The sequence below is a fragment of the Papaver somniferum genome, chromosome 11 (genome assembly GCF_003573695.1).
Source record: "Papaver somniferum cultivar HN1 chromosome 11, ASM357369v1, whole genome shotgun sequence".
Taxonomy (NCBI): domain Eukaryota; kingdom Viridiplantae; phylum Streptophyta; class Magnoliopsida; order Ranunculales; family Papaveraceae; genus Papaver; species Papaver somniferum.
Window position 1 is genome coordinate 17,112,892 of NC_039368.1, and position 72,089 is coordinate 17,184,980.

General features: G+C 36.6%; 3 protein-coding genes and 6 non-coding genes across 9 annotated transcripts in view; 8 read left to right on the top strand and 1 right to left on the bottom strand.

The window, feature by feature from the left end:
* LOC113320781 (MACPF domain-containing protein CAD1-like) overlaps window positions 1-3,285 on the top strand; it is a 4,795-nt gene extending 1,510 nt beyond the window's left edge. Inside the window, exons 2-7 of the mRNA XM_026568674.1 lie at window positions 97-335; window positions 560-752; window positions 864-941; window positions 1,468-1,651; window positions 1,771-1,934; window positions 2,233-3,285. Of these exons, the coding sequence (XP_026424459.1) occupies window positions 97-335; window positions 560-752; window positions 864-941; window positions 1,468-1,651; window positions 1,771-1,934; window positions 2,233-2,877 (1,503 nt within the window). The 3' untranslated portion in view covers window positions 2,878-3,285. The remainder of the gene's footprint in view (window positions 1-96; window positions 336-559; window positions 753-863; window positions 942-1,467; window positions 1,652-1,770; window positions 1,935-2,232) is intronic.
* A 124-nt stretch (window positions 3,286-3,409) lies between these two features.
* LOC113320782 (probable long-chain-alcohol O-fatty-acyltransferase 5) lies at window positions 3,410-4,892 on the top strand. The gene has a single exon (XM_026568675.1). It carries the CDS (start codon window positions 3,676-3,678, stop codon window positions 4,729-4,731), a length of 1,056 nt encoding a protein of 351 aa, XP_026424460.1. The 5' UTR covers window positions 3,410-3,675; the 3' UTR covers window positions 4,732-4,892.
* A 26,676-nt stretch (window positions 4,893-31,568) lies between these two features.
* Window positions 31,569-31,641, top strand: TRNAP-UGG. The gene has a single exon. It is a non-coding gene; the product is annotated as a tRNA-Pro (tRNA).
* A 400-nt stretch (window positions 31,642-32,041) lies between these two features.
* TRNAP-UGG lies at window positions 32,042-32,113 on the top strand. Its single transcript has one exon. It is a non-coding gene; the product is annotated as a tRNA-Pro (tRNA).
* A 536-nt stretch (window positions 32,114-32,649) lies between these two features.
* Window positions 32,650-32,721, top strand: TRNAP-UGG. The gene has a single exon. It is a non-coding gene; the product is annotated as a tRNA-Pro (tRNA).
* A 654-nt stretch (window positions 32,722-33,375) lies between these two features.
* On the top strand, window positions 33,376-33,447 carry TRNAP-UGG. The gene has a single exon. It is a non-coding gene; the product is annotated as a tRNA-Pro (tRNA).
* A 1,008-nt stretch (window positions 33,448-34,455) lies between these two features.
* Window positions 34,456-34,527, top strand: TRNAP-UGG. Its single transcript has one exon. It is a non-coding gene; the product is annotated as a tRNA-Pro (tRNA).
* A 6,235-nt stretch (window positions 34,528-40,762) lies between these two features.
* TRNAP-UGG lies at window positions 40,763-40,834 on the top strand. The gene has a single exon. It is a non-coding gene; the product is annotated as a tRNA-Pro (tRNA).
* A 19,735-nt stretch (window positions 40,835-60,569) lies between these two features.
* Window positions 60,570-62,159, bottom strand: LOC113322114 (expansin-A8-like). Its single transcript, XM_026570136.1, has 3 exons — window positions 61,942-62,159; window positions 61,547-61,859; window positions 60,570-61,248 (listed from the first exon to the last, which is right to left on the bottom strand). The coding sequence occupies exons 1-3, from the start codon at window positions 62,075-62,077 to the stop codon at window positions 60,945-60,947; spliced, it is 753 nt and encodes a 250-aa protein (XP_026425921.1). The 5' UTR covers window positions 62,078-62,159; the 3' UTR covers window positions 60,570-60,944.
* Window positions 62,160-72,089: the final 9,930 nt, after the last annotated feature.

The window sequence follows — 72,089 nt, forward strand, 5'->3', positions numbered from 1 at the left end:
TGCATGTTTTAGGCTGCTTCAGTAGTAAAGGCTACATATTGCTAGAAAAGAGTTGATCTCGTGCATTTCTATCTAATTGATGAATAATGACTGCAGATGGTGGAGTACTTCAATAAAAAGGCTAATCTATCAGGAAACGTGCCCATTGGACGCTTTAATTCAGCATTTAGCTTTACTGGCTCAAAGCAAATTGATGCTGCAACTACTAAAAGTCTTGCCGTGGATGGGTATTTTGTTCCACTCTACAAGATTCAACTCTCAAATTCTGCTTTTGGTCTGCAAGAAAATGTCAAGAGGGCCATCCCGTCATTCTGGGATCCCTCATCCTTAGCAAGGTAAATTTATGAATCATAACATATTTTCCGGCACCTAGGTGAATTCTATATGTTTTCACATGTAATTTACTTTAAGACAGAACTCTGGTTTAATGTCAACACAAATTGGATATATCAAAAATACTGAAAACATAATCTCAGCATATATTCTCTGATTACGAACCCAGAAAACCTCAGTAAAACTAGATATCTGTGTTGTCCCTAATCTTCTTTTCTTTTGGCAGCTTCATTGAGAACTACGGAACTCATATTATTACTTCTATAACAATTGGGGGTAAAGATGTAATTTACGTCAAGCAACACTGTTCATCACCTTTATCCACCATGGAGATAAAGAACTATGTGCAGGATATTGGAGACCAAAGGTTCTCTGATACAGACAGCCGTACTTCAGGTCCCATGAAATTTAAGGATAAGGCTAGTTCTGCAACAGTTTCTTTTCTTCTTTTGTCTGCATTTCTTGAAGATTCTTATTGTATACCTTCTTGTCAAATTGTAAGCATACTCGGCTTGTGTTTGTCTTGGTAGGTTGTCGATCCTGCTTTATTTAACAGTCAAGGAATATACCCTCAACCTTCTAATGCCCCCTACCTTACAGGGAAAGAAGTAAGTAAAATTGTTTTTTGTTGTTCTTATAAGATTTATCTATCTATAACTTAACAAGCTTATCCTCACACGTAGAAAATGACAAACATAGATACTTGGCAGAGCTTTATATCAAAAGCTCTATCTCAAGCTGCTTCCAGTTGTCACTGGATATCTAAGTGGAACTAGGTATAGTGGTGCCTGAACCCAAAGTGGTTTCTGTTTGCTCCATTTTTAAGTGACCTGCAACAGTGACACCCAATATAAAAAACACCTATGCTTTTTATCGACTCATTTTAGCCGTGGACCTGAAATGGAATTTGATAATCTCCCCATTCTAATTAACTGCCCTCACTTGAAAAAGCACAAGCTACACACTCTTGCACAGGACTAATTTATACATTAACTTTGTGCTTTATGTTTGTATATTCACTTGATGAGGAACGATAATATGTTCCGGTGATTGGACTTGATCACAATTGTATCTGTGCGCATTACTTCCCCTTATTTATTCAATAACCAAATTAGAACATTTGCTTGATGCCAGGATGTTACAGTCATTTTTAGACGGAGGGGAGGGGACGATCTAGTCCAGAGCCACTTCCAGTGGGTCAGAACTGTTAGGGCTTCCCCAGATGTTATAGAAATGACCTTCATCTCCATTACATCTCTCCTCGATGGATTACGTGGAAAGGACTATCTAGCTCGTGCAATCGATTTATACCTCGAGTGTAAGAGAACTTCATAGCTCATAGTAGTCAGTCTATCTTACAGATGTGGAGTTGTGGAATATATTCTCCAATTTCTTCCAGCCCTATAGTCAAACTTTTCTCTTGAAAACTATTTGCAGACAAGCCCCCAATCGAAGAATTACGATACTTTTTGGAGTTTCAAATCCCTCGAGCGTGGGCGCCACCGCAGGACAAGCATCCTGGTCACCGAAAAAAAGAACCTGTTTGTCCTTATCTGCAGTTCAGTATGATGGGTCAAAAGCTTTACATCAGCCAAGAGCAGGTATGCTCCTCATAACCAGCTTTATTTCACCAATCAGGTCTTGATTGGCCACCCTGAAGTTCAGTCTTGTTCACCAGCGTCTAACGTAGGTGAGCGAGGTCCAGTAAACCACTAGCCAGGACCGTTCATGTTTGGCTTTTAAGTATATGTATTTCGTGGAGTGGATCTAGTTCACCCTTGTTAATTTCCAGTGAAGAAAATGATAGTTGTCCCGATGCTTCCTTGGCCAATTCTTTGTTATAGAACTATGTACTGTTCATCCTCAATTGCATACTGAAGTGGCTCAAGGAAAATGCAGGTATCAGTTGGCCGTAAACCAGTAACGGGCTTAAAGTTAATTCTAGGAGGGGTCAAACAGAACCAGCTCAGTGTTCAGCTTCAACACTTGGTATCTCTTCCGAAGATCCTTCAACCATTTTGGGACACCCATGTAGCAATCGGTGCACCTAAATGGCAGGGACCCGAGGAGCAAGATAGTCGATGGTTCGAGCCAGTTAAATGGAAGAACTTCTCACATGTTAGCACTGCTCCAATTGAGAGCAACGAGACCTTTATAGGTGACCTTTGTGGTGTTTACATCGTTACAGGCGCTCAACTCGGAGTGTGGGACTTTGGGACGAGGAACGTGTTGTACATGAAGCTCTTGTTTTCTAGGCTTCCTGGCTGCACCATACGAAGATCAGTTTGGGACCATACCCCTGTTGGTCAAAATGAAAAGTCAAAGAAATCTACGAATACAAGTAATAGTTGTACCAGCTCTGGCAACCCAAGTTCAAGTTCGAGAGATGTGTCGGGTAATAAATTGGTTAAGTTTGTAGATGCATCAGAGATGTGCAAAGGGCCAGAAGATTCACCGGGCCATTGGTTGGTAACAGGTGGAAAACTTGGAGTTGAGAAAGGGAAGATTGTTTTGAGAGTGAAATATTCTGTACTAAATTACTGAATTCTCAGTTTTTCAAGATGGGTTCCCATTTCCAAGATGTGCAGTAGTAGCATTAGCCGTCATGTACAATTGGGTATGGTGATATTGCACCATTGACACCTGCAACAAAAATCTTTGCTTGTGTTTTTGTGTTAGTGGGGTTTGGATTTATAGATATATTGCTAAGTGGGGTGCTGAATTATGCATTAGATTTGCAAGAAACTTTGATTTTGGCAAATAGTCGTGTGGATATGGGTAGCAAGGCTAATTACCATAATTTTTTTCGGTTTTAGTGAGAGGACATGTATTATTATTTTTTGTTTCTGGATATGGGGCTTTCTTGTGTTCATCATGGATGTAAAATTTTTGGCAGTTTGATGAACTCGTGAATGAAATGAGGTGAAGACGAGATGTCTTTCAGTTTGATGAGTTCTTGCAGTTCCTATGTCCCATCGTCTGTTAATCATGAGTTCTGTGCAAAAATCTCTTCCAACTGTTTTTTTTTATAAGACACGGACATGGATTTTTTCTGCCATTTCCATGGAAATATCTTCTATCAAGAACTGCAATCTGAGCTTGAAATTCTGGTTTTCATTCCCTGCCAGACTGATTTATGCTCACAGTACCGAATAGTTGCTGTCAAACATCACTTGTAAGAATGTTTCAAAATAGCTTGGAACCACAAAAACAAATCCGTGCATAAACTTTTTTTATACTAATACTAGATCGAGTCGAGGAACCCAATAATGACAGTCAACCCCTTACATTCAATATAAGTCCACTTGAGATTTGAGAGAGCTGAGATCAAAGATCAAGGCAATGGAAGAAAACGAAATCAAGAACTTCATAAAGGTATGGATTTCAGCATTCATTTCTTTAACTTATTGTTATTTCATACCCATGAAAATCCCAAAAGGAAAATTCAGATTTCTTTCTCTCCTCCCAGTTCTCTACTTATTTACATTCATTCTTCCGTTTAAACTCAGAACAATATCTTTAGTAGGTGGTACAGCATTTTTCCTTACATGGCTTGCTAATTTCAATCTCATTTTATTCTCAATTGACAAAGGTCCATTATCATCATCATCATCATCAAATCCACCAATTTCATACTCAAAATTCATTTCCACTTCTTGTCTTCCCATTAAACTAAAAAACCCATCATCATCATCTCATCATCAAACCACAACTACTACAAATCTAGCAATCAAAGGTTTGATTCTAGGATTATTAACAATTATTTATGAACATAAACAAATCATTCATCCAAATTTGATGTTAGTGTACTATTGCTGTTATCTTTACCTTTGTTTAGAATTACTGTTAGCCATTGTTGCAGCCATGGTCTCAAAACTGCTAAAGCTGGATCTTGAACCCCAATTCAATGAGCCATTTCTTTCAACTTCATTACAAGATTTTTGGGGACACAGATGGAATTTAATGGTGCCAAATATTCTCAAACCAACTGTTTATGATCCTGTCCGGTATGTTTCTGTGGCTGTGATTGGTTGGAAGTGGGCTCCACTTCCAGCGACACTGTCTACTTTTCTCGTGTCCGGGTTAATGCACGAACTCATTTTCTACTACTTCGGACGTGTGTATCCGACATGGGAAGTCACTTGTTTTTTTCTGCTCCAAGGAATTTGTGTGGCATTGGAGATACTGGTGAAGAAATTGGCTAATGGCAGGTGGAGGCTGCATCCGATGATTTCGAGACCGTTGACGGTTGGGTTTGTGTTGGTGACGGCTGTTTGGCTGTTTTTTCCGCAGGTTCTGAGGTTTAATGGGATTGATAGGGTGAGTAATGAGGTTGCTGCAGTTGTTGGGTTCTTTAAGGAAGCTGGAACAACTTTGAAGTTAGTTTTCAGGGTATAGATTGTTTAAGGTTATGAAATAGGAACCACTGCCTCAAAGTCTAGAGTTTTCTGTTTGGCTTATACTGAATTGCTCTCTAGTGAGTATCCTTGTTCAAAATTTGTTAATTACAAAAACTTGAATATGAGTTTGTGAGCTATCCATAATAAATTGTCCATTGTTATATACTGGTAGACTATTGGACTACGAACTAACTAATACTTATAGTGCGTTTGGTTCAAGTTTTTGGACGTTCAAGTTTTTGGATTCATAGGGAATCCATCCAATTACCCCAAACCAAACAGTCCATATAGTTTGGTAATTGGATTCCTGGGTAATCCAATTCCCCCAAAGCCTTCTTTTCCATTGCACCCCTATTCCAATGGAATGCAGTCCAATTCCGGGAAAAAAAACGCAGAGGAAAGGAAATTACGAGACTGTCCTCGTAACAAAACAAAATCCCGTTTTCACATTTCTCCATTTCCAAACTCGAGCGACGGGCTGAAGGAGAAGAAAAAAAAAACCAGAGAAAAATCAATGGAGATCGAGAAGGATTGAGACTGTTAATCGTTGATTATTCTTCTACTTCGACAAGAAACCGTATCATATTCTAAAACAAATCCATCTCTGATTTCGAGGGCGCAAAATCCATCTCTGATTTTGGGGATTTAGGGTTAGGTAATTCCTCACCTCTCTTTGATTTTTTTGATTAGTTCTTCTGATTTTTTGATGATTTCAGTTTAGTTGGTTGTTAATTTTGTTGCTTAATTCTTCTCCTAATATATACTATCAATTGCCGTCCTCTACTAACGAAATCCATTAAACCTCTCACCTTTGATATCTCAATAACACCTGTTTTTATTGATAGCTCCAGAAAACACACCTACTTCACTTCATCGTCTATCCAACGAGTAATTCTAACATTGATAGTAGATTTCAGATTTGGAGAAGCTCTTGGAACTGCTCTTCTTTTTTACTGAACCTCTTCGTTGATAGAGAAAAGTGGGATTATATGGACGATTTAGTCACTTATTATTGATATTGTATCTGCCCTGGATTTATTTGGTTGTTGATTATTTATGGCATGTATCATCTAGGACTATGACTATGTTACTTCTAACTGTGAATCTTGGCCACATATCTGGGAAGGGTCTTGAAATACATTATAGAAGAGTATGTCTCTTGTTCTTGTTTCGATGAAGGATCTTTGCTTTCTTCAAGCTATATTGTTTGGTAACTTTTGAATAGCATATTTCGTCCGTCTGTGTCAATGAATTTTCAACTTAACTAAGTTGATTAGAATAATCTTTCTGATGTCAACTTAACTAAGTTGATTAAAATAATCTTTCTGATGTCATCTTAACTTAACTAAGGTAATGCAAATTACCTTTCTTGGTTACAATGGGGGATGATGTGAAAAAAGAAAAAGCAAAGGATAGCTCAGAGGAGATTCGTTTAAGGTATCTGGTTTAATGTTGTCTCACTTGATTTTTTCTTTTTCCATATCTAAGAGATTGGTACTCCCCAATCCTGACAACTATATCATATTACAATAGAAGTTCAAATTGGACTGTATGGGACTTATATTTTGTGACCCGATTCACACAGATGATAAATATTAGGATTATATTTTTGCGAACCAAGTGGCATGTGAAAACAATCTGTAATATGACTGTTTTATTTGATGTTTGTGTTCTTTCATCTTGTTTCTAACTTGCAACTTTTCACAATATTTACAAAAGTTAGTACAATTATTTCACCTCTCACATCTCTAAATAGGATGGCCAGCTTGTTGGCTCATGATAAGCTCAATATTTGTGTATGGTTGGTGTTACACTAGGTATGCTAACATATGTCTGAAATAACTAAAATTTAAGCGATCTGACCTTGAGTTCGGAAGCGTTGCTGTACTGTAGTGCCTGAGAACAAATCTTTCTTGAACTTTATTCACAAAGCCTGACGACGGATGTCTTACCCATGATGTGGTGTTTAAACAAACTTTAGTTATCCAGTATATCCTTAATATTGCGATTGGTTTTTGTCTGGTTATTATTATAGTTTTTGCTGAAAATGGAAGGATAAGACTGGAATCAATACCTAGTAATAAATATATACAATTTGTCTTACCTGTTTTACTCTTTGCTCACTTATCCTGTGCTCGTCTAGTGAACAGTTATTTCAAGTACCAGATGAAAATGGAATTTCGTGTACTCTCGTGAATTGGGTTTGCTGAGTATTTACTTCTGCAAACCCAACTTTGTGTTTACTTTGATGCATAAATTGAATGAGCGGCTACTTAATGAAAGCAGAAAAGTCTTTGTTGTGTCGTTTGCCCTGTTTGGTAGGGCAAAACTTTCTACCACTTGGTTACAAGTGAGGAGCTCTAGAGTCTAATAAGACTGTCACGGACTTGATCAGACTTTCAGACTTAGGGGTGGCTGAGCTGAGTGATAATGATCCCCCTCCCTCCTCACTCTTCTAGATAGTACAGTGCACGTGCATCACGTGAGAACAATTGGTTCTTGTTTGGAAGAATGTGAACCAGATACTATCACATTCAATACAGTTTTAGAAATTTTGGGCCGTGCTGGTCGTGTCGATGAATTGCTACATCAGTTTTCTTCAATGAAGGAAACCGACATGGTGCCAGACATAGTCTCTTACAACACATTAATCACCAGTTTGCGAAAACTGGGAAGGATGGATCTGTGCTTAGTTTTCCTGCAAGAAATGTGTGAAAGAGGACTTAAGCCAGATCTCCTTACCTATACTGTTTTAATTGAAGGATTTGGGCGGCTAGGGCATACTGAGGAAGCACTGAGACTCTTTGGAGACATGAAAACAAGAGGTGTACGTCCTTCTATATACATTTACCGTGGATTGAAGTAATTTGTTAAATTTGTCTATATGATTGCAAGGTACAGTTTGTATTTTGTTTTTTGAGGCTTTAGCTGTTAAATTTTTTCCCTTAGATCTTGTTATTTGGTTTAGAAATTTGGAAAATCTAGGGTTTATTTTTTGGTGCTCGTGATCTTTTATTTGATGAATGTTCTGCTCATAGATTTTTTCTTCTTTACACATTAGAATTTGATTTCTCTAAATTGTTGTAGACTTGGTTATGTGTGGACTTATAAGCTATTCAATTTTGGGTCACTTAAAGTTGCATACCGTATCTTGATTATAGTAATGTTCACTCTTCATGGATTGGTGAAGTTATAATTATTTGTGTGAATGCTTGTAAACAGGAAAGTAATGGCACCTCATCGGAGTTGGGTAGAAGCTGAAGATAACGTATTGGTTGATATATTGACGGAACTTACGCTCGATGGCAAGTGGAAAAGTGATACCGGATTTAAATCGGGCTACTTGAAAGTTATTGAGCAGAAACTAACTGAGAAACTACCAACTTGTGGGTTAACTACTACCAACATCGATTCTAGAATCAAGACTTTGAAGAAACATGCGATGGCCATCAATGAAATGGTAACTATTGGCAGTGGGTTTGAATTTGATTACATCAACAACAAGCTTGTGTGCGAAAAAAGTTTATTTGATGACTGGGCTAAGGTATTTTCGAAACTACTGAGTTATTCATTCATGGTAAACTATATGTCAGAGGTTGTTTTCTTCCCTGTTTCATAACATCTAATCCATAATAACTAAAGCGGCATGTTAGTAATGTGGTCATAGGCTTCTATCACTGCAGACCATATAATTTCTTTCTCCTCACCTTTATGTTCACTAGTTTACATAATTTATATTTAAATATTTTGTCATGGCCAATTACATATGAATGTGCATATATCGAAACAGACACTCAGATATAGAATCTTAGTATCAATGTTTTAGGTAACTTACGTGACATCTCAACAATAACGTGTTGGATTTGTGGTACACCTTGAGCAGTTAGTTGTTCGTCCTCGTCAGTACCTGTCCTTGATATAGTTGGAGTTGATTTTAGGTAACTTACGTGACATCTCAACAATAACGTGTTGGATTTGTGGTACACCTTGAGCAGTTAGTTGTTCGTCCTTGAGCAGTTAGTACATACAGACATTTCATGGACAGATTGTAGTGATCAGCGCAACAAGTATCAAAACAAAAACGAACGACGTGACAATTGTCGTCAGAAAAATAACAGGGCGAGAATAGTCGGTATAAATGACTTGGCATATCATTTAAATGAAAATTTGGCGATCTTTTTGTGGCTGTGTGCCGTTATCTTTGTCTTCTTCAGGGCGCATATTAATTGTGGATAATATATGGATTTGTGGATTTGTGGTACACCTTGAGCAGTTAGTTTCTATTTCAGAGATGTTTTTCAGTAGTCTAACCACAAGCGTAAGCAATATATCATCGTTACACCTGATAAAATTTTCAACTGTTAGGTCATGTATAAGTAGCACAAGTCCTGTATAAATGTAATCTGTGTTGTTATGCAATGGTAATTACAATCATGTATAAATGGTAATCACCTAGTCTGGTAACAAGTTTCTGTTTGTTGCTTTTGTTCTTGCAGTCTCATACAAATGCAAAGGGACTGTATGGGAAAGCATTCCCTCATTTAGATGCATTAGTTGAGATATTTGCTGAAGATAGGGCAAATGGTAAAGGGGCTGCTTCACTTGCTGAAGAACTAGAAGAGATCGAGAAAGAAGGCGAACAAGAAAAGGAAGAAGAAAATGATCAACAACAAAGTAATCAGTCCGAGTCAAATAGTGGTAAAGGTAGAAGGAAAAGGGTACGTTCATCATCCTTTGACATTGTATCCGGTGAATCAAGTGGAGATTCAAATGGCCTTAGTTTGATGGCTAATTCGTTTAGCAAATTTGTGACGGGTACACTTGATCACTTTGAAGCGGTTCGTGTGTCCCTTGCTCAAGAAGCCGATGTCAATAAACGCTTGTTTAAGGAGTTGAATAAGATAGATGGGCTCACTGAAGATGAGGTGATAGATTCCGCATCTATTATTCTCGATTCATCTACAAAAACAAAGGTTTTCTTCGGCATGGGGGAAGAAAAACGATCCAACTATGTGAAGAACAAGATTCTTAAATAATGTAGTTTATGTTTGTGAGTGATGTTAGGAGGAACTACTAGAAACAATACTTTTCAGTCCTTGCTGTTTTAGTATTACAACTTGTTTGTTTAGAATTTTTTGAATTTTTTGAACTACTAGAAACAGTATTTTGGTTTAGAAATTTGAAATTCAAACTTTTAGAATTGGTTTGTTCTTAGCTATTAAAGTTTTAAAGGGGAGGAAGGGTACTAAAGTTATTTGGGATTTATTGATTACCCTGTAATTGGATTATGTCAACCAAACAATAATATTTGAATCAGGAATCTCATTCTTAGGAATCCAATTCCTGGAATTGGATTACCTTGTAATTGTATTCCTGGGCTTCCAAAAACTTGAACCAAACGCACAATTAATTTAGTTTATAGTTCCGGACCACTAACTCTTAGTGTTACTGCTTATAGTAGTGTTACTGCCTATAGAAGTGAATAGATAGATAGAAAGTGGAAAGGGAGAGTCTTATTATTTCTTCTTTAGTTTTGTTGCACAGTTACATCAAAATGAAGTAAGCAACTCAATATTTATAGCCAGGGAAAAAGAGAGTTGGCAGAAGGTTCTCAAATTCTTAAAGGCTAAGTTATACTAGCTGGATCCTTATCTAGTCTAGTGAATGGAGGTGGGGAATCATCCAGAGTTCTCCTGATTCTTCTTAAGGCCGCAAAATGGTGGGCCAGCCCCACGAGGCACGTTCACACAACACTCTCCCTTGGACCATCATTTTTAAATGTTTTCTTGACAAGTTTTGCTGGTAAAACATTGGTAGCTTTAAAGTGATGATGGTAGCCACACATTCTATCCCTTCGTCGAAACTGTGTCAGGAAAATCATTTAGGAAAAACCTGAACTTGGAGTGAGATTGGTCAGCGCCATGACTTCCGTCAAAATTGCATCAGGAAAAACTACTTGGGAGAAAACCTGAGTGCCAGGAAATACTTCCTCCGACAAATGCGTTAAGAAAACCACTTGGTCCAAAACCTACGTGCATGCGTCAGGAAAACCACTTGGGACAAAATCTGAAAGCTTAAAATTTAGAATAATGTCGACGTCGATGTAAATGTTGCCTCATTAAAAACCTCTTCTGGAAAACCCCGAGGGACAAAAACCAGACCAGAGGAAAAGAGTACAACAGACATCGTCCGATAACAGTGTTGGACACGCATATGCTGCTTCATTAAAACCTTGAGAAGAAAAACCCAACGGAACAAAACCTTGGCGAAGGAAAAAAGAGTACAGCGCGTTTAAGTCCAACCAATGATTCTACGAGTTTACTCCCCCTGAACCATGACTTCTTAAAGCGATTGTAGTGCAAATATTATATAGCCTTCAGAAAACTGTTTTACCATTTGCAGTTTATGGAGGATTGACTGCAGATCTTGCGCCGAGTGCACCACTAGAAATATACACCTCACATTTAAATCTTCCATCATTGCACACCAAATTCAGTTTTCCGCTTTAACTTTAGGCATAACAATAAAAGGCCTTTTGTAAACTCATAAATGCCGTAGAATTAATTTCAGCCTCTAAAAGTGTAACCTGCAAAACAAAAGTTAGAAAAATAGGATAATGCATGCATTAAATCCGTAAATGGTACTTCTGGACCATAAAGTATTATTTATACATACGTAACAGATGGATCACTTTTCCACTCTGGGATCCAAACAAATTGTGATAATTTAGAAGCACGATAAATATTACGAGTATATCAAAACTAGATACTCTTGTATATACAGACAAGTTTTATTATGCTAGCATGTCCTCGAACTTCAGGTTGAGCAAATATTTCAATTTCAGTGAGATCTCAAAATTTAGTTCAAGCGTGGATTTTAGCGCTGTGAAGGGCTTTCCAAGAAGCCGAAGATGATATCATCAATTCATCCGGATATTAAACCTATACCAAAGAACATAAAATTCACACAAGGATTGTTCACGAATTTCTCCTATGTGGTGATAATGACTTATCTCAAGCCTGACATAGTTCACAAAGTCAGGTGGCTGCCTGAGTTAGAAACTCGCATCCTTCAGGGATTCATTACAGTCACCAACAAGATGCAATATGAGTCCTTCAGGGAATACCACGCTATAAAGTGCATCTATATTAGGAGAATACCTTTAGTTTTACAAGACCAATCTTGGGGTTCAGCAGGAAAACCCTTAAATCGCACCTTCAGCGATTGTATTACTCTCTCTGCGCTTTATCTCAAACACCAACCTGTAATATTCAGGCATCATGATTTTACAGTGTGAGTCGGATCCGATCTTTTGAGCATTTTGGAGAGATTCCATCCTCAACCTTAGTTTGAGGGGAATTGTTTATATGCCTACCAATCACAATGTCGATCTTCCTCTGCAGAGGGGTACATAACCACCATTGTAATAAATAATCGACAATCATATAGATCATACACAATTCTATACTGCATGCATATTCAATTTTACAGACTGGTACCAGTGCCACTTCAGGGGCATTATGATCTCCATATCTTTAATGAGAAGTTTTAAACTTTGAGAATGTGGATCATATTCTGATAGTCTCCACAAGCACTACCTGTAGTCTCTCTTCAAGAACACTACATATTATAAAAGTGATTGGATTTTTCTTTATGAGGCATTCATTCAGGCCTCAAGCGTGTCTTAACGCGCAATTTGGTCATTGCGAGATGCATGATTTAACCTACTGTGACAACTTCTTGTGTCTGCATTCTCAAGCAAGTGACGAGCAATATTCTCCCAGAGCTACTGCAGTTATTTGTTTTAATCATGAATAATCTCCAACACCTCAATTACACCCAATATCTTGGTGTGAGAAAACAAATGAGATGTCTCACGCCAGTTCTAGTGGTAGCTGAACTTTCTTTGATCAGGATAAATCTTAATTGGATAACCTATTTGATTGTCGACATCTCCTAATGCAACCTTTAGGTGATGCCTGTCATATCTATGACTTCAAAGGAAAGCCCTTAAATTTGTCGACATAATACGTGCCATATTCAGATGGCAGTCTTTCTCCCTCTGGTTAAGGCGGGAGAACCTTTTTAGGTTATCAACATAATTCGCACCATCCTCTTATGGTGACTTTTCCCCCCCTGATTAAAGTGGGAGAACCTTAAAGGTTATCAACCTTACTCTTGCCAAACTTCTGGTGGCGGGTTGTCATGCCAACTTCTGGTGGCATTTTAGTTTTCCTGATCATGGCGGAAACATTATTATATCATTTCTGGAAACTTCTGGCTCCATAATTTTATCCAATTTTCAAAGACAATCCTACTCATGATAGTTTTTGGGTTTTAATTTAACTACACAAAAAGTACCCAAAAACAGCTGCAGGTTCGACAAGAGATGAGACATTTCACGCCATTCCTTTTCGACGGCTTACTTCCCCAAACACCCCCCCTAACGGCGGGAATACAGTCTCATCTTCAACAAGACATTACTAACACATGATTTTAAATGTCTTATGAATCGAAACCAACATACATAGCTAGGTGACGCTATGGACCAAACACGTAAATTGTAAGGTTGCTTCGCAAGACATAATTGATGGTAAATAGTTGGTTGAGCAATAAACTAAAGATGCTTAAACAAAGAACTCAACTAGACCATGTCGAGTGCGCACATGTGCTAATTATATGCTCGATATAACACCAACTGAAGGCAAAGCATTAAAAGCCTATCAATTTACCACCAAAATAAATGGACTTAATTGGAAAGTCCAAGATGGATAGGCAACCACAATATTTGCACAAATTGTTTGTCAAGTACAAAATTACGTGTTAATATAAATAAGAGACCATCTATTAGATGCGTCTAGCAATACAGTGAAGTATTGAAAAATGTCCATAGTGTAGGGTAAATAAGCCCTACAAATGCCACCATAAATCCTCTGCATGAATGTTGGTGATCCAATAAGTTATCATAATGTAATTGTTAATGCTAGTTAAAGAGCCAAGTGTCTCAAAGAACGACCAACGTAATTTACATCTTTATCCGACAAAAGATTCAGGTTCTATAAAAGATGTCTACGAGCATTTTGTATTGTCTACTCATCTTGGTAGAATTTGGGTGTCCAAATCTATCATGTCGAAGCATGAAAATTCAAGTTCATTAAACTTCTAGTTAATGACAATGTGATATTAGAAAGTTCGAATTCTCATATGACACACCCTACAAAAGAGAGCATTAAGCTTCTCTATAACGTGCTTCTGGCACAGAACATATGAAGTAATAAAATACTCCATAAAATGTTCATTTTTCATTTCAAGGTGGTAGTTACGTCGAATATTTTCAAATTTCAACAGGTTCTTCAGGAATCCGGAATAATATAAGGCATCAATAGTAGTAACTTTTATACCACCAGAATGAGACACGCTCTTCCGGAGACGTCTGTCATAATATTCGAACCCGAAATGACATTTCACATTTCCCAAAACCTCTACAAGGTTACAAAAATGGTTCGAAAATTTGTGTTTGTTGTTCCCTTGTCTTTGTGACAAATCTCTCCATCGTCTATTAAATATGGATAAATTACTTCGGGAACCCATATTCGTTAGTACAGGTAGACGAGAGAAAGATAGCAGAGCCATCAACAAAAACATTTGGTAACTATGGGCTACTTCGGGAACCCAAAATTTTATGGCTTATTCCGGGAACCCATAGACCGCTTCTGCAGTCTAATATGGATTACTATAGGAAACCACAAATTACATGTTGGACTGCTTCTGGAGCCGTCAATATCTCATGGATTGCTTCGGGAATCCATTGCTTACATAAAAAGTAAATAAAATAAACAAAACTTAAAAATAAAGGAAACACGAATATATATGGTACTAATAGAAACAACAAATCTCCATTTTCGTTACCTTCGGGGGTCGATGAAATATCAATTTCCAAGTATGCACATGGATACAGTCTTTCTGGCAGAAATTGCCTCGATATCAGTAGCAGGTCACTTCAGGGACCGCTGATAAAAACCGGTTAGCACTTTGTAAAGGGTCGCTTCTGGGACCATCCAGCTAGCGGAACGCACTTTTGCATCCATACTATGCTGCACATATTCCAATTTCTGGTGGAATTATTTTAAAATTTCTGAAGATTATTAGAGCAAGAAAAATCAAATCTACGCCGTTCTTCACGGATGTAATAATTTTCCTTTCACTGGTATTAAACGACTAGTACCAAAACAAAATCATAAAGAGTAAGAAATTAAGACGCAAAGTATATGCGAGTCAATATTGAGATGTATATTCTCAATTATGTACTCTCTTTGTCCTCCGTATCCATAGACTTACCAAATACTACCTCCACTACGGTGATAGGTATAAGTCTTCATTTAGATACCATTTTCTACTAGTCACACGTACGGAGAGTAGCATTTCTGGCCTAATAATATCCCGGATCAAACAAAAATTCAGTTGGGTAAGTAAAAGGCCATGCACAGAATTAAACTTAAAATGTTATGAAGGAAATGTTAGCCCTTTGTATTTATGTTGCCAACTTCACATGTCCAGTGAAGTATATAATTGTGTCTCGACATAAACGGCCTGCAACAACATATGATTGTTTCATAGTCGGTTTCCACCAAGTTCCCTCGAACAAAAGTTCGTACTTAAAGAACACAAAATCGATAAATATTGACGAGCGGTTTCGTGGTGATAACGTGTTATATACTGGTAGACTATTGGACTACGAACTAACTAATACTTAATTTAGTTTATAGTAACGGATCACTAACTCTTAGTGTTACTGCCTATAGTAGTGTTACTGCCTATAGAAGTGAATAGATAGATAGAAAGTGGAAAGGGAGAGTCTTATATTTCTTCTTTAGTTTTGTTGCACAGTTACATTGAAATGAAGTAAGCAACTCAATATTTATAGCCAGGGAAAAAGAGAGTTGGCAGAAGGTTCTCAAATTCTTAAAGGCTAAGTTATACTAGCTGGATCCTTATCTAGTCTAGTGAATGGAGGTGGGGAATCAACCAGAGTTCTCCTGATTCTTCTTAAGGCCGCAAAATGGTGGGCCAGCCCCACAAGGCACGTTCACACAACATCCATGCAGTTTTAATTTATTTTTGTTGTGCATCGTCTATCAGTTTGTCTCCATACCCGATAGTGCTCTCCAAAACCGGACTGAACTGGAACCGTGGGCAGCCCAGTAGCCCAGACTTGCACAACTCATGGAATATAAAGAACAAATATTCGAAGAGATGTACATATTCGACACTACAAAACCCTAGAAAGAAAAAGAAAAAGCAACCACAATTTTTGTTCTTCTCTCTCAAATCAATCATCTGGCACACAAAGAATGGCAACCAATTTTCCTCAAACGGAGAATTACATCGAAGAGGATATGTCCTTCGCCGTACGTACTGTCGGGTGGTTTGATGACCGTGCTGACCATGCTCTGGTAGAATTTAATGAATATAAGAGGATGATCATGAAACGGGGGATTTTAAAAAAATTATGATGAAGGAATCGGTTGATATGAAAAAAATAATGAAGAAAAATTCAGAGGATACGAAACGTACAATGAATTTGGCGTTGGCTATATTTGGAGTTGTTTTTGCGACGTATGTTGTTAAGACAATCAAAGATATGATTAGACCCCCTGGACCCTAGTAGGCTAGTCTTACTAGCACTATTAAGGAGAAAAACTAAATTGGGTTTGTTGGATTAGCTTTGAAGTGGTTAAATTTGTTAGTTTTCAATGTATAGATTGTTTATTTACGTGGGGTTGAGATTAATGCTTGATGCGACAATTTGCATTGTTAGATTCTAAATCAACATACTATTTAGAGTGAAGAGGTCATTTTTTTTCTATCTGTTTTTTTACCATTATATGCCAACGGTATCAGATGGACCATGAAACTCGACATTTTCTTGCGGTTTGATAGAAGTATCAATCTTTGGGATGGGCCATCAGGTCTGCAAGTGACTCCGTTACTGCCCCGGGAAAACTACCAGTACCATATATCACACTACTGCACTGCTCTTACCAATTTACTTCAAGTTGATTCTCTTCTAATGATCTTATCGGTTTATTATAATCGACAGTATTGAAACTAGTTAGTGTAGAGTTGGAAGCAAAAAACGGTTGTGTCCAAGTCTAAGCTCTAAGATTCTAGTTTCATTGATGCTTTTAATTTTGCTCACTAGTACTTGTAGAGTTGTACTAGTACTGAAGCCGAATAGCTGATCTGCAATGTCATGTACCAAAATGACTGACAGCCTCTCTTAACCAAGTTTCCGCTGATTCCGCTCACTTTGGTCGCTTGCGGGTCACTGACGCCATATTAATGCGTGGTCTACCACAGCAAGACCAGGGATAATGCACTAGTAGCTGATGTGACGGACAACAACTGTGATTTCTTCATCCCATCAACAAAAGAAGGTGAGCGATCGTGGTGCCCGGTACAAAGCACGGGGGACTAAGTGTAATAAACAGTGTAAAACCAAACCGAGTCGATCCAGTCTGAGCCGATAGTTCTGTCTAAAATCGGACTGAACTGGACCATGGGCATAAGTATAAAGAAAAAATATTCGAAGAATATATGACTCCGCACTAAAAACCCTATTTCACCAAGAGAGATAAATCAACAACTAGTTTCTCACATCTCATGTTACTTTACTGGTAATGCCCCCAGCTCTACAAATCGGACGACTAAACTGAGTTAACTCAGTTTGATTTTTCTAATTGTTTTCTTCTTTCAATGAATCTTTTCACCTAATGATCTTCTCTACTCTGCTTATATTCTCTAGATTTCAAACAAATATCATCTTTACGTTTTGATTGTTCCAGTGTTTTAATCGTTTCTTTTTTCCTCAGTTATGTCTTGATTAATTTTAACTTTCTCCCAATAGCTTTTGTTTCTACAGGTCGATTGCTGTTATGCTCCAATATTTTAGGAATCATCTACTCATTTTCAACGATCTTTCTTCACTAATATTTCACTGATTTTGAATAATGTCTAACTAAACTTCCTTGTTTTTTTCCCTGTTCTCTTCAGATTGTGTTTAACCCGGAAATGGCATTTGCCCATAAGGCGTTTGTCCAACATGAGTTTTCCTTTATGTTTATGATGGTTATAGCGTTTTCTGTGGTTGCTGAATTGCTCGTAGAAGCAAAAGATTTCTCCATTGTTGCCATTACCGAGATAGAAGGTTCATCCAGTTACCGAGTTGAAAACGATCCACATCGTGTCTCTTTCAAAATTCAAACTAGGAATCCACGTGTCAAGCCTGGAATTCATCAACGTAAATGTCGTTACAATTGTTACAAACTTGAATTTCAAAAACAAATCCACCGGTACTCATGCCAGTCAATAACCAGCAAGTTCTAAATTCCTCCAGATATTTTAGGATGGAGTATCAATCACATCCCCAATATCCAACGAACTATCAATAGACCCTTTCTCCAAAACCCTAGAACCATGATTCCAAAATCAAACCTCTATATTAGACGTCTCTTAGGAGGAGGAGACCATTCAAACACCAAAAACCAATACCTTGGCGGATAACTCTTTAGAACCTGTTAATGACCTTACTGCAAAGTTTCAAAATGCCACTCTGGAGCTAGGAGATGCATTTGAAGCAGTTGTTCATCATTATGAATCTGAAGAAGAATCTGAAGTAGGTGAATGGGATATCTGTCTCATTGGAAAAATCATCACAGAAGGGAAAATGTCCGACAAAGCTGTTGAAAAACATGTTCAGATCACTTGGAATTTCATTCCACCAGAAGAAGTCAAGGTTATTGAGCTATATCCAAATGTTATGGTCTTCAAGTTCAAAAACTGAACTCAACTTAACAAAATCTTTCAAACAAGACCCTGGAGTTTAGATGGACGTTTGGTTGTCTTACATGATTACTATGAAGGGTGCATGTACATAGATTTTGATTGGGGTACTCAAGAATTTTGGATTCAATTGAAGGGGATGCTGCCAGAACATATGAAGGTGAAGATAGTCGAAGACATGGGGTGAATAATGAGGGAAGTTCATGCCATTGATCCTGAAAATGCTATCCCTGCTCCTGGTGATCCGGTAAAAGTTTGTGTAAGAATCAATCTCCAGACCCCTTTAAGAAGAGGTCTTTTGACAGTAAACTCTGCAGGGATTACTAGGTGGATTCGTTTCTTCTATGAGAAGCAACCTCACAAGATCTTCCCAAAATGTTTTGTTGTGCAAAATTTAAAAGATGCTTGTGCCGCTGCTGAAAAATTTCTGCACATAGATCATCAAAAGCCACATTACTTTGGAAGTTCAAAAGGAATAAAAAAGAATGCAGCTTCCCAGAGAATGATTTCCACACAAGCACCAAAAAACAGTCAAAAGAAGGTGACAAATTATACTCCATTTGTGCCACCAAAAGATGGTATACAAGTTGTTTTGCAAATCCCTGGAGCAAGTTCTGGTGAGGATAATGTGGGAGACTATGCTAGATTAGGAAAACGCCAGAGAAACTCTGCTCCTCCAACTTCTGACAACAATACTGTGACTGGTAATGGCAACCAAATGAAGATTTTTGCATCTCACAAAACCATCCAAGGGGATACACAATCTGAAAATACAGCAGTGGAGAATCAGGTAATCACTAGACATATACTTTTTACAACTTACTTCTTTTCTAGAAATATTTTAAAAAGTTCAATTTTATTTACTCGAACAACTGTCAGATACTATTATTGTTTTGATTGTGAGTCTAGGCTAATTTTACCACCTTTCAAAATCAAAATAATAAGTTGGAATTGTAATGGATTTAGGAATAAGAACACTAGGAATCACATTAAAGACTTGAACAATTTTTATAGTCCTGACATGATCTTCCTTTGTGAAACAAAAATAGATTCAGACAAAATTCTTAATTTTGTTAGGCCATTAAAATTCCCAAATTCCTTTTATGTTCCTAGTGTAGGCAGAGCTGGAGGATTGATTTTATTATGGAAAGATGGTTTCAAACTAGAAATAGCTGCTCATGACAATAACATGATACATTGTCTTATTACTAGTGACCCATCTAAACCTGAATGGTTGTTAACATGTATGTATGGCACACCATATTTTGTACTAAGAAATGAGTAGTGGAGATATATATGCAATCTTGGAAAGGATAACCCTACTTTACCATGGATAGTGCTTGGAGATTTAAATATCACCCTAAACTTAGAAGATAGAAATACCAGTATTGCTTCTTCTACTACTTTTTCTAGTATTGTGCAACTAATAGATGATGCAGGGCTTCATGACTTGGGGTTTCATGGAAATCCTTTCACATGGATAAGTAACAAACATGGCACAAGGAGAATTAATTCAAGGCTGGACAAGCACTAACCAGTACAGAATGGCTGATACTTTTTCCAGATTCTCATCTTATACACCTTCCACAAATGGGCTATGATCATTGTCATGTACTTCTTAATCTTTCTAGTGAAGTATCTGTGGGTAACAGATCTTGGAAATTCTTTGAATGTTGGTTAAGAAATAACTCTTATAAGGATCAAATCATATCTGCTTGGTCTAATGAAGTAAGAGGATCTGCTGGCTTCAAGTTGGAGAAAAGATTAAGTTGTACTAGAAGATACTTGTCTCTCTGGAACAAAACTACATTTGGGAATATCCAATACAGAATCAAGGATCTACAACAACAGATGATGCAGTTGCAAGGTGCTTCTATAAATGGCAGTAACACTCTTGAAGTTCAAAGCTTGGAACAATAAATTGAAGAATGGCAAATCAGGGAAAGTCAATTTTGGAGACAAAAATCTGGAGAAAGCAACATCTTGTAAATGGACAATAATACAAAACATTTTCATGTGATGGCCAACCAAAGGAGATCAAGGAAAAGAATTGAATCTTTAAAGAACAATAATGAGAATTGGTGTGTGGGTAGAAATGAAATGGAAACTCTTCTAAATCAACACTTCATCCAAGTAAGCACTACCACCTCCCCTCAAGTTAGTGACAGACTCATTAACCTGCTGCCAGAACAAATTACTGAAGCTGATAATATATTTCTTACAAGAATCCCTGATGCTGAAGCAATTTTTATTTCTTTAAAGTCGATGAAACCATGGAAGGCTCCAGGCCCTGATGGTTTTCCACCTGGGTTTTTCAAACTCAATGGGAGATTGTGGGCAAGGATGAAGTAGACATGGTTCAAAAAAAATTCTCCATTGGTAAGCTGCTCAAAAGTATGAACAAGACTAATCTTACTCTCATTCCAAAAGTGAAGCTTCCATAGACTTCAGCTGAATACATGCCTATTGCCTTGTGCAATACAACTTATAAGATTATCACAAAAATCCTTTCCAGAAGACTGAAGTTGTACATGGACAAAATCATTTCTTCAATGCAATATGCATTTGTCTCTGGCAGGCAAATATCAAATAATGCTTTTCTTGCTCAAGAACTTATAAATAGTCTGAAAAATAAAAAAGAAAAAAGAAAAAAAGGGTTGCACGGCTTTGAAGTTGGATATGTTCAAAGCATTTGATAGGGTTAAATGGATTTTCTTGAGGAATATTATTTGCAAAATGGGCTTCTCAAATACTTGGTGTGATCTTATTGAAGAGTGTATCAGTACTTCTTAAATAAGCATTAAGCTTAATGGTTCTTTATGTTCTTCTTTCAAACCTACAAGAGGATTGAGGCAAGGTGATCCATTGTCACCATACCTCTTTCTTCTAACTATGAAAGTCTTCACAAGAGTAATGGATGATGCAGAAAACTCAAAGAAGATACAAGGTGTAAAAAATTCAAGATATGCTCCTCTTATTTGACACTTGTTGTTTGCAGATGATTGTCTGTTATTTACTAAAGCAAACATACACAATGTCAATAATCTCTTAGAAGTTATTCAGGAATTCAGTGAAAGCTCATGACAACAAATAAATTTCCAAAAGTAAGCAGTTTTTTTATTCTCAAAATATGCATCCAAGACATTGCAGAATGTTATCAAGAAGTCTCAAAGTTCAGTGTATGAGCATGGAAGAAGTTTATCTTGGCATCCCTTTATTTCTTAACAGAAAGAAGACAAATTCCTTTTCTAAAATTACCATCAACATGAAGAACAGATTAAAAAGATGGAATGGAAAGTTAGTTAATCACTCTGGCAGAACAACTCTTGTGAAACATGTTCTGAATGCTGTCCCTGTACATCAAATGGGCACTTTTCAGTTGCCTGAAAGTACCACAGAAGAGCTTGAGATAATTCAAAGATTATTTTGGTGGAACAAAGCAAGTGGTAAGGATACTATAACCATTTCTTGAGAAAAACTGTGTACAGATAAATAGAATGGAGGCCTGGGATTCAGAGATATGAAATGTTTTAATCAAGCATTATTAGCAAGATCTGCATGGAGATTGTGTAAGCACTCTAGCCAAATGTCCGCAAAGGCTTTAAAAGCTACATACTTCCATTATACTTCTCTTCTTAATGCTCCTGAAAAGAAAAATGCTACATGGGCATGGAAAAGTGTGTATAAATGTGTGGCCTTGATTAGAAGATTCAGCACGTGGCAGGTGGGTGATGGGAAAAACATACAGATATGGGAAGATAAATGGATCCAAGGGGTTGATTATATTCTTGTACCAGATACAGGATCTACACTCAACATTCAAGAGTATAACTTGGTTTCTGATTTGATTAATGCAGACCAAAAAACTTGGAAGGTGGACATTACACAAGAACTTTTTGAAGATGAGATTGCTGAGAAGATTCTTCAAGTCGGAATTCCTCAAAAAGCTGAAGACAACCTAGTGTGGACCCTGTCTAACAATGGGGTGTTCATTGTTGAGTCTTCATATAATAAGTTACTGGAACTGAAACACAGAGATCAACATCAATATGGTGTAGAAAGTAGAATATGGAGAGCAATATGGAAGCTGAAAACTGCGGCAAAAGTAAAGTTGTTCTTATGGAAGTGTCTTACTGATAATGTGCCCACCAGTGAAAGTCTTATGAGAAATGTTGGAGGGGAAACTTCAGTTTGTCAATTCTGCAATCATGATCGGGAGACTGCAGATCACATTCTTATGCATTGTACTTTTGCCGAAGCAGTTCTTACCTCAGTTCTAGGAGGCATCAATTCTATGGCCAATACCGATAATGTTACAGATTGGATTCTGAGCTGGTTCAACCCTGACAACCAAGTAACTGAGGAATGGATTATACAAGCTTCAAGTACTATATGGGAGTTATGGAAGGAAAGATGCAATGCAGTCTTCGAGAACATTAAACCAAATCTAGTATCCTGCATTAGAAGGAACAAAATCTCTATCATTCTGTTCTTACTGATAATACAAGGCCTAAATTAGCTAGGAACACCTTGTCTTTATCTAGGAATAATAGATGGTCCCTTTCAGAACTTCCATTTTTGACTATTAACTTTGATTCTTCTTTTAAATTATGTCATAAAGATTGTGGTATAGGTCTAATCTTAAGGGATTTTGCAGGGGCTTATCAAGGATCGAAATGCATCTTCAGAAATGGACTTCTAAGTGCTGAGGAAGCAGAATGTATGGCAGTGTTGGAGGCAGTGCAATGGGCTATGAGTTTACATCTGGACTGCATCATTCTAGAGACAGACTCACCCAATGTTGTTGCTGCAATCAATGGTGATAATACAAGAGTGGGATGGGAACAACTACCAATTATTAAAGACATCAAATTTTATCTTGGAAATTTTAGGCTTTGGAAAGTAAGGCATATAATAAGAGAGTGTAATGGTGTGGCAGACATATTAGATAAACACTCTAGGCGTTTTAAGGTGTCTGAGTCGTGGTAGGAGACAACACCATATTTTATCTGTAGTAAACTTGAAGAAGATATGAGGGACAACCCCTCACATCTTTCTGATCAATAAATAAAATTCTATTTTGAATCGGAAAAAAAAGAAAGATAAATCAACAACCTAGAAGACATTTGTTTTCCCTCTCTCTCAAGTCAACCACCCCCTACAATGGCAACCAATTTTCCCAAGTAGGAGAATTACATCGAAGAGGATATGCACATCGCCGAATACGAGATTACGTGGGAGTCAAATGCCAGTCGCGTTCTGAGAGAATATAATGAATATAGGAAGATGATCACCAAGCACTCGGAGGATTTAAAAAAGATTATGATGAAGGAATGGCGGATTTGAAAAAAATAATCAAGAAAAATTCATAGGATATGAATCATACAATAAATTTGGCATTAGTTATGTTCGAAGCTGTTTCTGCGACGTATATTCTGAAGATAAAAAAAGATATGGTTAGACCCTCTAGACCCTAGGAGACCAGTGTATTTTGTGTTCAGTAAAGGGCCGGTTAAGGTGTTTCTGAGATGTTAATGAATTTGGGATTACGTTTTAATAATGTTAATGGTAATTAGGGCTACGTTTCTTTTGATAATGTTAACGATTTTAGAGAGCACTGCTGCTTCAATCAAAATGCATGTTATGGGATTTTGTCGTGGCCAAATGAGTACGTTACAAGGTCATAGTTCGACTCTATGATCATCTCAAAAAAAAATGCTAGATGAATTTTTGTTTTCTATAAGATTCTAAACATGGAAGTTAATCAATGACTAAACATACGCATAATCTATTAAGTGTTTAATACTTAAAAGGGTGTCTATCTTTGTTTTTGTTTTACCAATGAACAGTGACTATTTCTGGGAAAGAGTATTAGGACATTTTGTAGCATCACAGAACAAAACCATAAGAAACAGTAAGAGCCTAGAACTAGAAATTGCATTCATCACTAAGGAAGTCAAACATTATACAAAAGTGTTGTGGATGGTTCATCGTAGCAATTTTGGATTATCCAACGAAGAACTGGTGAGTATCTTACCTTTGTCCTTACTGATCAACTGCATCATAAGTATCTTAACTAGTTGTTTATACGTTTTACAAAAAACTATAACCCAGACCAAGTTTACTAAAAAACCCGGGAGAGAGTTTAAGTAGTTTGAATGCTATGAACCTTACAAAGATAATGTCGCCGAACTTGATGTAGTTTGATATTATTGTTGTGGTTTATTAAAGTGTAGTTTGATTTTATATGCATGTTTAAAATGTAATAAATATCGCTTAATCTGAAGTGGAAATTTATTTTAATATCTAAATATTTTCATTGATAGTACTGCCAATTCTTTTACAAGATATAAACTTAGACATAGACAATAATAAAAATACTAAACAACTTCAATAAAAATCAAGTACAAGCTTTGGCCTCCTGTTTATCTTCATTTGATGTATCTTCCATTCAACGCGCTATTTGACAGTACCGCCTTTGTTTTTGAATTTTTTGTTGTTAACTTTCAAAACCGGAGCTCTTCTCTGCCTTTTAGCGAAACATTTTCTTTGAGCAATTTCTAAAACTTGCACTTCCCTCTTACAATTTTCAATCTTTTTAATACTTCCACTTATCTTAGAAACAACAGCTTCATGTTTTGCATCGCAAAAAAGTGTAATCGCATTTTCAGTAATTTCACCGATAAATAAAACTAAAAAAATTGAAATGGATTTAGAAGAGAAAATTCAAGATAAGTGAATTTTGGTATGGGTGAATTGTTTGAAGAGGGTGGTAATTTATAGAGGTAAAATGTGAATTTTGAATTTTCAAAAAACTACTTGTTGGTGTTTTTGTTTCACACGCCAGCGTTTGTAATGAGCACACCGCGTTTAACCTTTAATCGCTCACGATTCTGGTTCCAACGCCGAGTTTGTCCTACAAACACTGGTGTGTGTCCTTCATCCTGACGCTTGTCCTACCCAAGGTTACAGACTTTTTCTTCCACCTCCACATAAGCATGCCACATTTTCCAAGGACCTTGACCCTTGCATTGAAGATGAAATTTTGGTGAAAAAAATCTTAAATCTTAGGTGGCATGCCTTTTTATGACCTCCACCCTTAACATCGGGAATGCTCTACGTAAGTTAATACCAAATTGAATTCATCAAACATAAACAAAAGATGTTAACAATTAACAAAAAAAAAGAATATCAAACTTCTTAGTATTCCCTCCATTCAACTTTAGATGATATTTTTGGAGTTTTCACGCGGATTAAGAAATGAAGAGAGAAATGAAGAGAGATATGAAAATTTTCCATCTATACCCTTAAACAAAGACTTCAAACATTAATTGTTATTAGGGCACTTAAAAATAAAGTTATAGTTCGGGCAATTCCTATGGGAATGAACAAACCCATCTGTTTGTTGAGCCAGGTGGATGGCCAAACTGGGTTTTCCACTATGGTAAAGCACTAGGCGTTTGATAACCAAGCGCGCGGGAGCAAGAAACACGCTAGCGTTCGTAGGTAAACCTCCAGCGTTGGAAGGACACGCGCTGGAGCTCAAAGCTTCAATGCGGATCTTGAACGTAGGACGCTGGCGTTTGTAGCAAAAACGCCAACGAGTAGTTTTTTATAAATTCAAAATTCACTTTTTCCTGTATAAATTACCATCAATTTCAAACAATTCACTCACACCAAAATTCACTTCTCTTGAATTTTCTCTTATAAAATCTATTTCAATGGCTGAAAAGACGATCACACCTTTTTGCGATGCAAAAATTGAAGCTTCTGTTTCTAAGATATGTGGGAGTTTTAAAAAGATTGAAAATTGTAAGAGGGAAGTGCAAGTTTTTGAAGTTGCTCTAAGAAAATGTTCCGCTAAAAGGCAAAGAAGAGCTCCAGTTTTGAAAGTTAACAACAAAAAAATCAAAAACAAAGGCGAAACTATCAAAGAGCGTGTTGAATGGAAGATACGTCAAATGAAGATATACAGGAGGCCAAAACTTGTACTTGATTGTTATTGAAGTTGTTTAGTACGTTTTATTATTGCCTAAGTTTATATCTTTTAAAAGAATTGGCATCAATGAATGAAAATATTTAGATTTTAAAATAGAGATTTTCACTTCAGATTAAGCGAAATTTATTACAATTTAAACTTGCAAATAACATCAAACTACATTTTAATAAACCACAACAAAAACATCAAACTACATCAAATCCAGCGACATTCTCTTTGTAGAGTTCATAGCACTCAAAATGCTTAAACTCTCTTCCGCTTTCTTCAGTAAACTCGGTCTGAGCGATGGTTTTCTGTAAAACAGATAAACAACAGGTTCAGATATTTATGATGCAGTTGATCAGTGAGGACAAATTTAAGATATTCACCAGTTCTTCGTTGGATAGTCCAGAATAGCTACGGTGAACCATCCACAAAATTTCCGTATAATGTTTGACTTCCTTAGTGATGAATGCAATTCTTAGTTCTAGGCTCTTACTGTTTCTTATGGATTCATTCCGCGATGCAACAAAATGTCCCAATACTCTTTCTCAGAAATAGTCACTGTTCATTGGTCTCATCGAACGAAGTAACCAACATCGAATAAGAGTAACATCTTCTTCCATTGTAAAGACCGGGAGCGACACTCGAGTGTAGTACAAATGTGCTTGAGATGGACCATCTTTTAGAATTCTAAAACATGCTTTGTAACGAAAAAGTTTGTCGTGAGATTCCTCCCAATTATCAAGAGCTGTTTGGATCACTTCATCTTCAGTTACACCAATGAACTTTTCTCGATCAATTTCCATTACCAGAGCAAGAAATGGCCGGACTGCAAGCCTAATAGATTGAAAACGAGCACGCAATCGAAGAGCATCTCGGTTTCCTGGGCTTCCCGTCAGTGAGACGAACATTGAAAAAACGTTCTCCCAAAAATAAGCGTCTTGAAAACCCATACCAGTGATTACCCTATGAAAAAAATATGCTTCGCATATGGTTATATCCTTTTCATTAGTAAACTTGAGACAACGATTTCTAACAGACATTTCTGGAGAGTGAGAGAGATTAAGAGTTTTAGAAAAAAAGAAGAAGAAAAAGATGTGATTTTGGGGATGGGAATAATGGAACTTATAGGCGGAGAAAGGAAATCGAGCCGTTGGAAATTTAGTCGTTGGCGTTTGTAGTATAACCGCGTGGCTTTCCTTTAAGCGCCTGTTTGAATTACCTTAGGAGTTGGCGTTTGTAGTAAAACCGCCCGATTTTACTAAAACCGCCCGATTTTACTAAAACCGCCTGTTTGGATTACCAACGCGTATTTTTTTGTTATAAATACAACACTAGGGGTGGCCTCTCAACCAAACCAGCAGATTTTCTCAACATCCACCATGTTTTCTAAAGGCAAAGCGAAGCAAATATTATGTGTCGAAGCAAAATAGGTTTGTCCATTATGTTTCATGGATAACCACAGTCTTATACAATGCCCTTGGATGTATTCAAAGTGTCCGCGGGAAGGTTGTTCATGCATCAGAATGGTGATTGAATCACAACCGGAAAAGCTCAGGTATTTGCAATGTCAAGATCCCAACTGTCCAGAGGAACCACATATGCATGATGATGCTATGGAGATTAAAGAAGAAGAAGAAGAAGAAAAGATTGCAACACTCTGCAAAAACTTCAAACTTAAAGCCAAATTGAAGAAGGAGTTATTACACTACAAGCATTGTGGATATGGAGATCACGAATACAAACATTGTGCACAGAGAATCAGTAGATGCTCAAAGCCCGATTGCAAGACTTTTATGCATTTGCGGACTTCTTATGAAGAAGACACATATGGAAGGCATTTCTAGGAATGTCCTAAGTGTTTTTTGATGGAGTGGGTTGATTGAAGTTGAAGGACAAATCGATTCACTATGATATTATGTTATTTAGTTTGTTGTTTATTTTGTGTTATTACGATTATCTAAAACCATCAATATCATAAGTAATTTAAATTTTTCCTCGATTAAACATTGCACCATCAATCTCAAAAATAAAAACATACTGCATTGAACAACCACATCATACATTAGAATAAAAGAAATACATTAGATTAAAACGACTACTACATAGGCGTCAATTCTCGGCGGGTGGTGGAATTCCAAGGGCGATGTAGGGATCGTATCTGTTGAGCACCCTAAGAATGTTGAAACAAGCATGGAAGTCGAAAGGACGACCGCCGTGATATGCTAGCCACATCGCTAGAGTTCTGGGAAACACTTCATGTCCGGCTTCACCTTTGAGCTTATTTTTGTGATTCTCCATTAGTTGAGCGACGAACTCCAATACATTCATATTAATTAAACTAAAACGATGCGACAATCCGTGAGAATCACGCCCATGGATGTTCCCCGTTTCAGCGGTGAACATTCTGTAAACTTTCTCCCAGAAAGTCAACGTCGAATCGGCTACATTACTCATGACAGCATCTTCTGGGTGAAAAACAAAGGCTCTACAAATAGCTAACTCCTCTTGAGTGAATTTAACACCACGAACTCTGGGAGGCATTTTTGTAGATGATTTGAGAGTGACGAATGTGTGAATTTGGAGTTGAAATGAAGAGTATTTATAGAACTTAAAAATTATAGCCGTTAGATCACAAGAGTTTTCAGCCGTCCAGATTCAGCCGTTGGCGCTTCTATGAAAAACGCGGCGCTTTCAGGAAAGACGCCGACGCTTTAATCAAGAGCGCCCGCTGTAAAGACAAGCACCCGCGTTTTTGGTTCAACCGCCAGCGCTGGAGCGAAGATCGCCCGACCTTTCATCAAGCACGCGCTACATGTTCCAACTCAATGAAAAAACCAACAAATTTGTTGGTTTGAACATCCTTTTTTCATATTTGTTGAGTCCATAATGGGAGCAAAATGAACAAACTTTAAGTTTGCTCATTCCATAAGAACTTCTCTTCCAAGACAAAATGTTAAGGTGTTATTGGAAGTTTTGTCGAAAAATATAAAAACCTTCGAGTATTGTGGAACAAAGAAATAACCCTAAAACATCATCTAAAATGGAACAGAGGGAGTATTAAATAATCATTTAATGCCTTTGTTTGATATTGTCCTGATCTCCACCTATATTTTATCGTCATCTAAGCTAACGTTATTTCCTTGTGACAATAAGATGATCATGCCTTTGACTATGTTTGATCGTGGCTTGAGAAGAAAGGAAGCACCAAAAAAAAAAGGGACAACAAGGGTTCTTTTGTCCAAAATATTAGTTCAGGCGGCAAAGTTACTACTATTGATAAATTGGGGGAAAGCTCAATTACTAATTTATTTTAGGGGGTAAACTCTAAAACCCCTTATTTTAACATCACACTCCCAAGTCCCAACCAGTCCAACTTCAACCAGAAAAACGAAGCCCTAAAAATATTACTGGAGCTACTCTTGCTTTTCGCTTCGTAGCCGGAGGTAATCAACTCTAATCCTAGAACAGTAAAACCCCTAATTTCCTGTAGATACCCTAGTTTCTTTAAATTTTAATACTCTGTAACTTTTTTTGTTTTTTAATTCAATTTGAATCTGAGATCTCACTCTCTCGTTTGACTTATCTGGTTTACAGTGGACTAATGGAGTCAGTGAAGAGGGGATATTCTGCATATATATCATGATACTGGTAATAAGTTTAATGATACCTATTTACTCGACTTGAATGTTCAGGTTAGTTTTTATTTTAATTATTTATTGAAAATGAATCGTGTGTCTTTCTTTATTTTTGTCAGTTCTATTAAGAACATGTATTATTAAATTTCACGAGTTGAATTCACTGCACATGATTCGTTTCCTACTAACTTCATTGCTCACACAACTTATATCGTAATCTCATTAGAAATTCGATGGAAAACAAGGCCGAACTGCTGCATAAGTGTTTACAATGCATTGATCTGTCTATTTACAATTCTTTTATACAAGGCTACTGTAGGTGCAAGTTCATATGCTGCTGGCGTTTAAGCTTTAGTTACTCTTTCGTTAGAAATCTGTTTTCATACGGCAATATAGGTTTTGTTATACCCTTTAAAATTGTGTAGTTTAGTACATGTGAGTGGATGGCCTTGACTGAAGGTTATGTTTATATAACATTGGAATAACTTAGTCTATTATCTGACTTTGTATAAATCGGTGATGCTTGGTCAGCTGAACAGGTTGTGCTCAAGTTGACTTGATTTTGAGTCTTTGTGTGTAGTAGCCTAGTTACTTTGGTTTAGTATATTGTTCAAAACATATGTATAGATTCATCCAACTTCTCTTTGGATGAATCTATTCATCCGACTTCTCTTTGGATGTGGAAAACTAATCGGTTCAACTAAAGTTAATTAAGAATAGAAAGTTGAACTGCGCATGTGATCTATTCATCCGATTGACGAAGTGCCATTTGTTGTAAATTTCTCAAATATTGACTACTACTTGGTAGTCTTAAGTTTACCAGGAGTATAAAGAATGTATTTTCAAGATAGACAAATTGATCATAAGTTGGCAACTAACAGATCAATTATAGTGAGTCTGATCAGGATGACCTCTAATTGGAATGATAGTCGATTAGTTGTGTTTTCTTTACCGATTGGGCATTTGGTCAAGCGGTATGATTATCGCTTTGGGTGTGAGAGGTCCCGAGTTTGATTCTCGGAATACCCCTACAGAATAAAGTCTGTAAAGTCTGGTTCAGATCTATTGGAACCAATCCAATTCTTTTATATGGCCCATAGACTACAGAATGTGCAAGAGAGGTCAGTGTTCTTTTTATTGCATAGTCCAGAATTTATGTAGTTCTGTCTTGTCTCTCTAAGCTATAGACAATTGATTAGCTTAGCTCTTTATCTTCATTTTATCCCCTGAATTGAAGTCATTGGGTTTTGCTGGACATAGATGTCAGCTGACCAAGGTGCGGATATTAAAAATTCCAAAGCAGCTGTACTGGATACTATCAGGTGGACCTCAAATACTGATGATAACAAATAAGTTCTGTTTTCTATACCAACTGGGCATTTGGTCTTAGTGGTATGATTCTCGCTTTGGGTGCGAGAGGTCCCGAGTTCGATTCTCGGAATGCCCCTAACCTTTTTCCTCTTTTAAGATGGTCAGAGAATAAGGTGTGGTTCAGATCCGTTGAAACCAATCCAATTCTTTTTTATATGGCCCTTAGACTGCAGAATGTGGAAGAGTGGTCTTTTTTCTTTTTGCTCTACTTTGTATTTCGAATTTGACTCTAAAACTAGAAGCTATTGTTCAAAAGAATTTCTTCTCTACTTCCGCCAATTGAGTTTGCACTGGTAAATATTACATGTTATTTCCACTTTCTTAAAATTTATTTCACTTCGTTAAAATTTAGTACATGTATGCGCAGGCTAGGACTAAACAAAACTGTACATTTAGCTGTATCATTTGATTATGCCTGGTCAGCTGCTCCCTGTAATCCTGATGATAAAAATTGAGTTCCATTTTCTATATCAACTGGGCATTTGGTCTAGTGGTATGATTCTCGCTTTGGGTGCGAGAGGTCCCGAGTTCGATTCTCGGAATGCCCCTCCAACTCTTTTGATCTACAATATGAGATTCAGATCTAAAGATGGGGTTGGCTTGGGTTCTTATGCGTGGCATTTTCTGCTATCGAGTTATAGACAACAGAAATCTTGGACGATTTGTTGGTTTTGATACATTCTTTTGTCAAATTCTATTTTGTCTATAAGCAGACTAGTCAGCCTGAGTACAGTTTGCACATTTACATTGGCATTTTCTGCTATCGAGTTATAGACAACAGAAACTTTGGACGATTTCTTGGTTTTGATACATTCTTTTGTTGAGTTCTATTTTGTCTATAAGCAGACTAGTCAGCCTGAGTACAGTTTGCACATTTACATGCGTTGCATAGTTCTAACTGACAGAGCATTTTGTGCTACATTCATTGATGCGTTGGTTTCTAGTCCTAGAACTTCGCTATGTGGGGTGATGCCCTGTGAGGCACTGAGTATCATTTAAAGATACACAGTTAGCTGTTTTGGATTAGATCAGATTGATCTCTAATACGAATTATAGCAAATTTGTTGTGCTTTTTATACCAACTGGACATTTGGTCTAGTGGTATGATTCTCGCTTTGGGTGCGAGAGGTCCCGAGTTCGATTCTCGGAATGCCCCATAACCCTTTTTGAAGAAGGCCTGGGTCTTATGTGTTTGATCTGTGACATTTCGTTACCTATTCCATAGGCAAAAGAAAAGTGAATAGGGACAATCATTCTTAGAAGCATGTTCAAGTGTCAATCTAAGTTTTCTGTTCTTGTAGTGTTGGATCCTATCCATGTTATGTTTTCTTAGTTTTATAATCAGCTTTAGCTCATGTTGGTAGCTGTTTGTTTTCTTTTCTTGTAGTTTCTTGTCTCGCTGTACTTTTTTGTTCCCCCTTGGCACTTGGTTATCAATTTTAATCATCTTTAAAGAAATAGGAAAGTGAAAAACTAGTCTGAATTCTTGAAGAAGTTGTTTTTTATGCATTGTCCAAAATGTGCGTAGTTTTATCTTGTCTCTAAGTTGTAGACAATTGAGCCTGAGAGGAGTCAATAGTAGCAATAGCAAGTTACACATATTCTGGCATTGCATAGTTCTGATTTCTTAATTAGCTTACATCTTTATCTTCATTTTATCCCCTGGATTGAAGTTGCTGGGCTTTGCTGGAAATTAATGTCAGGTGGCCGATGCGCCGATATTAAAAATTTCCAAAGCAGTTGTATTTGATATGGTCAGGTGGCCCCTAATCCTGACGATAACGAGTAAGTTCTGTTATCTATAGCAACTGGGCATTTGGTCTAGTGGTATGATTCTCGCTTTGGGTGCGAGAGGTCCCGAGTTCGATTCTCGGAATGCCCCTAACCTTTTTCCTCTTGTAAGATGGTCAGGGAATAAGGTATGGTTCATATCCGTTAAAACTTAAAACCAATCCAATTCTTTTTTTATAAGGCCCTTAGACTGCAAAATGGTCAGGGAATAAGGTGTGGTTCATATCCGTTAAAACCAATCCAATTCTTTTTTTATATGGCCCTTAGACTGCAGATGCGCAAGAGTGGTCTTCTTTTTTTTGTTCTACTTTGTATTTCGAATTTGACTCTAAAGCTAGAAGCTATAGTCCAAAAGAAAGATCATTTCATTAGGTTTCCGTAAAATGTAAAGAATTTTTTATCTACTTCTGCCTATTGATCTTAACCGACCAAGTAATATATAGGTAAGGTCAGCTAGTTCACATGGTTGCATTGAATTCATGATCTCTTTGTTGAATGAAATCTGTTTGCAGTAGTAGTGCACATGTTATTTCCACTTCCTTAAAATTTATTTGACTTTGTTCAAATTTGTTACATGTATGTGCTGGGCTAAGACTAAACTAAACTGTATAGTTACATAACATTGTGTATCAGTTGATCCCTGTAATCCTGATGATAAAAATTGAGTACCATTTTCTATAGTGGTATGATTCTCGCTTTGGGTGCAAGAGGTCACCAGTTCGATTCTCGGAATGCCCCTCCATCTCTTTTCATCTACAATATGAGATCTAAAGATGGGGTTGGCTTGGGTTCATTCTATGCTTGGCATTCTGCTAATTTGTTATAGACAACAGAAATGTTAGTTTTGATACATTCTTTTGTTGACTAGTCAGCCTGAGTATAGTTTGCACATGTACATGCGTTCCATAGTTCTAAATGACAGTGCATTTTGTGCTATATTCATATGTGTTGGTTTCCAGTCCTAGAACTTTGCTATGTGGGGTGATGCCCTGCGAGGCACTCAGTATCATTTAACGGTACACAATTAGCTGTGTTGGGTTATATCAGATTGACCTCTGATACGAATTATAGCGAATTAGTTGTGCTTTTTATAGCAACTGGGCATTTGGTCTAGTGGTATGATTCTCGCTTTGGGTGCGAGAGGTCCCGAGTTCGATTCTCGGAATGCCCCCTAACCCTTTTTGAAGAACGCCTGGGTCTTATGTGTTTGATTTATGACATTTCCTTACCTATTCCATAGAGAAAAGGAAAGTGAATAGTTTAAATCATTCTTAGAAGCATGTTCAACTGTCAATCTAAGTTGTCTGTTCTTGTAGTGTTGGATCCTATCCATCCCGAGTTCGATTCTCGGAATGCCCCCTAACCCTTTTTGAAGAACGCCTGGGTCTTATGTGTTTGATTTATGACATTTCCTTACCTATTCCATAGAGAAAAGGAAAGTGAATAGTTTAAATCATTCTTAGAAGCATGTTCAACTGTCAATCTAAGTTGTCTGTTCTTGTAGTGTTGGATCCTATCCATGTTACGTTTTCTTAGTTCTATAATCAGCTCTAGCTCACGTTAATAGCTGTTTGCTTTTCTTTTCTTGTTGTTTCCTGTCTCAATGTACTTTTTTGTGCCCCCTTCACACTTGGTTATCAATTTTAATCTCCTTAAAGAAAACAGCAAAGTGAATAATTGGTCTGAATTTTTGAAGAGGTTGTTTTTTTATCCATTGTCCAGAATGTATGTAGTTTTATCTTGTCTCTAAGCTGTATACAATTGAGCCTGAGAGGAGTCAATAGTTGCAATAGCAAGTTACACATATACTTGCATTTGCATAGTTCTGATTGTTGGAATTTCAGCTTCTTAATCATCATACTTTATGCTTAAAACAAGATTATAAGAACCCTTATGCTGAAACAGACATAACCCTAGTCTTATCATGCTCTACAATATCTTTATGGCTACACAGAACAATCAAGTTAGAACTTCAATTAGCTGAACATATCTCTATCATTAGCATAACATTAGGATACTCATTAATAGCATGATACAGAGCAATACATGTTGAGAAGGTAGAAGTAAAACATATCAAAACACAAAACATGAACATGACTTAGCTTCTACTTCTATTTCCTCTCGATCCTTAGATGGATGAATTACTGTAAACAGATGTGTATAAGAGGGTAGAAGAGAGCTTAGTCATAGCCTATGTGTCAACCAACCTGTCCATCATTAGTTGGTTGATACCTCACTAGGTAAGTCATAGGACAGCAAGCAGCTGAAGTGTAATCCTACTTATCACTAATTAAGATTAACCAAAACAGGATTAGCTTAACCAAAACAGGATCATCATTAGTTGGTTGATACCTCATTAGGTGAGTCATAGGATAGCAAGCAGCTAAAGTGTAATCCTACTTATCACTAATTAAGATTAAACAAAACATGATTAGCTTAATCAAAACAGGATTACCTTAAACTAACCAACATTTGTTGCTAAACCAACATTAATTCTAACATTCTCCCACTTTGGTTAGCAACAAAACTTTACGGAAAACTGCATACTCAAGTCTAAAAGGTACGCTAGGATTCGACTACAGCGACCCATACACCATTTAAGAGATGCATACGCCATTTCTACAATCAGAAAACTAGAAAACTAGACGGGCCATTTTATACTCAAACGAACTGTACTTTAAACTTTATGCATAACTTTAAATGACTTAACCTTATGTCAAAACAAACTGCACTTTACTTTATTTTTCAAACCAGAAAACTTAACTTGAATAAATCCTTATTTGCTCTCACCGCAACCTTATACACTCTTACCACAATCAATATGATTTCTAGATAAGTCCCGTCGAGACAAGTATACATCTGGCTCAATTAAAAGGCATGTTTCCGTCGGAACATATAACAAGTATACATCTGGCTCAATCGAGATATATCGTACAAGACATTTAACATCTCCAAAGAGACATCTCCGAAGAGATTATACCGGCTCAATTGAGGTGTGTTTGTCGAGACAATCAACATCTCCGAAGAGACATCTCCTGAGAGATTCATCTGACTCAATTGAGTATGTCTGTCAAGACATTTAACATCTCCGAAGAGAATAACTGGCTCAATTAAGGTATGTCCGACAAAGCATTTCAGCGTCTCACTCGAGACCCTTAATCTCTGTAGAGATCTTATATGTTCTCTATATGAGATATGTCTCCGTCGAGACATTATCCATCTCCGAATAGACCTGGCCCAATAAGAGATATATCTCCGAAGAGAAAACCTTTGTCTTAAAATGAAAAACGTGTCTCCGTCAAGACCTTTATCCATCTCTTTATTGGATTAATCTACGAAAAGATCATTTGTGTCTCACTTGAGACGTGTTCTGTGCTCATTATGAGCTATGCTTCCAGCGAAACTTTCTGTATTGATCTCCCACTGATTTTCTGTTCCTTAAACAACACAGACAACAAAACAAGTTAAACAGGTATGATGATAACTAAAAACTAACTTATCATACTCCCATTGTTTTCCAGAGCTCTATCACTATACAATGTTGTATATACTTTAATCTACACACTAATGAAATATTAAAACATATTCAATACCATCATTGGTTCACCTTCAGGTAAACCAGGATGCCAGAATCTCAAACACTAAACAAGACTCGGTATCATCGCAAACCACCTTTGGGCAGAATTGCAATATACATGAGTGAAGTCCTAACAAGTTTAAGATCAACATTTCATGCATTGAGACAATAACTCTATAAACCTTTGGGTTCAATAGAACACAATATTCAAAAAGTTGGAACCATGATTCATTCCAAATATCTCAAATATGAATTACCTTTGGGCAAAACTCATACTCATAACATTTGAGAAAATCATAAACAAACCTTTCCTTTTTTACCGAAAACTGATGAAGAGCTTGTTTGCTATTTTCTGGCTTCCATGGTCTGTACCACCAGTCCCTTCATCACTATCCACATCTTGCTCCTTGGAAACAGTGCTTTGTAGTGCAACACTTTAGCAATTGATTTTCTGTAATAGCACTTTTCAAAACACCTAGACCACAAAAAACTTCATTCTGATTAGGGAACCCTTTCATACTCTCAGTCGAGTGATGGAAAGTACAGAAAATCTAATCATAGTTTTAAAAAAAAAAAAAAAAACTGGAATCAAATGATTATACCCCTAAGTTCAATCTGCATTTTAAAGAAAATTACGTACTTTAAACTTCACTATCAAACCTTTGGGTTTAATAGACGGTGGGAAAACTATACCAAACATATAACATGATTCATTCCAAACATTATTAGTGCGAATCACCTTTGGGCAGGTTCGCACTTGCAACATTCAAAATAAATCACAAGCAAACCTTGCTATAAGCAAAATGATGAAGAATCTTTGTTCCTCTGGTCTTCTTGGTCTACACCACAAACATCTTCATCTCTTTCTTAACCTAGACACACATATCCAGAGCCTTATATTGCAGCACTTTAAGCATTGATTCTCTGTGGCAATTCTCCAAAATTACTGAACCACAAAACTTCATTTTTTATCGGAACACTTTCATTACTCTCAAAGTATCACTTTGGCAATACTTAGTCGAGTGGTGAAAAGTAAAGAAAATAACTATAATCACAATTTTGAAGACTGAAAAACAACAATAGCTCAGTTGCAATGCACTGGTATACTTTGAATTCCAAGTCTGCATCTTAAGAAAACACATACCTTAAACTTAACTACTAAACCTTTAGGCATAATGGAAAGGTTAAACGACAAAGTAGTCAACTTCTCCTTTGTTAATGCTCAATCTCCAAGATTCTTGCAGACAACTAATTTTGTATTTACTGTTGTGACGAATACTTTGGCTCCATACTGTTTAACCATTTAGAGTAATTTCCTACTCCTACTACGGCTTAAGCTTTATTCTCCGTGTCAGCTGAAAAATAGTCTTTATGAGGAAACTTCAACCTGTAAAACAGAATGGTGTTATCCCCTTCATTAGTACAAATAGAAATAAACGCATACGGTAGTCCACTATAACCCAGACTTTGATGACTTCCATAAACCCTATGCAAGTTCTGAGAAGACAAAGAACTTCTGCTCCCACTGAAATAGGGAAGTACTTGGCTACTTGCATCAATTATTTTCTGGACTTGACCACTTGTTTAAAAAGGAATTATCAGACCCTTAAAATCCAAGAACATAAGATGGGACCATAGACAAAACTTTCTTTATACCCAAGCTGAATGTAAAGAATCACTCTTCTCCACAATAGATCCCAAGCCTGTTAATATATATGATCAATGCCTTCCTATTCCTGGTAATTTTGAACGCAACATCCTGATACAAAATATTTCACTCCCTGATCTACTCATCTACTATTGCGGAGGAAAAATCCGCAACAGCCCATGCAGCTTTTCTTGGTCATAAATTATGTATGTCGAAGAAGATACAATACAGATCCAATGATAATCCATGTAACAACAAAAGTTTAGGATTCTCTAGATCAGAATGGAAAAATCACTATGAAGTGGAATTTCATGAGCTGGACTCCAGATGGACACATTCTTTGATAACTGTCGATTATGCCACATACACTTACTCTTTGGTAGAGGTGGATACCAGAACAAATGAAGTTTCCACGATAAGCTAGCCTTAATGACATCAGAACCTTGTGAGCCATCCATTTTTGCCTTAGCTCTAACTACCTTTCCAAGAGAACTTCAAGTACCTGACAATGGATTTTGAGCTTCCGTGTTTCCCAAGTCTTCAACACCAACAAGTTAAGAAGTACAACAAACTTTCCACATTCATTGTCAGAAAGACATTTGTTTTTGTAACCCTTGAAGATAAACAAGTCCACCGTGAATCCCTGATACTTGAAGCAGAAACACTATCTGAACCACTTTTCTCCACAAGTGATGCGTCTCAGCATACACGGAAACTGACCATCACATGGATCTTTAATCCATAAGCTGCAATATCATCTATGATCAAATCAAGTAGAAGACACTACTCTCTCACTGAGTTCTCTGATCCTGTTCAAGAGACAATACATTACAGGCTTGCTATGTAGTTACAAAACAGTAGTCTTAACCACCTTTGGTCAAAACACCATGCTAAATCAGAATACAGACATGAACATATGATATATACTCAAATCATATTCTTCAACAGAATACGCAATAGCTAATCTTGATATGTGGGAAGCTCAACTGAGGTCAGATTATACCTCATGCCATCAGCAACAAATTCCATAAGCAACTTAACCACAACAGATCTGTGCATATACCCTAGTTGAAGAACATGAAATAACTAGGGGAAATAGAAGTAGACTGTTGGAATTTCAGCTTCTTAATCATCATACTTTATGCTTAAAACAAGATTGTAAAAACCCTTATGCTGAAAACAGACATAACCCTAGTCTTATCATGCTCTACAATATCTTTATGGCTACACAGAACAATCAAGTTAGAACTTCAATTAGTTGAACATATCTCTATCATTAGCATAACATTAGGATACTCATTAATAGCATGATACAAAGCAATACATGTTGAGAAGGTAGAAGTAAAACATATCAAAACACAAAACATGAACATGACTTAGCTTCTACTTCTATTTCCTCTCAATCCTTAGATGGATGAATTACTGTAAACAGATGTGTATAAGAGGCTAGAAGAGAGCTTAGTCATAGCTTATGTGTCAACCAACCTGTTCATCATTAGTTGGTTGATACCTCACTAGGTGAGTCATAGGACAGCAAGCAGCTGAAGTGTAATCCTACTTATCACTAATTAAGATTAAACAAAACAGGATTAGCTTAACCAAAACAGGACCATCATTAGTTGGTTGAGACCTCACTAGGTGAGTCATAGGATAGCAAGCAGCTAAAGTGTAATCCTACTTATCACTAATTAAGATTAAACAAAACAGGATTAGCTTAACCAAAACAGGATTACCTTAAACAAACCAACATTTGTTGCTAAACCAACATTAAGTCTAACATTGATTACTTAATTTAACCCCTGGATTGTCTTTATTTTATCCTCTGGATTTGAGTTGTTGGGTTTTTCCGGAAATTGATGTCAGGTGGTGGAGGCGCCGATTTTTAAAATCCCGAAGCAGCTGAATTAGATGTGATCAGGTGGACCTCTAATCCTGATGATAATAAATAAGTTCTGTTATCTATACCAATTGGGCATTTGGTCTAGTGGTATGATTCTCGCTTTGGGTGCGAGAGGCCTAATTGTAGATGACAGCGCACTTTGTGCTGCATTTCATAGAACATTTCTATGTGGTGTGACGCAGGCACTGAGTATCATTTAACGGCAAACAATTAGCTGGGATAATATCAGATTCATCTCTGATACCAATTATACAAAATTAATTGTGCATTTTATACCAACTGGGCATTTGGTCTAGTGGTATGATTCTCGCTTTGGGTGCGAGAGGTCCCGAGTTCGATTCTCGGAATTCCCCTAACCCTTTTTGAAGGAGGATGGGGTCTATAATTCTTAGAAGCATGTTCAAGTTTCAATCTAAATTGTCCGTTCTTGTAGTGTTGGATCCTATCCATGTTACATTCTCTTAGTTTAATTATCAGCTTTAGCTCACGTTGGTAGCTGTTTGCTTTTCTTTTCTTGTAGTTTATTGTCTCGCTGTAATTTTTTGTGCCCTTGTTCATCAATATTAATCCCCTAAAAGATAACAGGAAAGTGAATAACTGGTCTGAATGTTTGAAGAAGTTATTTTTCATGCGTTGTCCAGAATGTAAGTAGTTTTGTCTTGTCTCTAAGCTGTAGACAATTTAGCCTGAGAGTAGTCAGTAGTAGAAAGTTACACATTTTGCATTGCATAGTTCTGATCACTTGATTAGCTTAGCTCTTTATCTTCATTTATTCCCTGGATCGAATTCGTTGGGTTTTGCTGGAGATTGATGTCATTTGACTGACTAATTTTAAAATATTCAAAACAGTTGTACTGGATATTATCAGGTACACCTCTAATCCCGATGATAACAAATAAGTTCTGTTCTCATTTCCAATTGGGCATTTGGTCTAGTGGTATGATTCTCGGAATGCTCCTCAACTCTTTTGATCTATTATATAGATTATACCAAATCTTCTGGTGCTAGTATGATATACTAGATTAATTGATTGTTTGTCATTATGAGACACATATTTATACTAAGACTTAAATAACTCTAATTTAATGAACTGAAAAACAAGTGATTCTTTGATTTCCTCAACTCCTTCAGTTATCTTGACCTCGTTCGTAATTTTGAAGGTATGTTTTATATTGTCAGTTGTCTGAATTTCTGGCAGCGCAGCCTTGTTTTCTCGATCAGTTACCTCATATTGCTATTGCTGGAGGTGCTCCCATGATAACTCGTTATCTTTATGCAGACGATAGCATTGTCTTCACAAAAATGCTTGCAATCTGATATTGTAATTGGATAAATTCAGTAGGTGGTCTGGGCAGATAATCAGTAATGCTAAGTCCACTCTGTCTTCTAGCAATCTCAGTAGAAGTTTTACTATGAGAATGGCTAGGGATTTCCAGGTTCAGGTAGCCAAGGCTCCGGGTAAGTACCTTGGCATTCCTTTACAGTCGGGAAGAATTTCTGAGAAAACTGTCTTTGAGTTGCAGGAAAAGTTGAGTAATAAAATGACTGATTGGAAGTTGAAATCTTTGAGCATAGCTGGTAGGTGTATTTTGATTTAGTTTGTTCCTGATCATGTTTCTTACCATGTTATGTCTATGTTAAAATTGCCTAAAAGATTGATGAATAAGATTGATAAGTTTAGGAGAAATTTTTTTTGGGGTGGGGATAAAGAGTCTAGAAAAGATGCATAATATCAATTGGACTATTGTTTGCAGTCCTTTGATAAATGGAACATCGCCTTGTTAGCCAAGATGGCTTGGTGGATTAGTGAAAATCCGAACTCTGATGTGGCATTGTTGCTGAAAGCTAAATACCATACAAGTATTGATTTCTGGTCCAGTGAAACTAAGAACGACTGCTCCACTAGTTGGAGAAGTCTTCTTAAAGGTAAAGAGTCCATCAAAGGGAGTTTGAGATGTGCATTGGTAATGGCAGCCAAGTGGATTTTTGGAATGATCCTTAGATCTCTGATCTCCCAATCGCCGCCATTATTAACTAGTAGTGACAGTGTTCCTGACCTTAAGGTGAAGGACGTCATTAACCCCATTTCTAAACATTAGGATCTCTCTTTTGTGGATAGTCTGCTGCCAGAAGATGTTGTGGATAGGGTTAATTTTAGTATCTTGTTATAGGGCGGCATGGTTTATTAGAGGGGCGGCAGTGTGATAATAGTGTCCCTCTAGTTGATTAGGAGGTGTCCAAATGGTTTTGTAAATTGTCTAGATTACCTTCCCCATGTTTTAACCTAAATCAAAGCTAAATTGAAAATCTGTTTTCTTTCTTATTCTTTTCTTCTCCTCCCATCAATCGTAACCTCCATTAAAACTCAAAATTTCATCGTCTTCGATTAATCAGCGATTCGAAAATTAATCAAGTATAATGACTTATATGAGGTATGTTATGAAAAACCCAGTTAGGTTTAGTTTATTTTGTTCGATTTAAGTTTAATTTCTATCAGAAATTAGGGTTTTAGGTGAAAATTGAAATTCAAATTTCTGGATTTATGTGAGTTACGGTTTTTTTTAACTCTATTACGAACCGTAACTGGAGAATTTGATGTTGTTACGGTTGGTAATAGTTCAATTACCAACCGTATGTTCTTATATCTGAGAATTTTCTTCAGTTACGGTTGGTAACCATTTTTATTTACCAACCGTAACTCAGTTACGGTTGGTATCGAGCATTTGGTTACCAACTGTAACTGAGTTACGGTTCATATCGAGCATTTAGTTACCAACCGTAACTGGTTTTATAATTGGGTTTTTCCCAAATTTAACCAGTTACAGTTGGTAGTTCATCTTTTACGAACCGTAACTATGAATTACGATTGGTTACGAGCAAAATTCCAACCGTAATTAGCTCTGAAAATGTAAGAAATTGAATTTTTTTTACGTATTTGAGCAACAAAAAGCTAGTTGGGACTAATTTAGAAGTATACCTGGTCATTTTCAGGCATTGGGTTTTCACTTTGTTGGTTAATTTCTTTAATTAATTGAGATTGACCTTCACCTTGGGTTAAAACTTCTCTACCATCTCCAATTTTTTTTTTTTAAACTCTAAAATCTGATTTTATTTTGATTTCGAGTTAATATAAGTGAAATTAATCATTAACATTAAACTTGATTATCATCACTAAACTAGGTTATCAATTATGAGGGTTAATTTTTCATTTCCGGTTTTTTTTATAAGGGACACCTTGAATGATCATGTAATGACCCTTTTTGTCCTATTAGAATGCCGCCACTCTAATAAACCATGCCGCCCCTATACCGGGTTACTAATTTTATTCCAGTGCTAGTAAATAATAAGGGTCTTGGTACTAGGGTTTGCAGTTATGGTAAGGACGGTAATGTTAGTGTGAAAGAGGCGCATAATTTTCTCATTTCCAAGAAAGTTGGTATTCAAAATACCAATTTGGACTGGAATTTTTTGTGGAACATCAAATGTCCTCTTTTTGTTGAAGTTGTGCCATAACGTACTTAATTTGAACGAGTCTCTTTGCAGAAAAGGTATTATCTCTCACCTTGGTTGCTTCTTGGGCCAATATGATTTTGAAACTGTTAGTGTTTATCATTTGTTTTTAAACTGTAGCCGCAAGTTTCCTCACAACCACACTCCACTATAAATATAATTAATATTAGGTAATCATCATCATTAAACTCTTCATTGATTATCAAGACCTAAGTCGGTTTACAAGTTGGATATAAGTATTACAACAATCTTACTTGTTCCTAGATTTACTTTCTCTCTCCTGATTTCTTGTCTAACACTCACCAAAAGAACTCTCACAACAAGTAATAACCCCTCCTCTTTATATATGATCTTACATAGTGGATGACAGCTAAGAGATCCCTTATTTTCGGAATCTCTATGCGACACACTCGCTCATGTATACTCACTCGTTCTCGCACAGACTATACTTCACACAGATCTTCACACTTTACTTGTGACTTTGTTGACATCATCCGGTGCGTCATCTCAACTTTGCTGTGTGCGATCTCCTTCGTTTAAGTTATATAGTCTTCACTTTGCATGCTTATTAACATGTGCGATATTTCACTCCTACATTCTTCCTCTTCGCATTTCGCTTACTCTACAGAGTGAGCGATATGAGAAACTCCTACTTTACATTATCGCATATGCTTGTCTTTTCATATTTTGCTTTGCCGACAATTTTCCGGAATTCCGTCTTCCCTTGTTTACGCGTGTCTTTTTAATCATTCATTTTTTGACATGTCTTTTTAACCGCTTGTTTCTATCCATTCATTTTCTCGCATTAATGAGAAGAAATTTTGAAAAACGGGACACACTTTCCTTATATATATTCTTTTATCTTCTTCTTCATTCTTTTTACTTCTTCTCTTCGTTTTCTCTGCTACTGTTCTCCATCGTTTCTTTTATTGATTTTGATCTTCATCAAATAACCTTCATTCCCATTCTTGTTCTTTAATGGCTCCTGCTGGTAAAAATATGGAGACAGAGTTTACCAAATTAAAGGACGAATTTCATTTGAAAGGTTATACACTTTCTCTTCCTCCATCAACCGAATATACTTCCAAACTTAATCTTGATTTGATCAACTCTGAACAGTGGAGTAATCATAGAGTCATTATTTCATTAGGACAACTTCAGATTATTCAAATTCCCCTGTATAACCCATAAATTCCTCTTTTCTATGAAATTCTTGCTGATGAAAGATTCACACGGAGAATATTTCAACTGAGTGGTGATGCGATTAGAATAACATTAGAATATTCTCGTCGCGCAGCTGGATTAGAGTCCTCTTACCCTTATGAAGTCCGAAAAAAATTGTATCGTGATAAGGTTATTGATCCTACTGAATATACTCTTGATAATTTCTTCAATCATTACTATGTTGGGCTCATGAAAAGTAATTCAACTAAATGGTCCGTTCGCTTAAGAAGAAAAGACGGTATTGCTGAAGATAACAGAATCATGCGAGACGTTGACTGGAATGACAAATCCAACAACAGTGCTCGCAGATCTAATGATTCAAGTTGGCTTAATTGTCCTGCTATTTTGGAAGACCCCTACATTTCCGGTAAAGCTGAGGATGGTTCTGATCTTCCGCTTCCCGATAATCTTTCTTCTTATCAACCTTGGAAGATTGCATTGTCCGAGAATGAGACAAAGAAAGTGGTATATAATTTTCGCACAAGTATTCTTAATCTCGCATAACCTTTCTTCTAGTTTCTTATTTTCCTGTATTTTTCTTTGCAGGTTGCTAAGAAGGACAAAATTTCAAATAATGCATCACCTTCGCAAAAAAATAAAGTAAGAAATACCCTTTTTAATTTTAACAATATTGTTGCCTCTGTTTCTTATCTTGGTTATTCGCGTTGGTGAAATCTTTTGGTGATAAGGCTTTGGGCAAGGGTAAGAATATTCTGAAGAAATCCGTGTCTAAGTCTAAGTCTTCATCCAAAACGACTTCGTCCATGGATGATCTCTCTAGAAAGCGCAAAAGATATGGTGCTTCCTCAAGATCGGAATCTATTAATGATGACATTCTCGCTCCTGAAGAGGATTCATCAGTTTATTCTTATGTGAAAGAATTATCAAATCTTTTTTCTAGAGATATGCTGACTACTGTTGATCACGAAGGATTGGATCGTGCCTTTAAGATGGTCTCTAATGTATGTGATGTTCCTAACTTAGAGGATCCGTCTCTTCGTGGAATTGCCTCTGCGATAAACCCAGTTCTCCAATTTACACTTAACGCTATGGTAATATTCGCAACTTTATCTTTAACTTTTGTTTAATATCACTTCATTTTATTCATAATGCTTCTTTTACACTCTAGCAATGAGCTCGTGTGTTTTATGCAATTTCTGTGGATTATGAAAGGAAGCTTCTCAATCTGAAAAATGAGAATGCCAAACTTAAAGATGAGAACTCAACTAACTCTGAACTGATTCGCCAGGATCAAAAAATAAATAATGAAATTATTGGTATGTAATTGTCGTTTTCTTCATTCTTCTTCTTTTATGCGATAATTCGCACTTCTTACTTTATTATGTTCGCAGACTTGTATAACCTTTCAGATGAAGCAGCTAATCTTCCTGATGATGAAATTCTTTTAGAGCATCTCAATTCTTCCCTAAATAATTATCCCACTCAAGGATTTGAGAACCTTAGCTTTGAAGAATTAAGGTTGAAATATGCCACTCTTAGGAAAAGCCATAGAAATGTATTAACCTCATTCAATAGCTTTAAACATCGTCTTCATGAAAGTAGAGAAACAGTTTGAGTACTAGAAGCGAAGAAGAATAAGCTTATTACTGAAAAAGATGAGATCGCTCTTAATGGTGCGAAGGCACTAAAAAAGTTCCAAGAATCCCTTATTGAAGTTCAGAAAGAATGTGATTCAGCTTTGAGCGAAAGGAAACACTTATTGAAGAAAGAAATTCAATTCGATCTAAACTACTTATAGAGAGTGATGCTGAATTTAGTTGGGCTGCTAGAGTTCTGAATGATGCTAGGAATAATTTAGGTGTAAATGTGAGCCTTCAGACTGAACATTCCGCATTGGTCGCAGACATTGTTTCCAATTATGAAGGTCATTTGTTGTTCTTTAACGCTTGCTCATACTTCAAGAATAACATCTTATGTCGTTTTAACTTGCTCGTTCATATTTCATAGTGAAGGAGAAGGATTATCTTGAGAAAATTAGAGATTTAGAAGCTCGCTTAACTGCTAAAGAAGAAGAATCTTCTACTCGCAACCTCAGGTACCAGCAATTGAAGGAAAACTGGACCCGTATGGTTTCAAACAACAGCGATGATGCAAATCGTGCTCATATAGATGTTGTTAAGCGAGTCTGTCTATAAAATAATATCCCTTTCTCAAAGTATAAGTTTCCAGAGATTCCTAAAAATGTACCTATTCCTGATATTATAATCAGTGATGGAGAAGATGAAGACTCTGAAGAAGAAGTTAGTGATTCTGAAGCTGAGCGAAAAGATGAAGGAAATGAAGATTAATCTTTCTTTTTTTTTGTTACAAATTCCCTTGTTGTAAATTCTTCTTTCTTTTTGTACATCTTGAAGATATTAACTTTCATCCTTTTAATGCAAATCTTCTTTTCTTCATGTTCATACTGAAAATATTATTTCTCGCATGTATATGAGATTATGAAATGGGGAAATTAACATTTTCTTTGCATTCCCTTGCGATGTACTCGCAACAGCATTTGTCAATCTTGGAAGTAAACTTGCATTTCCACTCTTCGTATCTGGTATTGCAACTGGGTACGACTCCATATCTCGTTGTTTCTCTTCAAGTGCTATGTACTCTTCTTGAAATTTGCGCAATTCTGACATTGTTATTGTATCCTTTATCCGAGAGATTTATGTATACAATAAATCTGTAGCAAAGAGAGCATTGATAAATGCCAGAATAAGTTGTCGCTCATCTACCCGTCTTCCCAACACATGGTTCTCCAGCGTGTTGTTAGATGACGTAAAGTCTCATTTGTTCTTCTGCGAAGTCCGAATGTTGTTGCAATCCCTGGTATTGACATATTATTGCTGATGTATTGTCCTAAAAAGACGTTATGTGAATGTTGAAATGACCCAATTGATTCTACTAGTAGCCCTTCAAACCATTTCAAAGCTTCTCCCGCCAATCTCGCAGCAAAATATTTACACATGACTGCATCATTATTTTCCCATTGCAATGGAGATCGGGTGTAGGCTTTCACATGCTGTATTGCACATGCACTTCCATCAAATATACTAGTAAAAACTGGTAAGCTTCACTTGGACGGTATTGTTGCCCTTTGGATTTGTCTTGTAAAAGGAGATTTTCCAGCTTCCTTTACTGCTTCTTCTAATTGTCTTCTTCCACCATTTCTTTTCGCAGTCATCATCTCCCTTAGTTCCACCATTTCCTTAAGAATTTCTTCACTGAAACTTTGGTCTATATCTTCGCGCATGGGTCTTTTTAATCTTGCTTGCCTCATCCTATTCTCATGATTATTCTGACGAATTGCTTCTTGTATTTCATATTCTTCAGTTTCTTCTCTTCTTCGCCCACGCCTTTCTCTCTCAATGTTCATATCATTATGCACTATATCATGCCTCTCTTCTTCATCTCTTCTTTGTTCTGTATCGTCCATGCGATAATGTTCGCGTCGTCTTAATCTATTGTCATGATTGTTTCGACGTAACGCTTCCTGCAATTCTCTCTCTTCAATCTCTTCTCTGTCTATTTCTTTCATCTCTCGCACGTGTAATGTCCTCTTCGCGCTCATACTGATCCCTCACCATTTCTCTTCTATGTAACATCATCCGCTCTTGTCTTGGATCGTCTTCTTCTCTTTCAAGATTATGGTTTGTGCGACGAAGAAGTTCCCGTGGATGTTGATACCGTTTAGTTCCTCGATCTTGAGCTAAATTTTCATCCTACTGCAAGTTTTCTTCAATGGTTTCCATGCGTTGTCTTCACCTACCATCTCGTTGATTAGATCGACTTTGTCTTGATGAACTTCTGCTTGACCTTGACCTTGTAGCACTTCTTGATCTCTGTTCATGTAACCTAAGATTTTATTCTCTCGGATCATCATTTTGACGTATCAAATTCGCACCCTCTTCGTCATCTCTTCTCCGTTTTGTAATCAATCTTTGTCTAAGTTCTGCAATTGTCATATCTTCTTCATTCTCATCAATCCTTCATGGTGTTCCAATTCTTTGTGTTTCTTCTTCAGTAGAACTTGTTTGCGAAGTATGAACACTCACTCTATCATAATGAATATCATTATTCCGCTCTTTTTCACGCTGAATTCCAATTGGAACTTCGTTTTCTTGATTTTCTCCTTCTTGTTCTTCTTGTTGTTCAAGATTTGTAATTCTTCTTCTCTCTGCAATTCTATTGCTCCTTCTAGCGGTTGTTCCTTGCTCAACAGTAGATCCAAGTCTCACCATCTTAAATTTCTTGTACCAACAAATCTATTGCTTTCAATTTTAGTAAAATTACTAACAGGATTTATCATCCAAAACTGTTTCTAGCGCCAAAAATGTAGTTGCAAGTTTCCTCACAACCACACTCCACTATAAGTATAATCAATATTAGGTAATCATCATCATTAAACTCTTCATTGATTATCAAGACCTAATTCGGTTTACAAGTTGGATACAAGATTACAACAATCTTACTTGCTCCTAGATTTACTTTCTCTCTCCTGATTTCTTGTCTAACACTCACCAAAAGAACTCTCACAACAAGTAATAACCTCTCATCTTTATATAGGATCATACATAGTGGATGACATCTAAGAGATCCTTTATTTTCGGAATCTCTATGCGACACACTCGCTCATGTACACTCACTCGTTCTCGCACAGACTATACTTCGCACAGATCTTCACACTTTACTCGTGACTTTGCTGACATCATCTCAACTTTCTTGTGTGCGATCTCCTTCATTTAAGTTATATAGTCTTCACTTCGCATGCTTATTAACATGTGCGGTATTTCACTCCTACATAAACTGTAACAGTATTGCTCCTATATGGAATAAGTTATCTTATATGACAGGAAAAAGGTGTGAATTAAATATTATGTCGGCAACATACCTTTGGCAGCTATGCTCTACGGATGCTACTGTTAGGGGTACTGGTGTTATATAATTCCACATGTTCGTTGGTATTTATAACATTCCCACTAAATGTTTATCCTTGGTTATTAAGAGAGCTAGAGAATTCTATTTTGCTACTATATTTAAAGCTGATAGAACTAGTCGTATGCAGGAAATATTGGTTAAGTGGAGGTTCCCTAAAACACGCTATCATAAATTAAAAACAGATCTTCTAATTCTCTTCTCATAAGAGAAGATGAATCTTTTGTTGCTGCTTTTGCAAAACATATTTTTCAGAATTGGGAGTAATATGACAGAAATTTGGGCAGCAAGAGAAGGGCTACAGTTGGCCATTCATGTTTTTGAGCACCACTACAGAGAGGCAAACTTTCTGGAAGACACGTTATCCAAAAGAGCGGTAGAAAAACAATTAGAGGGGATATGGATTGACAATCCACCTCAAGTTATTTTAAGTAGTCTTGTGACTGACATTCACGACGTTTCCTACCGGCGGATGATCAGAGTTAGTTAGTTAATTTTATTTTCAGACAATGTATTCAAAAAAGAAAAAAAAAAGGATAAACAAGAAAAATAGGGGTGGGATACAAGTAAAACCATCTTTACAAGGGCGCGTGGATGCTTTGTGCTCGTATTAGGAATGTTTTACAGTATTTATATTTTGAGTTCTGCTTTTGATGCCAACCGGGCATTTGGTCTAGTGGTATGATTCTTGCTTTGGTTGCGAGAGATCCAAAAATACAGCATCTTAAACTATAACATACTAATTCTTAAACGGACAGTATAAGAATTAAGTATAGAACCATAAGACTTAAATTTAGAGTAGTGAAAACTACAGGGAGACCCATTCTCCCAGATTTTTCCACTGTCAAACCCACGGGCAGAAAAGTTCAGGCGCGCACCCATTTTCCCGTCAAAAATTCGTAGCAGACCTATAATTTATGAAATTCTGCTTCTCAGTTTTTAAAAGGCCAAACTACCCTTTTCTTCAAGCGACGAACAGAGAGAAGCGAGAAGAAAACAATGGTGAACTCCGATTCTTCGTTTTTAACATTTGGATTTTTCCCTTTGTCAAATCTTTTCCCAAATCCTTTTCTGAATAATCTTCTCAATAAAACTAGGGTTTCTGTTTCAAAATATGCGGTTTAAATCTGGAGATTTTGGGTTTATGTTGTCTTTGATTATTCGAGAAGTAAAAAGAAATTAAAATTGAAGTTGAAAAGGGTAAGAAGTGTGTTGCAGTATTTCGATATCAACTGAATTGGAAATTTTCATACCTTATTTGTCTCCATGTTTTTGATCTCAATCGGAAATTTATGATTAGATTTGAATTAAAGATGTTATGCATAATGTCTTATGCATAACATCAGTTTTGTTTAGATGCATAAAACATTATGCATTATTTTGTTTTAGCTGCATAATGTCTTATGCATTACTTTTTCACTTTTCTGGTTATGCATCAGTTTTGTTTAGATGCATAAGACATTATGCATTATTTTGTTTTAGCTGCATAATGTCTTATGCATTACTTTTTCACTTTTCTAGTTATGCATCAGTTTTTTTTAGATGGATAATACATTATGCATTATTTTTGTTTTAGCTGCATAATGTCTTATGCATTAATTTTTTTCACTTTTCTGGTTATGCATCAGTTTTTTTTAGATGCATAAGACATTATGCATTATTTTGTTTTAGCTGCATAATGTCTTATGCATTATATTTCTCACTTTTCTGGTTATGCATCAGTTTTTTTTTAGATGCATAAGACATTATGCATTATTTTGTTTTAGCTGCATATTGTCTTATGCATTACTTTTTTTCACTTTTCTGGTTATGCATCAGTGTTTTTTAGATGCATAAGACATTATGCATTATTTTGTTTTAGCTGCATAATGTCTTATGCATTACTTTTCTCACTTTTCTGGTTATGCATCAGTTTTTTTTTAGATGCATAAGACATTATGCATCATTTTGTTTTAGCTGCATATTGTCTTATGCATTACTTTTTCACTTTTCTGATTTATGGATTTTTATGCACGTGCATAATGTCTTCTGCATCATTTTGTTTAGTGCATAAGACAATATAAGGGAAAATTTAGCTGCATAACTTTTTTTCTGTTTCTTCTACTTGATTTTTTCTTCTTCGTCTGTTTCATTCATTTTTGTTGAAATGGATTCTAGGGTTTAGTCAAAAATGATTTACTTCTTTGAATCATCGATTTTAAATGATTTATTTCTTTAAATGATGGAGAAAAAATCTTTGCAGATCCGTTACAGAGATTAATGGAGGAATAGGGAAAGAAACCGGCGTAGAAGAAAAAAATTATGCCCAAAAACGATGAAGGGTAATAGAGTCTTTCAGTACGTTTTAAATATTTTTAAATAATTATGGGTACGACTGTATCATAAATTAATTGTGGGCCTGGCGGTAAGAATTTTTTTTTTTTGGGCCTTGTTGTAGTTTTAAAAGTGGTAGTAAAAGTTCGTTACTCGGACTTGTAAAGATTTAAAAATAAAAATATATACACAATATTTATCACAATGGGCGAGAGTTACTGGGACTAAAGATTCGGCCATCTTTCATTTTCAAGTGGTTCAAAATTTAATTCTAGGCGATTATAGTTCAAAACAAAACAAATATTAACTCTATTCTTTGCCAAAGTAGATTCTATAAAATATTACTTGTATTTTATGAGCATGGCGCATAGGGCTGCACATGGGTCGGGTTGGGTCGGGTTTGGCCTCACCCACCACCCGACCCACTGCTGGTGGGTAATTGAACTTTTCACCCGCAACCGACCCACCATAACAATGGGTCGCTTTTCACCCGACCCACAATAAGGCGGGTTGGGTCGGGTCGGGTGGTGGGTTACCCGTCATATTTTATATCTTGCGGGAAATTGAAATCAATTTCAAATGAATCCCTAGATTTATTTAGAAAGTCAAGAACAATCAACAATACATAGAGTTCAACTAGTTGGGAACAAGTTTTAAGTTGATTCATACCTTCAGTTCACTAATCAAGATTCAAGAACAACGAATTGACGAAGGAAGAAGAGTCTCTGTGACTCTGTCTCTGAGAAGGAGAGAAGAAGAGGCCGAAGTGATAGGTGTGGGCTACGAGTGCGATGCTTAGTTAGGGTTAGGTATTTTATTTTTTCAATCCAATGGCTGAGATTCATTCTAGGATAGAAAATCTAAGGGGTAGCATGCTAGGGAATATTGGGCGGGTTGGTGGGTCGGGTCGGGTGAAGGAAGTTCCTACCCGCAACCGACCCAACATACGGTGGGTTTTCACGTGCCTCACCCATAGTCGACCCATACCTAGGTGGGTCGGTTCGGGTACGGGTATTTTTCGACGGGTGTGGGTCGGGTCGGCGGGTCGAGTCGGTTATGTGCAGCCCTAATGGCGCATCAAGAATCCCTAAGACTAAGCATGCTCCATCAAATAAAATCACAAATAATTAATTAAAATCTTAACTCAATTAAAATTGGTGCAAAAAGTAAATAAAGAATTAATTTAAATTACCACATGGATGAAACACGGCCTCCTCCGTCGTCCCAGTGCTTGGGGTTAACTCGTCATGTCAAAAACACGCTCAAAATATTTATTTATTGTTCAAAGGGTGTTTACAAGGATGAAAATGGAGATGAAATAATAAAACAGTGAATGTGCGACCCACGAAAAGCGTCCAAAATGAACGACAAGAAGAAGTGCTATTGTCGCTGTGGCTCTAAGACCCACACCTACGACCCATGTCCGTTAGTCTATCTCACTGTTGAAAAACGACTGCTTCTGCTGGTCCGTTCTTCATGTTCTTCATCTTCATAAGCAGCAGCAGAAACCATGGTTCTCGATTCTGCAGCGTTCCTTCTCTCCTCCCAACTCTCGACAGCCTTCTGCTCTACCCCAGAAGTCTTTTTATACTCAACAGGTAGACGAAATCCTTTGCAATAACTCCCAAATATTCTTGTTGTTCACATATTCATCTCCGAAATTTTTTTTCTTTATTCTCTGTTTCACGCGTTTGATGAGCTGTAAAGCTTCTCCATATTAGATAGAATCAAATATCAGGAAAGATATCTTCCCAACACTCGTAAAATCCCAGAAAAGACGCTAGATAATCAAACAGGATATTCGAAATATTTTCTTCCCCTGTTTCGATGATATCCACAAAATCTTCCATCTTTCGCGTGCATGAATCTATTTCCTTCCCTGTTTCGATGTGCTGGATCATTCCCAATCTAAATAAGCTGATCAAATCCGAGAAAATCGATAGAATTCAATTCTGCAAATTCATGCAGACGTGAAAAAGATATTCCCGGCAATTTTTATTTCAAACCGTGAAGAAGGGTGTCCCCCTAACCACTGTTGGGTGTCCCTTTAGCAATTTGGGCTGAAATAGTAATTTTTCTGGGTTCCTCCGGGACATTTCTGGGACGTTTCCGGTGCATTTCTGGGGTGCCTTTAGTACTTTTCTCCGGGGTGTAAATCATCACTTTTTGAGCAACTCTTTCCACAGAAGGGTATTTTCTCCAAAACACCTAAACAACATAAACATAAAAACACCGTAATAAGAACAAATGGGTACTAACAAAATACACAAAAGAGATGAAAATAGACACATAAATGTGTCTATCAAATACCCCCAAACTTATTATTTGCTAGTCCTCGAGCAAATTTTATTCTTGAAAAGTGACCGAGTTAATCTCGGGTGGGTTTATCAGAGGTGTACCCACAAAAACCAATACTCCAGACCCTAGCTATCTACGAAAAATCTTGGAAAGCACTAAAGAACCTCCTTGGTTGGCATACTTATTAATTACAGGAGGAAGTACCCTGACGCGAAATTCCAATTGTGTATACGAGTTTGCACTCAAGCATACTAAAATTCATATAAGTGACAGAGCTCTACTAAGATAGTTTCACGATGGACATCATACTCGGAGTCAGACAGACTAATCACATGAAAAGATTAAGAAGATGGAAAAAGAAAAATGTAGATGGTTGAAAAGCGAACGGTGTTTCCCATATCTGTCTGAAGGCCTCTGCCAAGATGAACCTAACCTAAATGACTGAGATACCGGTCTGACTAATATTAACACACTGGCATATACAAGGGAACCAGTGGTCAATAACTTAAATCTAGATCAACAAACTGGCAAATACAAGGGAACCAGCAGTTGACTACACATAACAATAACCATTTTTTTTTTTAACTTAACGGCATGAATAGATCTTTTTGATCCAAGCGCATGCTTCTTGTCAGCAGATTACACGATAGTTCCCACGGGTCCTGCATTCCACGCTTGCTTAGGCGACGGAAACAGGGAGAACACACGCATATTGCTATCCAAGTGTTAATACTTATTCCGATTGGTCTAACTGGTCCGGTCTAATTTTTTTTTTTTTTTTTTGAAAAGGTAACTCAGTCACTCTATTTCACCCTAGCAAAGGTAACAACTTGAATCGTGTGCCCCCCAAATCACTTGAAATAAAAGAAAACTAAAAATAGAAAGTGAAAAGGACTCGACGAGATATGGCGAAACTATCATGTTAATTCTAACACCTGAGCTCTGTGCTTTTATGAATAGACTCTATAGATGTTTCCATCTAGTCAGATTGGTTCCTCAGCTCCTAAAACAAAAATGTTTCCATCCACTTAGATTGGTTAGTGCTATCCTTAATAGGCGTAAATTTCTAGGCTCTGGAGTTTATTTATTGCAACTAAAAAGTTTCTCCCATACCCCCAAACTTAAATCTAACATTGTCCTCAATGTTCTAAAGATGAAACTAAAAGCATGAACAAGGAGAAACGGTTACTATTTGAAGCAAAAGAGTTAAGGAAGGATATTACCGTGTTGCATGAGATTGGGTTACCTCCCAAAAGTGCTAAGTTTAAAGTCTTCAGCCAGACTTAGAAAAGGTTTAGTCAACTCGAACCGTATAACAGTAGCCGGAATAACTGTGGGTCTTTAAAACCAAAAAGCTGACAAAAGGAAACTACAGTGAACCAACGAAATGAACAACTAGCATGCCCTTACCTAGTTTCCTGATAACTATCGCTAATTGTGGTTCAGGTTCAGGTTCTATGAAAGGGTCTAAATAAAATATTTTCCTTGGATGCATTTCCTCATAGATTGGATCCAAATTACTAGGTCCTAGAGTCTGGAAAAACTCAAATAAGAACTTAGAATCACAAAATAATAACCTAAATAATTGCGGATCCTCTAAGTCAATCAGATATGACTTACAAAATTGACCACAGTGAGAATAGTGGTCATTCTTAAGCAAATGTATCGATTCTAATTTCCTAAGGCATTTAGGTTTAGTCTCACAACTTAATATTCGACACATTTGGAATATAAACGTTCCCACAGTTGGAAGAAAACTATTTGGTGGGAAAACAAAGTCAATCTGGGGATCATATCCTGGGCAAACCACATCAACCAGAGGATGGGTTTCTAACGACTGAACTTCTTCCTGGACATCATTAGGTTCGGGAAAACGAGTATGAAGATAATCTTGTAAAATGGTTGAGGCACATATGTCAAGTCCCAAGTGAGGGACCTTTCTAAGAGTTAAAGGTAAGGCACTAGGAAGGTGATAATCACCCCCAAACTTAGAGTTTTCAGTGTCTCTAGCTAGACTAGTCACAATCTCCCTAATTTCTGGATCATTAGATTCTTGAAAATGGTCAATTGATTCTTCTAAGTTATTATCAGGTGGTGCATCTTTACTCATATTTAAAATCTCTACGAGTTCATGTTCTTCGTCTAAGACTAATGTTTCTAAATCGCTAGACTCTAAAACAATATTCTCAGAATAAACTCGTTCCTCTAGACCATTATCGGCTTCGTAATCCTCGTCTAAAACTGTGGTATCCTAGTCAAATCCTCGTCCTTTTGAATAGGTGAATAATTATTAAAATTATTTGGATTTGAACTAGAAATAACATTATCATTATAAGGCTCAATTGTAGAAACAAATTCCTGATTACTCTGCCTACATATTTCAGATTCTTCATCATCGCTATCCTCATCATCATGATACAATTTTGAAATTCAAGAATTCTCAATCTTTGTTCCAAACTACATGGTCTATGTTTATAATATTTCTCATAGATCGTTAGAGGTGATTCCTCAATAAAAGTTGGAGTATCCATATATCGCTGCCCACGCATATATTCACCAAGAGTCATTTCCGAAGACGTCTCTTGATAACGAGAATTTCTAGACATATATTCTCGCAACGTCATCGCATGTGGCGTCTCCTCAAAAGGATTCATCACCGAAGAAATATAAACTACAGAAGGATTATATACAATCACAAACAAGGCCGACTCGACTCCACCAAAGCAAACCTAAAGATTTCTAGCAAACAAAAAGCATGATGGCTCCACTTAGATTGTTTCTAGACCAGATTCTATCTTTCGAAAGGGAATTCGTTGCAATTTGAGCAAACCCCTCTGGAATCAATCCGAGTCAAAGTAAGTTGAATTGAGGCGAGGGAAGCTCAGTGGAGCTTTGATACCCAAGGCCTCACCGCTATCACAAGGCGGCGCAGTCACGCATTCAACTCACATAAACCATCATGAATTTTGGAGTGTGCTTAAAGAGCAACCAATATTTTTCGAACGAGTTTCCTATTAAGCTCGTTACCCTATCGGTCTCGTTCTATTCCAAATTGTAAGCTTGGGTTCGCGTTAGGTTTCGTTTTCCTAAGGAGGGCAAGAAGGGAACGGTGATGAAATCCGAACCCTTATCTTGTTTAGGCCAGGCCTTGCCCTTTACTAGGAAAATAAAGACAGTCCGGTTCGTCCTCAAACAATTATCACCTTAAGGCAGACAGTAACCCGCTTGCAGGAGATTCGCGGGTGTTTCGATTGGACTTACCTCCCGTACCAGACGGGCGATGAACCGTTGTCGTCGACTCGGGCCACGACTCCTATGCCGTGTGCGAACCCGAGGGGCCGAGACGATATAGTAATCGTCGTCCTTCCCTGCACACAATTTATATAATAATTTTTTTTTTTAATAATAATACCCTTCCGTAGGGTTAAAAAAAAAAACAAAGTCCAATTGCTTAAAGTCCAAAGTCCAAAATAAATAAATAAAAAATTACAGTTTTCCTCACACACTCTAAAAAAATTACAAATTAAAAATTAAATCCTAAAATTGTCCTTTTTTTCTTCTCTTTTCGCTTTTCGCTTTAAGATTTTTCCTCTTCAAGTCCTTAGTTTTCACTTTGAACTTGCAAAATAAAGACAAAAAGAAACGTAAAAAGTAACAAACAATTCTAAAAAAAATAAAATAATAAACCTAAAAAAATAAATCAATCTATATACAAATCCCCGGCAACGGCGCCATTTTGTTGTAGTTTTAAAAGTGGTAGTAAAAGTTCGTTGCTCGGACTTGTAAAGATTTAAAAATAAAAATATATACACAATATTTGTCACAATGGGCGAGAGTTACTGGGACTAAAGATTCGGCCATCTTTCATTTTCAAGTGGTTCAAAATTTAATTCTAGGCGATTATAGTTCAAAACAAAACAAATATTAACTCTATTCTTTGCCAAAGTAGATTCTATAAAATATTACTTGTATTTTATGAGCATGGCGCATCAAGAATCCCTAAGACTAAGCATGCTCCATCAAATAAAATAACAAATAATTAATTAAAATCTTAATTCAATTAAAATTGGTGCAAAAAGTAAATAAAGAATTAATTTAAATTACCACATGGATGAAACACGGCCTCCTCCATCGTCCCAGTGCTTGGGGTTAACTCGTCATGTCAAAAACACGCTCAAAATATTTATTTATTGTTCAAAGGGTGTTTACAAGGATGAAAATGGAGATGAAATAATAAAACAGTGAATGTGCGACCCACGAAAAGCGTCCAAAATGAACGACAAGAAGAAGTGCTATTGTCGCTGTGGCTCTAAGACCCACACCTACGACCCACGTCCGTTAGTCTATCTCACTGTTGAAAAACGACTGCTTCTGCTGGTCCGTTCTTCATGTTCTTCATCTTCATCATCAGCAGCAGCAGCAGCAGCAGCAGAAACCATGGTTCTCGATTCTGCAGCGTTCCTTCTCTCCTCCCAACTCTCGACAGCCTTCTGCTCTACCCCAGAAGTCTTTTTATACTCAACAGGTAGACGAAATCCTTTGCAATAACTCCCAAATATTCTTGTTGTTCACATATTCATCTCCGAATTTTTTTTTCTTTATTCTCTGTTTCACGCGTTTGATGAGCTGTAAAGCTTCTCCATATTAGATAGAATCAAATATCAGGAAAGATATCTTCCCAACACTCGTAAAATCCCAGAAAAGACGCTAGATAATCAAACAGGATATTCGAAATATTTTCTTCCCCTGTTTCGATGATATCCACAAAATCTTCCATCTTTCGCGTGCATGAATCTATTTCCTTCCCTGTTTCGATGTGCTGGATAATTCCCAATCTAAATAAGCTGATCAAATCCGAGAAAATCGATAGAATTCAATTCTGCAAATTCATGCAGACGTGAAAAAGATATTCCCGGCAATTTTTATTTCAAACCGTGAAGAAGGGTGTCCCCCTAACCACTGTTGGGTGTTCCTTTAGCAATTTGGGCTGAAATAGTAATTTTTCTGGGTTCCTCCGGGACATTTCCGGTGCATTTCTGGGGTGCCTTTAGTACTTTTCTCCGGGGTGTAAATCATCACTTTTTGAGCAACTCTTTCCACAGAAGGGTATTTTCTCCAAAAACACCTAAACAAACATAAAAACACCATAATAAGAACAAATGGGTACTAACAAAATACACAAAAGAGATGAAAATACTGCGCCTAAGTTCCCCTTTAGAGTAACCTTGAAGTTGGAAAACAGAAAAGATGCAAGAAAATCTTACTTTTTCCATCTCTAAGCCCACCAAACTTCTCTTGGACCAGCTGTGTCCCAACAGTAGAACCTGGTTAGGATGAAAACCCAATGGATGAACTTCCAACACCAATTGTAGCTGCAAAATTGAAGAAGTCAAATTGTAAAATCGATGATTCCTAAACACTCACATTGATATTTCTTCAACTTTTCCGGCAAGATGTCCGTTGGACAAAAGTAGTCTTTCCTGCAAAGATAGGCATCGTCACCAGTGGACAACCCAAATCAAACAACATAACCATGAGACCGATCTCACATTCATAACACCACATTCTCTGTTGCAAAATCTACTAAAATATAATTACCACTTCCAGTCAAGGCCTGCCTGCCTAAAAAAATAGCTCAACAGTAAAAAACATGAGACAAATTTGTGACAAGGTTATGACTCTAATGGTTGACAAATTAGATTCAGATGTCTAAACTAAAACAGATAAAAACAGATAACTTTGTAACAAATTCTTAAACAGAGATTAGACTAGTAGAGGAGACAAGATGATGCAAGATGAAAACGAAAAATTTATTCATATTGTATTTCCCATTGCTCTTAATTCAATAAAATGCTTAATCAGCAATGCAACATCAAACTTTTTTTCAATAAAGTACTAATAAAAAAAATAAAAAAACATAAAAACTAGTATATTAATTCAATGAAGGCCTAGACGGGTGCGAATTAAGGCACCTCAGCCATACACAGCCACTTCCACTCTCATTCTCCTCTTCTTCACCACCTAAAAACTACTTACTATTACACCTACGTCCTTAGTTCTTCTTAATTGCAAACAGAAGGATCATAGTAGATATACAAATTCCTCAAATAAAAAGCCAAACTAAGTCACTAGACAAGGCATGGCCTTAGGCAATGCCTCTTTCTTGCATGAATCTCAAACTTGGGCACCTGAGTAAGTTTGTCCAAACTGCCAGCCAGATGGAGCGACGTTGTTGCTGACGATGGTCTTGCCGTCGCTGAGAGTAACTTTGAAAGAGAGAGATTGTCCGTTTAGGTATGAGTTACTTTGCCAGTTTTGGCCCCAGTTTCTTGACATTGCTTGCCAGCCTGTCTTGGAACCCTTGATTGACACTGAATGAACATCTCCAGCTCCACCAACGTTGCTAATCAATACTAAGTTGAAGTAAGAATGACCGTTAATGGTGAACCTTATTCCTCCTTTCTTCATACAAGACACCCTGCACAAGTAGACCAACATTTTAAAATTAAGAAGAAAACCGGATTTGAGCTCTATAAATTTGTAGAATTCACTCCCATCCACCTAATGAACTTCAATGGTCCATGCAAATTGACAATTGGCCGGTCCACTCTTGATCAGGTATTTATTTTGGTCCATACAAAAAAATAATATGCTTGTATGGCAATATTGCCAAAACATTGTAATAGTAGTCTGACCAAAGGTAAAATAACACCTGGTTAGTACAGTACAATTAAATCTTACTACTAGTAAACAGTGAGTAATTATGTTTTTTTTACCTTCTGAATGAGACAGGGACAATTCCAGCCCTGTATTTAGCAATTTTCAAGAAAGCAGGTTGAGCCATGTCAAAATGTTGAAGAGGAGGGTTACACCAACCGCCATTGTCGTTGGATAAAGCCAAGTTTGGTGGGCAGAAATTAGTTGCAGTAATCATGATTGAACCAGGAAGACACCATTGAGGATCATTCACACATTTCATTTCATAACATGAACCACAACTTAATCCATTGTTAAACAGAGCTGTACTCAAAGCTGCTGTGTTTGTTCCATATCCTTGACTGTACAAATTTCCATATCCACAAGCTCCTCCTATTATAATCAAAATCAATTCAAATTAAAATTTCTCAAAAAATGAAATTGGTTGATTAAAGAGATTGAGGCTACTACTAACCCATGGTGCCAGAAGCATCACCACCGCCATAGAAAGTTGCATGAGCATTTTGCCAACCTCCATAGTCTCCATTAGCGAGGTGTAAGATTGTAAAGAAGAAGAAGAGAGGAAAAACAAACAAGGTATGAACTGCCATTGCTAGAGAGATAAAGAGAAGGGGCAAACAGGGGAAGTGAGGTAAAGAGAGTGAGAAGAGAGGAGTTTGAAGATTGTTGTATTGGAAAAGAGAAGGGAGTTGAGGGGTATTTATATTGGATGAAAAACAAGTAGGACCGGGCTGGCAGGGCATATGAGTCGATGATTTGTGCGTTGCAGAAGCAGAGATTGGAGAGAGAAGACAAAGACAAGTTAGCGGTTCTAAATGAATTAAAGGGTTGAGCAGCTAGGGCAGGGCAAAGGGCAAGGCCAAATTGAGTCTGCACATGGTAATGGGAATACCAACTAACTGATGACCTCACCCTCATTATGGTCCCTACCTGCACATGCATTTCAACCGTTTCTATTTTACTACTTTATCTTTTTCTCTCGATAAATAATTTTTTATTTTATTTTAATTGTATGCTTTCGTTTGTTTGTTTTTTTCACCAAATTTCATTTACTCTCCACTACCAAGTCTTTTTCACCTCCTTCTGGTTCTGGATGTTGCTGCATTTAATTGTCTTGTTCTTGTTTGCAGTGCGGATTCTAGTATTATTGACCTGTGCAAGGGGGACAGCCGCAGGAGCTTACGATTGAAACAGTATAAATGAGGAATTCGGCGAGAGGAGTAAATTTTGCAGACAAACTAACGAGACTGTAGAGTAAATTATTGAGTTTGTTTGTTTTTCGTATTTACTTTTGAGAGGAATCAGTCGTTTGTTTAAAGTAACCCTACAAATATACTACTAGATTGATAGATCTCGTAAATGAAGGAGCAAAAAATAGAACAGTGAAAAAAAGGTTTGAGTAGGACATACGGTAAAATACAGTTAGTAGTATTGGAAAATGGGTCATTTGTCCAAATATTTATAAAACATGGTTCAAATAGACGAGTAAAAATTAGTATGGATGAAATAGATACTAAAAGAAATAGCAAGGATGAAACTGGATTCATCCTCATTTAAACTTAAAAAATAGTAAGGATGAAACTGGATGCATCCTGATGTAAATTAAAAATAAGAAAAAATTATTTGAAAATGGGTAGGATGAAACTGTTTACATCCTGACTATTTTTACATTTTTCTCCATTTAAACATTATCAAAATCTAAATGTCCTTTTGACACAGGAATTGTTGATTTTGGTCTTTTTAACCAATTTTGTGTAGTAGTATCCAAATGAAATGATTATGCGCAATTTGGGGACGAAGTCACTCTTATGTTCATTTAGGTCAATTCCTGCGTGGATGGTCAAACGGATTTCTCCACTATGGCAAAGCAGGGTAAAATGAACAGCTTTGGTTTTCTAGGACCCATTAATATTTCTTTTTAATATAAAATGTTTTGTATCATTTGAATGAAAAATAAAATACAATATTTAGGTGAGATAAAATAGGATGAAGTGAGATAAAATAAGATTAAAAATTAGTAAAATAATCAGGGATTGTACTTGGAGTGAATCTGAGAGTCGCGGGCATTAATGAGAATGTCGCTGGCGGATTTGGCATGATCGCTCGTTGGTGCTTCCATAGTGTGAGCAAAATGAACAAACTCTAAGTTTGTTCATTCCATAGGAAGTGCTCTTATAGCGTTTTTGGATACAAATCTGCTTCTGCTTCTCTAAAAGTAGAAGTTAGAAACATAAGTCAGAAGCAAAATTATTTTGCTTCACAAAAAGCTGACTTTTGTACTTGTAGAAGTCGTTCTGAAAAATTATTATTAAACTGACTATTTCGGACTTTTCGACTTCCAGAAATCTAAAAACAACTTCTGAATATACATCCAAACGCAGTATTAGCAATGGCAAATCATATTAGAGAGTAAGGCTGCACATGGTCCGGTACAATCCGGTTCTCCTATGGGACCGGTCCCTATATTTGGTGTTGACCGGTACCTCCTTTTGAGGACCGGTACCTGTACTTGTACCTGGTGTTGTACCGGTACGGTACAAGCCGGTACCGGGTTTTTTATCCGTTAAAAAAGTAATTCCAGAATACAAAAAAAACACATACAATTCTTCAATTCTACCCGTTAAAAGTAATTCCAGAAGCAATGAACAAAAACATAAAAAATAGATCAAGTTTTAATAATCAACAAATACAATCAACCCAAAAATTGTTGTAATCCTGCTTCTTTGAATACAAATATCATAACCCAATTCTTCAATTTTATATCTAAGAACCCTAATTTCCATTTTTTAATCAAATCAACCCCTGTTCAATCACCACTGGAAGATTCAAACCAAAATACCCGTAAAAAATCTATCTTTCAAATTATTTTTCATAATCCATCTACACCACCAGCATCAGAACTTCAGTTCAAGCATAACCCATCTACACCACCAGCATCAGAACTTCAAGCATAACCCATACACCATCAATCCACTTCAACCTAGCATCAGATCTATTCATTCTCATATCATAAAACCCCACAAATTGCCCAAAACCAGCTCAAAACCAAATTGAGTTATAGCCAAAACCTATTCTCATACTCTAATTACAAAACCCATCTATTATTTCATTACAGAGATTTAACTACAAACTCTTATTGTTTGATTTCAACCCAAATCGGAAAAATCATAAATCAAACATGCAATTAGTTTCTTAAAATAGCAGAAGAAGAAGAAGTGAAGAAGAAGGTGGTGGACCGTGGTGGTGTTGTTGACTATTGCATGGAGTGGTGGTGATGATTTAGTTCTCTGGAGAACAAAAGAAGTGAAGGAGGAGGAAAAATTGAGAGTCTGTGAGGGAAAACAAATGAAGGATCGAGAGATAGCTAGGTAAGTTATAAACTTATAATACACAAACCTAATATGAGCGGACATGATTAAAAATAGTTAAGATCTCAATGGATGACATTCACCGGTTCTCTAAGGCCGGTTCCTGTCGGTACTAACCCCAGAACTAGTGTCTGTACCGATCTATTCCGATTCCTAGTTTTCATTCCCGGTCCCTGTACCGATTACTCTGGTACAGGTTCAGTTCCGATCCGGTATTATCGGTTCCAGGCCGATACAGGTCTTATTAACCGGTTTTTGTGCGCCTTATTAGAGAGTGGAGTTAAGATTAATATAGGGGCAACAAGTGTTAATATTATCAGTTTATCACCTTGACGGCTAACAGGGGTGCCAATTCATTTGGAGGTGTACCTTATCAGACGTGAATGAACTTTTGTCATACTCCCAAATAAATTGGCGCCTCTATTAGCAATCTCGCACTATTACAACCTCTCTTGCTTTTACCATTTGAGGGGATTTTCTTTTTTATCGGCACGGGTTGATTAGTCATCTTTGTCGGCACTGCGAATCAGATGTTTGAACATCGTAGTTTCCAATGTACATCTAAATATCTACTGCGCCGTAGATTTCTTACACAAACTAGGATTTTTGTTAGAAAAGGTCCAGATACTCTTTTTTAGCAATAACTACAGTGCATATATGGGATTCAACCAGTGATAGTCAACCGCGTTTACTTTGACTAATCAGCTGTAGGTGCACTTGTGAAGCTCATGATTTATCCAACCACTTGGTTGTTGTCTTAAACATCCAAGATCAAATCGGGTGCCGAGTTGATACAACTCAGTGTTTGAACGGTTTCTAAAGCAGGTTTATCAAACTTTGATGCTACTACGTCTACGTGGCCTCAATGTGCTGACTTTGTAGTTGTTAGGGAGTGTATTACATGGCAAATCATAGATGCTAAAGTGGTAAGCTGTCGAGTTATTGTTGGGAGGGAGTAAAGCTTCACATGAGGAACTTTGACTTGGGAGATAAAGTGAAAACAAACTAGGTTTTGATTGAGGTTAGGTGCAATGGCCGGCTCACAAAAGAATCCGGTTGGGAGATTTTTTATTAGCATAGGTGGCACATGCTGACCTGTGTTTCACATTTTCTTCTACCTTTTATTTTTGCCGCATTTTGGTGTGCCAATTCAAGTCTTATAAGATCTTGTCATCGCACGAATCACTTACTCGTTAAAGCCACGGTTGGATTGGATTACAGATTCTTCTTTTAAAAAGTAGATTATTACATCAACATTGCATCATTATTACATCATGTTCTACTTCCGGGACACCGATAATAGTAGGCGCTTTATGAGGGTTCGAATCCTCAGCCTCCCCTTTTGTGGAAGAAGATAGACAACCATCGTATAGAAAGATTGATCACATATTCTCTAAAATAATTGTATTCAAAAGAATTATATTCTAAGTCTCGTTTATACATTTGGTTTAATAACTCGATTCCAAGTTTGTCGGTCAACCATAGTCAAATTTACCAAGGAGTTGTTAGTCTGGAGCTTATAGCTGAATTTTTTTCGAAATGAGAAATTTTATATTAAAGAAGAAAAAAAAATAACGAGCCCATTACAAGAAATAAAAGTTCCTTAAATATGCAGAGCGTTCTCTCAATTACAAAGAATTTTAGCACCGCCACCAAATTTAAAGGTATTTTTGGCGCAACACCATATAATCATAGTTTGCTTTACAAACATAATAGTCTCTTTGGAAGACTTTGATCTTCCTCCAGATACACGATTGTTTCTCGCTTTCCAGATATTCCAGATAATCGCAAATTGTACTTCGTATCTCTTTACAATTGCTCTTCATAACATTCCACTCCCAAGCTTTAAAAAGTTGATCCATAATGTTGGCAAAAGCAAAGATATTCTAAAAGGTTTTTATAAAGTAGTCTCGAACCTCAAATATATAATTACAATGTATGAGCAAGTAATTTGCAGACTCACTCTCAATACTACACAAATTACATTTGTCGCTTTCCAATTGTATTCCTCTATGTCTCAACATCACTCTTGCGGGAAGAGAATTGTTGAATGTATTTTTAAAGCATGAAGTTGACTTTGGCTGAGATTGGTTTCCTCCACAAAAACTTATCAAAGTTGCATATAAATATATAATACAATTATCCGCAAACAACTCATAGCATTTCCTAGTGCTGAAATTATCCAAAATGATAATGTCGTCGTCTCGATTGCTTAAGTCAGGCACATCTCCTATATCACGACGAAGAATATCCACTCCAAGTTCTCATTAAAATTCAGGTTGTTTCTGAAATTACTTTCCCATCTTCCCTCATGGATCATATATGTGATACATGTAGTCAGCCTTTATCCGTCCACTTGTTGTACCAAAAACGAATACTCTTGTCATTCCCAACCTTAGAAGAAGTAAATATCTAAAATCCATGAGTTATTTTCGTAATACTTCTTTATAAACTCCATTCCTGAGCACCATTGTTTTCTGTTGGCCGAACAATATTTTCATTTGTCTTACATTTATGTTGGATTATCCTCATCCATACGGAAGTTCTCTGTGTAGAGTATCTGCACACCCACTTCGCAAGCAAAGCTTTATCGGTGGTTTGTAGCTGAATTGCTTGACCCAGTGACTCAAAATTGGAATATATTGCTAATCATAAACATATTACCAAGATTTATTACCAATTTCATATTGAATATATGTCTAACCTTTTTTTATAAAATAAAAAAGAAGACGAAAGAAAGAAAGAAAGAAAACAATAATATAAGATGTGAATGGAAGGCAATAGAGTTTTCGTTGTTAACTCTCTTTACAATAAATTAATTCCACAGAGTTATGTTATTTTTAACCAACCAAGAAATGCAAAATTTTAAAATCAATTTATCTTTGTCTTCTCTCCATTCTAGAGGATATTTCCAGCAAGAAGAATATATTTTCCATCAGCAATAAAACTGCTCATATTTGTTGGATCTTTATAGATCCGAGAGATATGCAGTAACAATAGTTTTTAGTTTGCTTTTTGGGGAGTTCTTCATAGATTAAATAGGGTTCCAAATTTAGAGTTTGATTTAGGGTTTGGATTTTATGTTTTTTTCTTGCGGACCGGAAGAATTTTTACACTTTTATGGTGCTCTTATCTTCACTTTTACAGTAATTCTTGGTGCATTTAGTGGGTATACTTGGTTGGTTTAAACTGATGGTTTAGTGAGTATACTTTTACAGTAATTCTTGGGTATACTTGGTTGGTTTAGTGAGTGATTTTCCCAAGAAGAAAAGTTGGGCAAATCAATGATTTAGAGCATCTTTTCCTCATGAAGACAAACAATCTAGTGGTTGGTTTAAACTTCGAACAACTGATCGAATCTATGATTCAATCAGCTCTCTCATATTTGTATTTGATTTTCTCAGATATTCCCTCTTTCTCATTATTTTTCTTGGATTTGTACTTTTATAGACACATTTTTGTGACCAAATTGTCCTCAATTTTTAGTATTGTTGGTACTCGATTTTCTACTTATTATGGTGTTTTATGTGTTTGTAGGTATTTTTGGAAAATAAACATTTTTGGAAAATTCGGCTCGAAAAGTTGGTATAGGCACCCGGAGGACACATGTTATTCAGACTCTTAGTTTTGGATAAGGGGCGCCTAACTGATAAGGGGAACCCCAGGGAACCAACTGCTAATCGCACCCCATTACTGGTTAAGGGGGCTCCATCTTCTTCCTTGATTTGAAAAGAAAAAATTGGCGGGAAATTTGGTTTCAACGGTAAAGGATTTATTATCTTTAAGATAAGAATATCTTCTTGCCTTACAAACATGAAATTTTGAAGAAAAAGGAAGTTATCTTGTATTAAACAAGAAAGATATCCTTAGCAGATTTTATCTTGGATTTTATTCTGCGAATTAAAGAAGATATGGGTTTAGTAAAGAAATATATAGAATAAAGAGAAGGAAAAATTCTGAAGATATTTTTAATTAAAAAGAAGAAGATTTTAGAGTTATGGAAGAATATATTTGAGTGATGTGTATTTTTGTGTATAAATAGAGAGCTAGAGAGCACATTTGGGGGCAGTTTTAGAGAGAAAAGAAAAATCATTGTTTTATCATTGTTTCTCCCATTTCATCTTTGTAAACACCCTTTGAGCAATAAAAATGAATTTTGAGGGTGTTTCCATGATGATGAGCTAATTCTCGCGCAACCAAGGCAATGGAAGAAGCTATCTATGCATGAATGATTGGTAACAATTTTATTTTCTCTAATTTACAATTTATAATTCATTCAATCACCGCTTTTGCGGAGTTCTAAATGTTCACATAATTTTCTTAATTACTTGTGATTCAATTTGATAGATTATACTTTGTTTAATTGATTGATAGTCTATTCTTAGGGAATACAATTAATATTTGGGAATATGTTTGATTATGTGTGAATTAAGAAATAAAGGACTTAAATGATAGTTAGAGTTTTGATACATATTTGGTATCGTTCATTCATGTGTAATAGTGGAATCTAGTGTCTTGGTTACTTTTAATATCTTGAAATCAATTTTGCAATAAGTTTTCTATTTTTAAGTTTTATAAGTTTAAAATCTTTTTTCACAAGTCTCAACGAACTTATTACTACAACATCATTGAAAAACATATCATTTTTGGCGCCGCTGACGCGGATTTGTTTTTAGGTTTTATTTTATTTTTTCTTTTTTACGCGTTTTGTTATTTTTGTTTGCTTTCAGATTTGGAGCTAAGCTAAAGGAAAAGAGAAAGTGCTGAAAATAAAGGAAAAGCCCAAAAAGGAAAGAAAGGAGAACTCCAAAAGGAGTGAAGAAAAAGATTTTGTAAATAATTTTATTTTTATTTTTTTTAGAAATTGTAATTAAGGTTTTTATTTTTGTAACATTTTATTTTTGGACATTTTTTTTCTTATTTTCTTTTGGACATTGAACATTGGACTTTATTTTTAAAACCCTACGGAAGGGTAGTTTTAAATAAAATGTTTGCAGAGAAGGACGGCGATTACGATATCGCCTCGGCCCCTCGGGTTCGTACGTGACATAGGAGTCGTGGCCCGAGTCGACTTCAACGGTTCATCCCTCGTCTGGAATGGGAGGTAAGAATTCTAAACACCCGCGAATCCCCTGTCAGCGGGTTTTCTGGATGATTTTGTATGCATATATGTTGAGGACCTGAAATCGGATTTAATTTTCTAGTAAAGGGCAAGGTCTGGCCAAATCAAGATAAGGACTCGGATTTCATCACTGTTTCCTTCTTTCCCGCCTTAGGAACACATAACCTACGAGAACCTAAGCCTTAAAATTTGGACTAGAACGAGACCGATAGGGTAACGAGCTTATTAGGAAAGTTGTTCGGAAAATATTGGTTACTCTTTTGAGCATACTTTAAAGTTCATGATGGTTTCTGTGAGTTGAATACGCCGCCTTGTAACGCCGGTGAGGCCTTGGGTATCAAAGCTCCACTGAGCTTCCCTCATCTCTATTCAACTTACTTTAACTCGGATTGATTCCAGAGAAGTTTGCTCAGATTGTAACGAACTCCTTTTCGAAAGAATAAAAGCTGGTATAGAAACAATCTAAGGGAGACATCATGCTTTTTGTTTGCTAGATAAAATAGGCTTGTTGTGGTCGAGTCAGCCTTCTTTGTGTTTGTTTAGAATTCCCTTGCAGTTAGGATGTCGAACTGGTATAGCCAATACAATGATTATTCGACTGAGCAACATGAACATTATTCTTTTTATGACCATAGTGTGAATAGTGATTTGGAACACCAAAATTTTGAAGGTTATGGATCATAACATGGTGAGCCCAATTACTATCCACATGCCCACCGGTCATACGAGCAAGATTTTTATAATTCCTCTCCTCTAGATAAAGCACGTAAGATACTTGAGTCAACGCGTAAGTTACTTGAGTCGGCACATAAGTTAGCGGACACAAATGACTTAGTTATGGACGAAAGAACGGTAAATATGAGTGAAACTTCTTTAGAAGATACCCTCAGGAAGTTAGCTGAGTCAACATGTAAGTTAACTGAGTCAACACGTGAGTTTGCTGAGTCAACACGTAGGCTTGGATTAGAGACGGAAGAAAGAGAAGCTCGAATTACTCGTGATTGCCAATACATTCTTTCCTATATCACCCGTGAAAATGAGGATAATTTTTATAATAATCAAGATGAAGAGGTTAGAATTGGTAACACTATTTGTTTAGATGAGGTTCGATCATTTTCGTGTTATTATAATGATGATTATGATGAGGATAGTATTGATGAAGAACATGAAATATGTAGGCATGGTGATCAGGAATTTGTTACTCCGATTGAGCTTTATAATGATAGTTTTGTTTCCAGTACAAATCCAAATAATTTTAATAATTATTTACCTATTCAAAAGGATGAGGATTTGACTAGGGATACCACCGTTTTAGACGATATAGTTCATGATTCTTTAGTCTGCAGTGTGTTGGATAATCCATTATTAGATGTGCCTATCAGTGAATCGGAGGAAGTAACTTTGATTAACACCTTAGTTAATGAGCCTTTACTAGAAACTTTCTCTGATAATCCTTTATATGATTGTGATGATGGTTTAGAGGAACGAGTTTATTTTGAGTCTAGCAATTTAGAAACAACAGTCTTAGACAAAGAAAGTGAACTCGTAAAAATGAGTGAGGATGCACCTGATTACAACTTAGAAGAATCAATTGACCATTTTCAGGAATCTAATGATTTAGAAATTAGGAAAATTGTGACTAGTCTACCTAGAGATACTGAAAACTCTAAGTTTGAGGGTGATTATTACTTTCCTGGTGCCTTACCTTTAACTCTTAGAAAGTTCCCTCGTGTAGGACTTGACATTTGTGCCTCAACCATCTTACAAGATTATCTTCATACACTTTTTTTCTGAACCTAGTTGTGTCCAAAAGAGAGTTCAGTTGTTAGAAACCCATCCTCTGGTTGATGTGGTTAACCCAGGCTATGATACCAAGATTGACTTCATTTTCCCACCAAAAACTTTTCTTCCAATTGTGGGAACATATGATTTTCAGATGTGTCGGTTATTAAGTTTTGAGACTAAACCTAATTACTTTAGGAAAATAGGGTCGACAAATTTTCTTAAGAAAGACCACCTCTTTCATTGTGGTCAGTTGTGTGAGTCAAATCTGATTGACTTAGAGGATCCCCAATTATTCAGGCTTTTGTTATGCGCTTCTAAGTTCTTAGT

What these genes read in the sequence shown, in the direction of transcription:
- LOC113320782 (XM_026568675.1), top strand. Translation starts at nt 3,676, where the DNA reads ATGGAAGAAAACGAAATCAAGAACTTCATAAAGGTATGGATTTCAGCA.
- LOC113322114 (XM_026570136.1), bottom strand. Translation starts at nt 62,077, where the DNA reads ATGGCAGTTCATACCTTGTTTGTTTTTCCTCTCTTCTTCTTCTTTACA. An exon ending in TGATGCTTCTGGCACCATGG is followed by an intron (nt 61,860 to 61,941) that starts GTTAGTAGTAGC and finishes TGATTATAATAG; the next exon opens with GAGGAGCTTGTGGATATGGA. An exon ending in GTCCCTGTCTCATTCAGAAG is followed by an intron (nt 61,249 to 61,546) that starts GTAAAAAAAACA and finishes CTACTTGTGCAG; the next exon opens with GGTGTCTTGTATGAAGAAAG.